Consider the following 72,089-nt stretch of genomic DNA (forward strand, 5'->3'; position numbering starts at 1 on the left):
GTTGGGCGTTTAACGCCAGGATTGTAGAGGGGAGGAAGTTTTTGTTCCCAACTTGATTTTTTTTTCAAATTTTCATATTTCCATCCATATTTTCTTGCATAAACATGTTGCCATACTTTCTTTTTTCAAACTCTTTTCCAAAAATATTAAAAATATCTTAATCCTAAAATTACATCTTTCTCAATTCTTCTTCAACCTCTTCTCAAATCTTTTTCAAAACAAATCTATCTTTTTCAAATTTTTTTTTCAAACTCATTAATATCTTTTTCAAATCTATCTTTTTCAAATATCTTTCATATCTTTTCAATTTTAAATTACATCTTTTCCTATCATACTTATCTTTTCCAAATCACATTTTCTATCATATCTTTTTCAAAAATTTTCGAAAACCCACCCCTCTTCCCTTTAAATCCTCGTTCGGCCTCCCTCCTCTCCTCTACAATTTGAACTTGGCTCTCCCTATATCCCTCTTCTTTCCTTTCTTTTGCTTGAGGACAAGTAAACCTCTAAGTTTGGTGTGTTTATCCGTGATCACTAAGCCAATACCCACCAAGATCATAGCTCCTAAGGTAAACAAACCACCTCAAGAGGCAAGAAAGAGAATATTCCAAAACCACTTTGGAATCAAGAAAAGTTCTTAACCAAAGAACATTCAGACCATTACTACAAAATAATGGGTCTAAGGTCAGTGATCCCGGAAGTTAAATTCGATCTGAAAGAAGACGAATATCCGGAGATCCAAGAGCAAATTTGAAACAGGAGCTGGGAAATCCTAGCTAATCCTGAGACAAAGGTGGGAAGAAACATGGTTCAGGAATTCTACTCTAATCTGTGGCAGACAGACAGGCAAAGAATAGTTGGAACCGCATTCTATGACTATCGAACTCTGGTCAGAGGGAAGATTGTTCACACCCACCCTGACAAAATAAGGGAAATCTTCAAGCTGCCTCAACTGCAAGATGACCCGGACTCCTTTAATAGGAGAATGATGAGACCCAATAAGAGCTTGGACAAAATTCTAGAGGACATATGCCTTCCTGGAGCCAAATGGACAACCAACACAAAGGGTGTCCCAAACCAAATCAAGAAAGGAGATCTCAAACCAGTCGCCAGAAGCTGGCTGGACTTCATTGGGCGTTCTATACTGCCCACTAGCAACCGCTCTGAAGTCACCATCAAAAGAGCAGTGATGATTCATTGCATTATGTTGGAAAAAGAAGTGGAAGTTCATCAGCTGATTTCTTGTGAGCTTTACACAATTGCAAACAAGAACTTCAAAGATGCCAAATTGGCTTATCCAAGCTTAATCTCTCTGCTATGTAAAGATGCTGGGGTAAAAATGGGAGTAGATGAGTATATCTCAGTTGAGCAACCAATCACCAAAAAGTCAATGGACGGACAAGTGCAGGACGACTCTATCAAGAGGAGAGCACAGAAGTTCCTCCCAGAAATTCCTCAATTTGAATACTGGGGGCGCCTAGAAGCATCTATCACCAAGTTACAATAAGCTATGGATCAACTGAAGGAAGAACAGCAAAATCAAAACAGCATGCTCTGTAAACTGCTTAGGGAACAAGAAGAGCAAGGGCGTGAACTGAAGGAACTAAAGCGCCAGAAGTTATCTCTTGAAGGACCAAGCACCCCTCAGACTAAAGAGGCATCTACCTCCCAAAATAAAGGTTGTTGAGTCCTAACTCTGTGATAACCTTTTATCCATTCTAAAAGTACATGAGTATTAGAATTAGAGTCATTTGTCTTTATGTCTTTAGTTTCCTTTCTTTTATTACTAATTGTCTGCTTTTTATGCCTATTTTATATTATTCCTATTAAATAATAAATAAAGATTAGAGTCTATGCCTTAAAGTTATGAATGTCCTATGAATCCATCACCTTTCTTAAATGAAAAATGTTTTAATTACAAAAGAACAAGAAGTACATGATTTTGAATTCATCCTTGAAATTAGTTTAATTATTTTGATGTGGTGACAATACTTTTTGTTCTCTGAATGAATGCTTGAATAATGCATATGTCTTTTGAATTTGTTGTTTATGAATGTTAAAATTGTTGGCTCTTGAAGAATAATGAAAAAGGAGAAATATTATTTGATAATCTGAAAAATCATAAAATTGATTCTTGAAGTAAGAAAAAGCAGTGAATAAACAAGGCTTGCGAAAAAAAAGAGAAAAAGAAAAAGCAAAAGCAAGCAGAAAAAGCCAATAGCCCTTAAAACCAAAAGGCAAGGGTAATAAAAAGGATCCAAGGCTTTGAGCATCAGTGGATATGAGGGCCCAAAGGAATAAAATTCTGGCCTAAGCGGCTAAACCAAGCTGTCCCTAACCATGTGCTTGTGGCGTGAAGGTGTCAAGTTAAAAGCTTGAGACTGAGCGGTTAAAGTCGAGGTCCAAAGCAAAAACAGAGTGTGCTTAAGAACCCTGGACACCTCTAATTGGGGACTTTAGCAAAGCTGAGTCACAATCTAAAAAGGTTCACCCAATTATGTGTCTGTGGCATTTATGTATCCGGTGGTAATACTGGAAAACAAAGTGCTTAGGGCCACGGCCAAGACTCATAAAGTAGTTGTGTTCAAGAATCAACATACTGAACTAGGAGAATCAATAACACTATCTGAATTCTGAGTTCCTATAGATGCCAATCATTCTGAACTTCAAGGAATAAAGTGAGATGCCAAAACTGTTCAGAGGCAAAAAGCTACTAGTCCCGCTCATTTAATTGGAGCTAAGTTTCATTGATATTCTGGAGTTTATGGTATATTCTCTTATTTTTATCCTATTTGATTTTCAGTTGCTTAGGGACAAGCAACAATTTAAGTTTGGTGTTGTGATGAGCGGATAATTTATACGTTTTTTTGGCATTGCTTTTAGGTAGTTTTTAGTATGATTTAGTTACTTTTTACTATATTTTTATTAGTTTTTATTCAAAATTCACATTTCTGGACTTTACTATGAGTTTGTGTATTTTTCTGTGATTTCAGGTATTTTCTGGCTGAAATTGAGGGACCTGAGCAAAATCTGATTCAGAGGCTGAAAAAAAGACTACAGATGCTGTTGGATTCTGACCTCCCTGCACTCGAAATGGATTTTCGGAGCTATAGAAACCTAAATGGTGCACTCTCAATTGCGTTGGAAAGTAAACATCCAGGGATTTCCATAAATATATAATAGTCCATACTTTGCTCAAAGATAAATGACGTAAACTGGCGTTCAACGCCAATTCCATGTTGCATTCTAGCGTTAAACGCCAGAAACAGGTTACAAGTTGGAGTTAAACGCCCAAAATAGGTTACAACCTGGCGTTTAACTCTAGAAACAGCCTAGGCACGTGTAAAGCTCAAGTCTCAGCCCCAGCACACACCAAGTGGGCCCCGAAAGTGGATTTCTGCACTGTCTGTCATAGTTTACTCATTTTCTGTAAACCTAGGTTACTAGTTTAGTATTTAAACAACTTTTAGAGATTTATTTTGTATCTCATGACATTTTTAGATCTAAACTTTGTATCTTAGACGGTATGAGTCTCTAAACTCCATTGTTGGGGGTGAGGAGCTCTGTTGTGTCTCGATGAATTAATGCAACTATTTCTGTTTTCTATTCAAACACGCTTGTTTCTATCTAAGATATTCATTCGCACTTTAGTATGATGAATGTGATGATCCGTGACACTCATCACCATTCTCACCCTATGAACGCGTTCCTGACAACCACCTCCGTTTTACCTTGGATTGAATGAATATCTCTTGGGTTCTTGGCTCATGAGTCTGATCACCTCTCCTAACAACGGAACTTTCAGATCCGTGAGACCAGAGTCTTCGTGGTATAAGCTAGAATCCATTGGCAGCATTCTTGAGATCCGGAAAGTCTAAACCTTGTCTGTGGTATTCAGAGTAGGATCCAGGAAGGGATGACTGCAACGAGCTTTAAACTCGTGAGTGCTGGTCGTAGTGATAGACGCAAAAGGATCAATGGATCCTATTCCATCACAAGTGAGAACCGACAGATGATTAGCCATGTACATGGACCTTTTTCACTGAAAGGACGGATGGTAGCCATTGACAACGGTGATCCACCGACATACAACTTGCCATGGAAGGAGCCTTGCGTGCATGAAGAAGATGACAGTAGGAAAGCAGAGATTCAGAAGACAAAGCATCTCCAAAACTCCAACATATTCTCCATTACTGCATAACAAGTATTTATTTCATACTCTTTTATTCTTTGCAACTCAAACTAATAATCATAATTGATATCCTGACTAAGATTTACAAGATAACCATAGATTGCTTCAAGCCGAAAATCTCCGTGGGATCGATCCTTACTCACGTAAGGTATTACTTGGACGACCCAGTGCACTTGCTGGTTAGTGGTACGAGTTGTAAAAAGTGTGATTTACAATTTTGTGCACCACTTACCCTCTATAGAGACTCCCAAGAGTTTGTACGTAATTGTTACAGTTGCCAGAGAGCTGGTAATCTGCCTCACGGTTATGCCATGCCTCAGTAAGGGATCTTAGAGATTGAGTTATTTGATGTATGGGGTATTGACTTCATGGGGCCTTTCCCACCATCAAACTCAAATAGTTATATTCTGGTGGCAGTAGACTATGTATCTAAATGGGTAGAGGCAATTGCAACCCCCACTAATGATACTAAGACAGTGATGAAGTTCCTCCAGAAGCATATCTTCAACAGGTTTGGTGTCCCTAGGATATTGATCAGTGACGGAGGCACTCATTTATGCAATAAACAGCTTGACTCTGCTCTAGTCAGATATGGAATTAACCATAAAGTGGCCACTCCATATCATCCACAGACAAATGGGCAGGCTGAAGTCTCGAATAGAGAACTAAAACGAATCCTGGAACGGAGTGCAAGTACCCGTAGAAAGGATTGGGCAAGAAGTCTGGATGATGTTCTGTGGGCATATAGAACCGCATTCAAGACTCCTATAGGGACCTCTCCATGCCAACTTGTGTATGAAAAAGCCTGTCATCTGCCAGTGGAACTGGAACACAAGGCCTACTAAGCAACTAGGTTCCTAAACCTTGATGCTAAGGTAGCTGGAGAGAAGAGATTACTCCAGTTGAATGAGCTGGAGGAGTTCAGACTCAATGCTTTCGAAAATGCTAAAATCTACAAGGAGAAAGCAAAAAGATGGCATGACAAAAGGCTGTCATGTAGAGTCTTTGAGCCAGGACAGAAGGTCCTGCTATTTAACTCTAGGCTCAGATTGTTCCCTGGGAAACTGAAATCCCAGTGGAAGGGACCATATGTCATTACAAGTGTATCACCATATGGTTATGTAGAGCTTCAGGATATTGACTCTGAAAAAAAATTCATTGTTAATGGACAGAGAGTCAAACACTATCTTGAAGGCAATGTTGAGCAAGAGTGCTCAAAACTGAGACTAAATTAAAAGCTCAGTAAAAGTCTAGCTAAAGACAGTAAAGAAGCGCTTATTGGGAGGCAACCCAATCTTATTTATCTATGTTAATTACTTTTTCATTTCATTTTCCATTGTTAGTTTATATTTTCTTTAGGTTGATGATCATGTGGGGTCACAAAAACAGCTGCAGAATTAAAGTGGAATAAAAAACAGCATCAAAAATAGCACACCCTGGAGGACAGGCTTACTGGCGTTTAAACGCCAGTAAGGATAGCAGAATGGGCGTTTAACGCCCATGCAGGCAGCATTCTGGGCATTTAACGCCAGAAATGGCAGCATTCTGGGTGTTCAAAAAAATGCCTAGTAAAGAAGGATTCCTGGCGTTTAACGCCAGCCATGGTATCTGGCTGGGCGTTAAACGCCTAAAGAGGCAGTCAAGTGGGCGTTAAATGCCAGAATAGATAGCATTCTGGGCGTTTAACGCCAGGATGACACAAGGGATGTAATTTTGTTTTCAATTCAATTTTTTTCAATTTTTCATTTTTTAATTGACAATTTTTTGCATCAAACATATTTTAAACGTTCATCTTTCAATTTCTATTTTCAAAAATTCATAATCCTTCCAATTCTTTTTTATTCTTTTTCAATTCTTTTCAATTCCTTCCAAAATGTTTTCAAAACTTACATATCTTTTCAAATTCTTTTCAACTCTTTTTAATTTTTCTAGTATACAGTAATAAGTTTTCAAAATTAATTGTATCATTCTTTTTCTACTCCCTTCTATCTTATTTTGCTCGAGGACGAGCAAAGCTTTTATGTTTGGTGTGGAAAAGCTTAGCTTTTTGCTTTCCATAACCACTAATGGCACCTAAGGCCGGAGGAACCTCTAGGAAGGGGAACAACAAAGGCAAGGAAGAGACATAAAGGAGCTCGAAAACTCCATTGGTTCTTCAAGAGGAAGAAGAAGCCACCATCACTAAGGTGGACCCGTTCCTTAATCTCCTTGTTTATTTTCTTTTCTGTTTTCGGTTTTTATGCTTTATGTTTTGACTATGTTTGTGTCTTCATTACATGATCATTAGTGTCTAGTGTCTATGTCTTAAAGCTATGAATGTCCATGACTCTTTCACCTTTCTTAAATGAAAAATGTTTTTATTTGCAAAAGAACAAGAAGTACATGAATTTTGAATTCTATCTTGAAAATAGTTTAACTATTTTGATGTGGTGGCAATACTTTTTGTTTTCTGAATGAATGCTTGAACAGTGCATATTTTTTATAGTGGAGTTTATGAATGTTAAAATTGTTGGCTCTTGAAAGAATAATGAAAAAGGAGACATGTTATTGATAATCTAAAAAATCATAAAATTGATTCTTGATGCAAGAAAAAGCAGTGAAAAAAAACACAAAGCTTGCGGAAAAAAAATGTGGCAAAAAATAAAAGAAAAAGAAAGAAAAAGAAAAAGCAAGCAGAAAAAGCCAGTAACCCTTTAAACTAAAAGGCAAGGGTAAAAGGGATCCAAGACTTTGAGCATAAATGGATAGGAGGGCCCAAAGGAATAAAATCCTGGCCTAAGCGGCTAAACCAAGCTGTCCCTAACCATGTGCTTGTGGCGTGAAGGTGTCAAGCGAAAAGTTTGAGACTGAGCGGTTAAAGTCGTGGTCCAAAGCAAAAAGAGTGTGCTTAAGAGCTCTGGGCACCTCTAACTGGGGACTCTAGCAAAGCCGAGTCACAATCTGAAAAGGTTCACCCAGTTATGTGTCTGTGATATTTATGTATCTGGTGGTAATACTGGAAAACAAAATGCTTAGGGTCACGGCCAAGACTCATAAAGTAGCTGTGTTCAAGAATCAACATACTGAACTAGGGGAATCAATAACACTATCTGAATTCTGAATTCCTATGGATACCAATCATTCTGAACTTCACAGGATAAAGTGAGATGCCAAAACTGTTCAGAAGCAAAAAGCCACTAGTCCCGCTCATCTAATTAAAACTAATCTTCATTGATGTTTTTGGAATTTATTGTATATTCTCTTCTTTTTTATCCTATTTTGTTTTTAGTTGCTTGGGGACAAGTAACAATTTAAGTTTGGTGTTGTGATGAGCGGATAATTTATACCCTTTTTGGCATTGTTTTTAGATAGCTTTTAGTATATTTTAGTTACTTTTTATTATATTCTTATTAGTTTTTATTTAAAAATCACATTTTTGGGCTTTACTATGAGTTTGTGTATTTTCTGTAATTTCAGGTATTTTCTGGCTGAAATTGAGGGACCTAAGCAAAAATCTGATTCAGAGGCTGAGAAAGGACTGCAGATGCTGTTGGATTCTGACCCTCCTGCACTCGAAATGGATTTTCTAGTGCTGTAGAAACCCAAATGGCGCGTTCTCAATTGCGTTGAAAAGTAGACATCTTGGGCTTTCCTGCAATATATAATAGTTCATATTTTGCCCGAGATTTGATGGCCCAAACTGGCGTTAAAAGCCAGCCAAAAACTTTCTGGCGTAAAACACCAGAACTGGCATACTTTTCGGCGTTAAACGCCCATTTTGGCACTCAGGGTGGCGTCTAACTCCAATATGAGGCATATGCACGTGGAAGCTTGAAAGCTCAGCCCAAACACTCACCAAGTGGGCCCCGAAAGTGGAATTCTGCACTATCTACACCTAGTTACTCATTTTCTGTAACCCTAAGTTACTAGTTTAGTATAAAAACTACTTTTAGAGATTCATTTAGCAACTCATGACAATTTTATTCCATATTGTATCTCTGACGGCATGAGTCTCTAAACCCCATTGGTGGGGGTGAGGAACTCTGTTGTGTTTCAATGGATTAATGCAATTGCTATTGTTTTCTATTCAATCACGCTTGATTCTATTCTAAGATACTCACTCGTACTTCAATATGGAGAAGATGATGATCCGTGACACTCATCATTATTCTCACATTTATGAACGCGTGCCTGACAACCACTCCCGTTCTATCTGAGCTCAACGTAGTCATTGGGCGACAGCTTGAGTGCGTATCTCTTGGGTCTCTGATTCACGGACCGAGTCCGTGGGATCAGAACCTTCATGGTAGAGGCTAGAACCAATTGGAAGCATTCCTGGGATCTGGAAAGTCTAAACCTTGTCTGTGGTATTCCGAGTTAGATCTGGGAAGGGATGACTGTGACGAGCTTCAAACCTGCGAATGTTGGCGCAGTGACAGTGTGCAAAAGGATAGAGAGATCCTATTCCGACGCTAGCAGGAACCGATAGATGATTAGCCGTGCGGTAGCTGTACATGGTATTTTTCATCCGAGACGAGAAATCCGATAGTTGATTAGCCGTGCAGAGATCGTACCTAGTATTTTTCATCCGAGAGGATCATACAACTTGCCATTGAAGGAAGCCATGCGTGTTTGGAGAAGAAGACAGTAGGAAAAAAGAGATTCAGATGACAGAGCATCTCCGAAATCTCAACCTGTTCCTCATTACTGAATCACAAGTACCACTTAATTCATGCTATTTAATTTTCATAACAAAACCATTTTTATTATTAATCTCCTGACTAAGATTTACAAGGTAACCATAGCTTTCTCTTTACCCTTCTTGGTGGCCATCCTGAAAAGGAAAGAAGAAAGTAACATGTAAAGCTAAGGGTTTGAGCAAGGAAGAGGACGGTACAAGTGATAATCCATGCACGGTAAAGAAGGATGTCGTTAACACATGGTCGCGACTACATGTGAAAAGTTCATCAATGGAAATATAGCAAGTGCATGTTATGGCAAATAGATGCAAGATGTTTATTGGCATGCTGGCAAAGGCATGAGTAGCATAGTTCAAGCATTAAATGCCCAATTTGATTATCAAGTCTGTGAAACTAACAATCTGTTTGTATTAACAATTATATTCAATTAATAATATATAAAAGGAGTTTTGTGAAAAACAGGCATTAGAGTAGTAGAATAGAATAATTTAAAAATAATGCACAATGCCATACGGGCTTTTTCACAAACACTTAGCATGCATGGTAAATATGTTGTTGAAAGTATTAAATTGAATATGCAAGCAATCCTTTAAGAAGTAATATTTAATTGTCAAACAATTTCTTAATAATCCACAAGCAAAATATAGAAGAAAACAATCACGCCATTAAATTTCTAACACCAATCAAAAGAATAAAAAGAAAAAGAAAGAAAAAGAAAACATATATAATGAAAGAAAAAGGAAAAGAAGAAGAAAACATAAATAAAAATAAAAATAATAATAGAAAAGTAAAGAGGGAAGAAGAAAAGAAAAGAACCTTGATGATGAATGTGAAAAAGAAAGAAGGGGGATAAAGTGAGAAGGAATAAAGAAGAAAGAAGGAAGAAGAAAAAGATAAGAAGGGAGAAGGAAAAATTAGGATTGGGGAAGAAAAGATAAGATTTCTGGCGCTGATCTGGATAAGCTGTGGGCGCAGGCGACGCGGACGCGTGGAGCACGCATTTGCGTGGTTGGCGCTATTTTCAAGTGACGCGGACGCGTGGGTCACGCGAACGCGTGACTTAATTTGTGCTAGTGGCGCGAGAGCAGCCTCACGTACGCACGAATTTCTGTTTCGTTTGCATATTGCCAAAATTTAGGGTGACGCATGAGCGTGGGTGATGCGCACGCGTGAATGGCCTTACTTTTAAAAATGACGCGGACGCGTGGGGGACGCGTACGCGTGGTAGGGCTTGTGCTTCTAGCACAATTCCAGCTCCACTCCATCATAACTCGCTGCCATACACCCATTTTCGTCAATTTTGAAGAGTCACGCGTACGCGTGGGTGACGCGCACGCGTGGGAGGCTGTTTTCTCAAGTGACGTAGACGCGTCAAGGACGCTCACGTGTGGGCGTGTGTGTGCCTTAGGCACACCTCCAGCCATGCTCCCGCGTGACTCTTTGCTTCTTTTCTTCCTTGTTTCGAATGCATGTATGACGTGGACGCGTCAGCAATACTTGCGCGTCGCATGCTCTCTTTTTTTTTTACATATGCAAAATGCAAATGCAAATGCAGACTATATGCAGAGATTATGAGAAGAGTCATTAACAAAAAAAATAGAATAAAGTAAAATAAAACTAAGACTGAAACGGAATGTTAAACAAAATAGAATAAAGTAAAATAAAACTAAGACTGAAACGAACGATCATACCATGGTGGGTTGTCTCCCACCTAACACTTTACTTTTACGTCCGTAAGTTGGACGGTCTTCAGGCTCATTATGCGTCTGTTGGTGGGTCTTCCAAGAGGAAGACCTCTAGCTCTTTGTGATCTTTCATCTTTTCACCATGATAAAGCTTTAGGCGATGTCCATTGACCTTAATGAATTTGGAGTTAGAAGGATGATGCAGGTGAAAAACTCCGTATGGCTCTGCCTTTTCTACTCAGTATGGACCTTCCCATCTTGATCTCAGTTTACCTGGCATGAGCCTCAGTCTGGAGTTATAAAGAAGAACTAACTCCCCTAGTCTGAATTCTCTCCTTTTTATGTGCTTGTCATGGACAGCCTTCATCTTTTCTTTGTATCGCCTGTAGTTGTCATATGCTTCTAGGCGAAGGTTCTCTAGTTCTGCTAGTTGCAGCTTCCTTTCAGCACCAGCTTCCTCAAAATTCATGTTGCACTCCCTCAAAGCCCAGAAAGCCTTGTGTCCCACCTCTATTGGAAGGTGGCAAGCCTTTCCGTATACTAAGCGGAAGGGGCTCATCCCAATGGGTGTCTTATATGCTGTTCTATATGCCCAGAGTGCATCTTATAGTCTAACGCTCCAGTCCTTCCTATGAGACTTTACTATCTTCTCTAGAATACGCTTAATCTCTCTGTTAGATACTTCTACTTGCCCATTGGTCTGGGGATGATAAGCTGTTGCTACTTTGTGAACTATCCCATGCTTCTTCAGTAATCCTATTAGTCTCCTGTTACAAAAGTGAGTGCCTTGATCGCTCACGATTGCTCGTGGTGATCCAAAGTGACAAATAATATGTTTCTAACAAAGGAAACAACAGTGTTAGCATCATCAGTACGGGTAGGAATTGCTTCCACCCATTTAGAAACATAATCTACAGCTAACAGTATATAAAGGTAACCATTAGAGTTTGGAAATGGACCCATGAAGTCAATGCCCCAAACATAAAAAATTTCACAGAAAAGCATAATCTGTTGAGGCATCTCATCCCTCTTGGATATATTACCAAACCTTTGGCAAGGGGAACAAGATTTACAAAAGGCAGCGGCGTCTTTAAAAAGAGTAGGCCACTAGAATCCATAGTCTAAGATTTTTCTAGCTGTTCTTTGAGGGCCAAAATGTCCTCCACTCTCAGATGAGTGGCAAGCCTCTAAAATGGACTGGAATTCTGATTGACGTACACACCATCTAATTACCTGGTCAGCACCACACTTCCATAAATATGGGTCATCCCATATATAATATTTGGACTCGCTTTTCAGCTTGTCTCTTTGATGCTTAGTAAAATTTGGAGGGAAAGTATGGCTAACTAGATAATTAGCTACAGGTGCATTCCAAGGAACGACTTCAGATACTGCATGCAAGCTATCAAATAGGAAAGTATCATTGATAGAAGTGGAGTCATCCTTAATGTGCTCAAGGCGACTCAAGTGGTCTGCAACTAAATTCTGGTTACCACTCCTATCCTTAATTTCTAAATCAAAAATTCTTGCAGCAGCAGTATCCAACGTATTAGCCTTGGTTTGGACTCTTTTTTAGCTAATAAATATTTTAGAGCTGCATGGTCTGAGTACACTACCACCTTATTACCAAGTAAATAGGCTCGGAATTTATCCAGAGCAAAAACAATAGCAAGAAGCTTTTTTTCAGTAGTAGTGTAATTAGACTGAGCAGCGTCTAAGGTCTTAGACGCGTAAGCAATTACAAAAGGATCCTTACCTTCGCGCTGAGCCAGTGCCGCTCCTACTGCATGGTTGGAGGCATCACACATAATCTGAAATGGCTGGCTCCAGTCTGGTCCTCTCACAATCGGAGCTTGAGTCAGGGCAATCTTCATCTTATCAAATGCTTGCATGCAGTCCTCACTGAACTCGAACTCAATATCTTTCTGCCGCAATCTGGATAAAGGAAATGCTACCTTACTGAAGTCCTTAATGAATCTCCTGTAAAAACCTACATGGCCAAGGAACGAACGGACTTCCCTCATGGAGGAGGGGTAAGGTAAACTAGAAATGACATCTACCTTTGCTGGATCTACAGAAATGCTGATATTAGATACAACATATCCTAGTACAATTCCTTGTTTTACCATAAAGTGACATTTTTCAAAATTCAGTACAAGGTTTGAACTAACACAACTGTCTAATACTCTAGATAAATTATCCAAGCAAAGGCTAAAGGAATCACCATATATGCTAAAATCATCCATGAAAACCTCCATACAATTTTCAATGAGATCTGAAAAGATACTCATCATGCATATTTAGAAAGTAGCCGGTGTATCACATAAGCCAAAAGGCATTCTTTTGAATGCATACGTTCCAAAGGGACATGTAAAAGTAGTCTTCTCCTGATCTTCAGAAGCTAAATGGATTTGAAAGTAACCTGTATAAGCATCTAAAAAATAGTAATGGGATTTACCTGACAGGCGATCAAGCATTTGATCAATAAATGGCAAGGGGTAATGATCGTTGCGAGTGGCTTGGTTGAGACGCCTATAGTCAATGCAAACCCTCCATGAATTCTGCACTCTAGTTGTCAGGAGCTCTCCATGCTCATTCTTTATTGTTGTGACTCCAAACTTCTTGGGCACCACTTGTACTGGACTGACCCATTCACTCTCTGAGATGGGGTAAATGATATCTGCTTCAAGTAGCCTGGTCACTTCTTTCTTGACAACTTCTAAGATGGTGGGATTTAATCTTCTTTGAGGCTGACGGACAGGCTTTGCTCCCTCTTCTAAGAATATTCTGTGTTCACAAATTTGAGGGCTGATGCCTACTATATCCGCCAAGCTCCACCCAATTGCTTTCTTATGTTTTCTCAGCACACTAAGTAGTTGTTCTTCCTGTTGGGAAATGAGTTCCCTTGCAATGATAACTGGGAACTTCTGATTATCCTCAAGATAAACATACTTGAGGTGTAGAGGAAGGGGCTTTAATTCCAATTTCTTCTCATGGCTAGGTTCTGAATCATCCAGGGCTAGTGATAATGGCAAAGTGTCCTCATTGTGTTCAGAGGGCGTCTCCACACTTGGACCTTGCTCCATGTGCTTATCTTCTATTTCTTCTTGGTGAACTTCAGCTACAGTTTCATCAATGATGTCGTACTGGAAGATAGAATGATCTTCCGGAGAGTGCTTCATAGCTTCATTTAAACTGAAACTCACTGCTCTGCCATCTATCTCAAAGGAGTAAGTTCCTGAGAATGCATCCAGCTTGAACTTCGAAGTCTTCAGGAATGGTCTTCCAAGCAGGATTGATGATGGTCTTCCTGAGTCATTAGGGGGCATTTCCAGGATATAGAAGTCAATGGGAAATGTGGGCCCCTTGATGCTCACTAATACATCTTCAGCAATTCCAACTACTGTAATAATGCCTTTATCTGCTAACACAAAACGAGTTGCCGACCTTTTTAAGGGAGGGAGCCTCAAAGCATCATATATAGATAATAGCATTATACTAACACACGCTCCTAAGTCACACATGCAGTCAGAAAATATTACACCCCCAATGGTACAATTAACCATGCATGGACCTGGGTCACTACATTTTTAAGGTATATCCCCCATTAAAGCATATATGAAACTACCTAAAGGAATAGTTGCTAATTCATTAATCTTATCCTTATGTATGCACAAATCTTTTAGGAATTTTGCATATTTAGGTACTTGCTGAATAACATAAAAAAAAGGGGAATAGTTACCTCAACCTTTTTGAATATTTCTACCATTTTGGGATCAAGTTCCATCTGCTTCCTGGTCTTCCTTGCAAGGTGTGGAAATGGGATAGGAATGGCATCTTTTACAGCTTCAGCTTCCTTTGGTTCTCCATTCTTTGGTTGAACTGCTTCTTCTTCAACCATGTTTTGTACTTCATCTTCCTCTTCAACGTCCTCCACTTCAACCATGTCCTCCACTGGGGCGTGTTCTTGTGAGCTTGGCTCCTCATGATTCCTCTCTTGCAGTGTGGTTCCAGACCTCAAAGTGATGGCATTGATGCCACCTTTTGGGTTGGGTAGGGGTTGAGAAGGAATTCCAGTGGAGCTTGAAGGCTGGTTGTTGGAATTATTCATTGATCCAATTTGTGAGGCAAGCGCTTGTACAGCAGAGGTCAGACCGTTTAAGGTAGAATTAAGTGAATTATGCATGTCTTGCTGTCCTTGTGCAAGAGAACGAAACATCTCATCAGTAGAAGGGGAAGGCGGTAAGTGATCTGAGGGGGCTGCTGTTGATTGTTCTGAGGTGCTTGGGACTGCCTTAGGTGAGGTGCTCTGTAGGGTTGGTTCTGATTCTGCTGTCTGTTGTTGTTGTTGCCCCACCTTAAATTTTCATTGTTGTCCCTGCCTCTTCTGTTGTCCCTCCAGCCTTGGTTATAGTTCCCACCTTGGTTGTAGTTACCGCCTTGTTGGTAGTATCCTGGAGTGGCTGCCAATGTATTGTCCTCTTGTTGGAGCTATGGACACTCATCAGTGTAATGACTATAGTCAGCACATATTCCGCATACTCTTTGAGGAACCAGTTATTGACTATGTTGTGGTGAGGGGGTTTGAGATTGTTGTTGGTTCAAATTTATCTACTTCAGTAGGCTGGTCATCTCACATATAGCCTGTGTGAAGGAAGTAGTCTCACTGCTAGAGGAAACTTCTGCAACAGCTTTGGGATGGTGACTCCTGTGTCTAGCATTCCGAGTGGACTCAGCTAAATCGGCAATCAGCTGCCATGCTTCTGTTGATGTCTTGTACTTCTTCATAGAGCCATTGCTTACAGCATCTAGTGTGGTCTTGTCCTAAGGCTTCATGCCCTGTGTGAAGTAGCTGATCAACACCATCTCATCTATCTTGTGGTGGGGACATGAATCTAAGAGGTTCCTGAAGCGTTCCCAGTACTCATAAAGGGTTTCTGACTCTCCTTGGATAATGCAGGAGATCTCTTTTCTCAGTCTGTCTGTAACTTCAGCTGGAAAGTATTTGTCTAGGAACTCTCTTCTAAGCGTATCCCAGTTAGTAACCACTGCCTCAGGTTGAGTGTAGTACCACTACCTCGTCTTTCCCTCCAGGGAAAATGGGAAGGCGATCAGCAAAATAGTAGTCTCATCTGCACCATGACGCCTAACAGTAGAACAGGTTGTCTGAAAATTCCTGAGGTGCTTTATGGGCTCCTGAGCAGGTAAGCCATGAAACTTAGGCATCAAGTTGATTAGCAATGTCTTCAGTTCGAAATCTGTAGCCAGATTTGGGTGACGCGCCTGATACGGTTGCAGGGTGAAGTCTGGGGCTCCAGCTTCTTGGAGAGTAATTCTCCTAGGTTCTGCCATGTTACCTGCACGTAGATCAACAGAATCAGTAGTAGAATAGCTTGTTTCTTCCTCAAATGGCGCTTCAGATTTGCCCTCAGATGAGATTGGTGAATTGATAGTAATCACTTCACCACCCTCAGAGGCCAACCGATGCCGAGCTCGCCTAATACGTGAAAGAGTTCTTTCAATCTCAGGATCAAATGCGGCTAAGCTCGGATCAGGCAGTGAACACGTCATTCAATGAAAGGAACATATAGCTCATGGTAATAAAATAAAATAAAATACGCGAAAATTAAAATATGTATACTAGTTAACAATTTAGCACACAATTGCAACTCCCTGGCAACGGCACCAAAAATTGATGCGAGGGTAGAAGTCGGCTAATTAAGAAATCAATATAGGGAATATATTGTGAGTATAGTTCTTAACCTGCTAAGATCTGCCTCATCAATTTAGAAAAGTTGTCACAAAAGTTTAGAATAAAAATACTGGGAGTATGAGTCCCAGGTCGTCTCCCAACGAGTTGCTAAAAAGGGTGCTAATTTATTAATCAGGAAATTTCGAGAGATTTTTGATAGTTGAATGACAGAAAATAATTAATTGTAATTAAAAGAAAATTATATATTCTAATTAAAAAGCCTTGATTGGGGAATGATTAATTGGAAGTTCTATCCTTGTTGGAATTTTCTCAAGTGTAGTATAAAGAGGTTGTTGTTTTCACTTAGTTAACCCTTACTAAATAAAGGAAAATCAAGTGATTGAGCTAACTCTTATTCGCAAATCCTAGTCCTCTCCCTTGGGAAGGTCTAGCATTAATAAATACAGAATTAGCCAACAACTTTCAATTTAACTAATCACTTGAGCATTCCAACTCAAGTGTCTCCTCTTAATCAACCCCCATGTCAAGTAGGAAATCTACTCCATTGACATGGATACCATCTTCATTGTTGGGAGTTTGGAATAGAAAAGAGACATAATAAATTAAATAAAATAGGGATTGAAAATTAATTAAAGGAAAAAGTAATTCTCTGTATTAATAAATCCAAAATGTAACATACCTATCTGAACAGGGTTAATAAGTAATTGAAAAAGTAAAGGAATAAGGAAACAAACTAGAATAGTAACTTCAACGCAGGTGATGACTCTTCAATATCCAAATCCAAAGCGAAAGCATAAAACTAATAAACTATGAATGTAAAGAAAACCTAGAGGAAGAGTATTTTCTCTCTAGATTCAAATCTAAAAACTAAAAACTATCCTAATGAGAATGTGTCTTGAGTCTCTGCATGTTCCCTAGCTTTAGTCTGTGTTTCTGGGCCGAAAACTGGGTCAAAACGTGGCCCAAAATCGTCCTCAGCATATTCTGTTAATTCTGCAGATCGCGCATGTCACGCGTACGCGTCGCTGGTCATTTTGGCGTGTCACGCGTTCACGTCAAGCACGCGCACGCGTCATCTTGCAGAACTCCAATCCATGCGTACGCGTCAGGCACACGCACGCGTCGCTGCAAATTTCTTCATATCGCGCGCACGTGTAAGCCATGCGTGTGTGTCGATGCTCGTTGGTCATCTCCTTAGTTTCTTGTATTCCTTCCATTTTTGCAAGCTTCTTTTCCATTCCCTAAGCCATTCCTGCCCTATGAAGCCTGAAACACTTAACACACAGATCACGGCATCGAATGGTATAAAGGAGAATTAAAATACACAAATGAAAGATCTCTAGGAAGCAAGTTTTCAACCATAGAACAAACTTAGGAAGGAATTGTAAAATCATGCAATTCATATGAATAAGTGGGTAAAGACTTGATGAAACCACTCAATTAAACACAAGATAAACCATAAAATAGTGGTTTATCAATAAGTCGTGCCATTTCACCAACGGAATACATAGTTGGTAACTGCCAACTACAAATACGTAGTTGATCGTGACAGTGGTTTTATCGAATTATCCTTCCCGTGTTTTTTCCATTCTCACGTCCATTCTCACATGTTCACATCTTATCTTTCACATATCTCTTTTGACTCGTTTTCCCCAACACTCGTTTCCTCCCAAAACTTAAATTCCGTCCATTCAATTTGTCTCCAAAAAATATATCCTATTTTTTTCTTCTCTACGAAAAACCTAGCTACGTCTACTATTTAGGATTCTCAACGCCACAACGAAATCGTGGCGCTACAACAAAATCGCAGAGCCACAATCCCATTTTTTATTTGAAATTAAAGTCAGTAATTAGTTATCTTATCTTTTCTTTCAAAAGATGAGATTAGAATAGTTTGAATTTGAATTCTAGAATTAGGATATAAATAAGTGAACATTTATCACAGAGAAGGACGTTCCATTCCTCAGCACAGTTTTCTTGTTTTTTCTTTCATTCCATGGGTGACTAATCCTCTGTCAAAGAGTTAGGAGCTCTGTTTATATTTTCTATAAATTACTAATCTAAGTTTATTTTATGTTAAAATCTTGCATTGATCTATTTCATGATTGAGTTATTCATTCTTCATCTAGATTACTAGCATCAGAAGATATGCTAATTCCTTTTGAATTCTTTTATTATAATTAAAAAAATTAATATTTGAATTAAAGCTTGAAAACTCTTTCACAAAACTCTTTGAATTCAGCTAGGAATAGTGATTCTATTTAATGCAAGACGTGACGCTCTGTCACGCGTACGCTTCAGTCACGCGTACGCTTCAGTCACGCGTATGCATCGTTGGAAAAATCCCTAGTCACGCATACGCATCATCCACGTATACGCGTCGCTTGACTGATGCGCTGGTCATGCGTACGCGTCGCCCACGCGTATGCGTCGCTGCCAGCTTCTCAAAACTCCAATTTCTTGTGTTCCTTCTACTTTTGCATGCTTCATTTCCATCCTCTAAGCCATTCCTGCCCTGAAAAACCTGAAAACACTTAACACACATATCACGGGATCGAATGGTAATAAGAGTGGATTAATAATTAGCAATTTTAAGGCCAAAGAAATATATTTTCAATCATAGTACAAATTTGGGAAGGAAAATATAAAATATGCAATTTATATGCATAAGTGTGAGAATAATGGATAAAATCCACTCAATTCAGCCTAAAATGTACCATGAAATAATGGTGCATCAAATCTCCCCACACTTAAACATTAGCATGTCCTCATGCTATGCTCAAGAGAACCAAAAGAGTGAACAAGAATGGTACAAATTATGAAATGCAACCTATCCATATGAATGCAACTAAATGCAAAATGCTTTTACGTACTTGGTTAAAAGTAAATCAAATTCTCCAAGAACAAATATGAATGGGATTCCACTAATTTAAATCACAAAATAAAGTGCAAGTAAACATGCAAGAAGAAAGCTCGTGAAAGCCGGGAACAAAGAATCGAGCATCGAACCCTCACCGGTAGTGTATACACTCTAATCACTCAAGTGTTTAAGGTTCAATTCTCTCAATTCTCTACTAACCTTGCTTTCTAAGACTTGCCCTTCTTCTACCAATCAACAAAAATTTAATGCATGAGCATATCAAGAGGTCTTTTAGGGGTTGTAATGGGGTTAGGACCAAGGTAGGATTGTATTTGGTCAAGTGGACTGAAATCTGAATCCCTGATTAACCTAAACTTCCCATCTAACCTAAGACAATTCATGTAATCAAAATACAAAACCTAACTATCTATTAACTATGTTTACCATATATTCATGCATGCCAATTTTTTAGTACAGTACATATGCATTGCTATCACCACTTACTTTTAGGCATTTTGTCCCCTTTTCATTATTTGATCTTTTTCTTCTCTTGTTTTTTTCTCTCTTTTTTTTATTTTTCTTTTCTTTTATTATTCTCAATGCATATGACCAAGGTATTGAATGCATGAACATGTCCTCAACATTTTTTTTTCACATTTTTACAAAAATATACAACACCCAATTCTCAAACCAAATATTGCCAAATCCAATTTCCCCACACTAAATTCATGGGCACTCTCACTAGTCTAAGCTAACCGAGGATTCAAATTAAGGACATTATTATTTTTCGCTTAAAGTTAATGATGTGCTAAAGTAAAGAACAAATGGGGTTAAAAAGGCTCAACATTGGTTTGCAAAGGATAATGACAAGGCTAAGGCCATATGGGTATGTAAGCTCAGTGAAACAAGGCCTCAATCATATAAGTGCATGCATACATCAGACAATAGAAATATAGATTTAAGCAAGATAGAGATCACAATTTTAGAGAGAACAACACACAACAAAACAAAATATATTGGTTGATAAAATGCAACCAATCAAATAGGCTCAAAATCTCACTGGTTTTGTGTGTTCGAGTCCTAAACCATGTTTCAATATAAATTTCTTCAAACAAGTTTAATAAAAATTTTAATTCAAATTAGTGAAATGCTATAAAATAGTATCTTGGAAAAGGATTCATCACTTCAACCAAGTAATACATAAATGCAAACAATTAACTACACATGCAATGCAATAACTAACTACAAGGAAAACTAATAATTGGTGTTGAAAAGAAGGTAACTAACCCACAGAAGTCGGTATCAACCTCCCCGCACTTAAAGATTGCACCGTCCTCGGTGCATGCAAAGATGTGCAAGTGGACGAGTGGCTACAACTGATGCTTTTCTCCAAAGATTGTGCAGATGAACTTCTCTATTGTCCCATTGAGAAGCTTTTCCTTTTCCTTCTCGGTAGCCATCCTGAAAGAAGAGAAAAAGGAAGAAGAATAACCCACAACAAAGGTATGCAAATAAATAAAATATGGGTGGGCTAATGCCAAATAATAATGAGGTTCTCTACTACATGGTAGCTACACATACAAGTGAGAAAGCAATATAGGCAAATAGCATATCAATAGTTCAAGAATTATAACAATGAGGGGGAGAGAGAGTGGGTCATGAAAGACAATACAAGGTCATATCAATGCGCAAGGAATACAAATGTCATAAAAAATTAGCACTGACCGATAAATAATATACCCAACAATAGAAAACAACTCACTAAGCACCAAAATAAGGCAAGAAAAGATGCAACAGTTGAAGAAGAACATTTAACACAATAGGAAAAATAATAAACTTAGAAAAGAAAATAAAAGCATGCATAAAGTTAAAATGCAATGAATTAAAGTACGGAAATGCAATAAGTAGAAGAAAAGATAGAGAATAAAAATGAGTAAAATTTTGAAAAGTGAGAAAAGAAGGAAGTAACAAAGGAAGAAGAAAAGGAAGAAGAAAGGAAAGAGGAAAGAATAAGAAAGGAGAGAAGAAAGAAGAAGAATGGAAAATAGGAAGCGGATGCAACGCGGGCGCATATATCACGCATACCCGTGAAAACTGAAACAGCCATGCGACGCGTAAGCATCATCCACGCGTACGTGTGGATGGCCCAAAATGAACACTGACACATGAGCATCGGTCACGCGTGCGCGTGACTACTCGCGTGCTAAAGGCACGCGTCTAGCACAGTGGCAGCCCAACTCTCTGTTCAATCACCAATTTACGCCAATTTTTATACCACGCGTACGCGTCGCTGACGCTTACGCGTGGATTGGTAAAATTGCAGGTGACGCGTACGCGTGGGTCACGCATATGCGTGGGGTGGCTTGTGCGCCAGGCACCCCTCCCACACAGTTCCCGCATAACTCTCTGTTCATTTCAATTGAGAGCGAACCTGCATATGACTCGTGCGCGTCATTGACGCTTACGCATTAGAGGCTTTATTTTTTTGAAAAAATATAACAACGCCAGAAATTATTAAACAACTAAACCATAAATTAAACGAAATAAACATAACTAAAATGAAAATTTAACTTAATACTAATATAAACAAAAAGGAAAATTGGAAAGAATTTACCATGGTGGGGTGTTTTCCACCTAGCACTCTTAGTTAAAGTTCTTAAGTTGGACATTTGGTGAGCTCCTTGTCATGGTGGCTTGTGCTTGAACTCATCTTGAAACTTTCACCAACGCTTGGTCTTCTAATAAGCTCCAACATGCCCAAGTGAATTCACCAAGCCTTGATAAAATTCTTCACAAGTTTTGAGCTCCCAAAATTGATCCTCTTGTATGCCGGGATCCCAAATCTTGTTTCTACACCGGTCTTTACGTTGATCATCATTGCTCCGACTGGGTGGCAAGTAATCCGAATTCTCAATGATGTAACAAACTCCTCTCTTAGATCCAACCAAATTATCACTAGTCTAACTCTTGAAATATCAACCTTAATGAGTCTTGATTTGCAACTCCAACCACTAAACATCATTCTCTTACGCTTAATTCCACAAAGCCTCCTAAGTTGGGCATCTGTTTCAAGAATACCATACTCAAGTGGGATAGTAAGGCGAATAGAGATAAGTTTTACCCACTCAAATGAAGGGGTAGATGGCCACCTAGGTAGAGAAGTCTCCAACAACCTTGACAAAGCATATTCAACTCCCTTCCAACCTTGCCGAAGGACTTCCACCTTTTGAAAAGATTCTTTACCTTCAACTTCCTCACCGGATTCATCCAACTCTTCTCTATCATTCAAATCATAGATATGAGGTTGAGAGAAATCTACCTCAATGTTGCTTTTAATTTCATCAGGAGAAGGTTCTTCAAACTCAAGGATTTCACTTGTGGATGTAGATTCATCACTAGGAAGACTTGGTTCATGATCATCCTCACCAAGGGAACTTGGCTCTTGATCTATCCCATCCAATTCTTCATATGGAATATGCATTGGAGGTTGTACAGTAGCCTCTTCAACATCGATTTCAAGCTTCTTGGAGGAATACTCTATAACTCCAGATTCCCACGGAGGTTCAGCATCTCCTAAGTCTTCAGCCACTTCTTCTTCTTCAACTATTATGGCTTCCCCCAATTGTTCCAATAGAAAGTCACATTTCTCACTTTCCACCAGAGTTTCTAGTGTCTCTTTCATGCTACGCTCTTCTATTGATTCTCCACATGTAGCCATGGGAGTACTTTGAGTGTCAAAGTGCAGAGAGGCTAAATTACCTACTACCTCAGTCAAGGTAGCTACAAACTCTAGTGTTGTCCTTTGTATCTCTCTTTGCTCTTGAAGAAGAACACTTAGAGTGTCATCCATTAGGGATTAGGGTGGATATGAGGGTTCATTGCTTTGGAGGAAAGGTTCATGATAAGATGGTGATTCATCATGAGAAGGATATGGCAGTTCAACACTCTCCATCTTTTTCACTTGTTGCATAACACACCTCAATCCCTTGTTCTCAAGTTGAGATATGTTAGCCATGAGAGCTTCGTGTTCTTTTCGGCTTTTCTCTCACTTCATTTGATGGATGGTTGCTTGAAGTCGATCTATTGCTTCTTTAAAATGATCCTATGGCTCTTATTCCGCTTGGCTAATGTAATTAGGATCATATTGTGGTTGAAAGCTCCCATACATTGGAGGTGGTGTATATGGAGGTGGTGGTTCTTGGGAGTAATTAGGTTAGAATTAGGGTGTCTCTATGTATCATTCATATGGCTCATAAGGTAGTTGGTGTAGTGGGTAAGGATTAGAATCATATGGAGGTGTTTGGTAAAACGGGGCTTGTGAATATAGTGGTTCAAAACTGTGTTGAGGAGCGGGTTCATAGGCATATGGTGGGGCTTGTTAGTAACTACAAGGGGTCCATGATGCCAGGACATTTTGGGCAGCTTCACTGACCTTTTCTTTACTATTTTAGGGTAGTTTCATGCATTTTCTTAGTTAATAAGCAAGTTTTGGGTAGATAATCACTTACATTTTCATTCAAGCAAACATTGTGAATTTTACATGATTTTATGAGAATTATGCATGAATTGAATGGTAAAATGGATGATGCATGATCTCATGAGTTAGAACCTAGCTTTGATGCACTTTACTAGCTTGATTTTAGGACAAAGGAAGCAAGGAAGATGCCACGTTAATAGCCAAGTTAGTCTAACTAACGTGACCATTAACGTGGAATGGAGGCTAGCTTGCAACGTTAATAAGAAAAGTGAACACCAATAACGCCTTCGTGAGCCATCATAGCCCACGTTAGTGTCCACGTTAACTACATTAACGTGGAAGCTAACGTGGAGAAAAAAGAAAGCCCCAACGTTAGTGGTAAAAGTGAACACCACTAACGTTCCAAAAGGTACAATTGGCCACGTTAAGAGTTACGTTAACTACATTAACGTGAACTCTAACGTGGGAGGAGCAAGGAAGAGCCAACGTTAGTGACACTCACCTTTGTTACTAACGTTGGACCAAGCCACTATTAGCCACGTTAGTTGCCACGTTAATTACATCAATGTGGAAGCTAACGTGGAAGAAAGAAATGATGAGCCAACGTTAGTGACACTCACCTTTGTCACTAACGTTGGAGATGGCAATCACTATCACGTTAGTGGCCACATTAATTATATTAACGTGAGGCACTAACGTGGAAAAGGGGCGTTTGGAGTGTTAGTAACAAAGGTAAGTGTCACTAATACTCTCGAAGTTGAGGCATGCCCATGTTAAAAGTCACGTTAGCTACACTAACGTGGACTCTAACGTAGGGAGGAAGGGCAACAAGCAAATGTTATTGAAAAAGGTGAATGGCAATAACGTTTGCGAAGGACCAAGAGGCAACGTTAGTGGTCACATTAGTGTCACTAACGTTGAATTTAATGTGGACCATTTTGGGTTAGGAACGTTAGTGAAAAAGGTAATCGTCACTAACATTCTCGAACCCACATTTTCACTTAACGTTAACACCACTAACGCCCTAACTAACGTCCATGCCTAACTCACACTTTTTCTGCAAGCAAAGCTAAGCCCACTGAAGATGATAACTACTTCAACTCAAAGATCCAAAGGCCCATATCCAAGACTTGAAGAGCCAACTAGAAGATCAGAAGAGTAGTATATATAGGAGTAGTTTTGAACTAGAGAGAGCTTTGGGCATTGAGAGAACTACTCTCTGTATAATTTTACTTTCTCTGCAATTTCTAGTTTTACTTTCAGAATATATTTTCCATCTTTGCTTTCCATTCCCAGAGCTATGAACAACTAAACCCCTTTCATTGGGTTAGGGAGCACTGTTGTAATTTGATGGATCAATAATAGTTTTCATTATTCTTCTTCTTTCTTTTCTCTTGATTTTACTAGAAAGCTTTCAATCTTCATCCAATTGGGTAGTTGTCTTGAAAAAGAAGCTACTCATACTTGGATCTCTTTAGAACCTTGGAAGAGGAATGAAGAGATCATGCTAGAAATGCTTTCTCATGTTGGACAAAATTGGGGTTTGGACGGATATAGTGATATATAATTCTCCCAATACTTTGATTTGGAAATATATGTGGTATAATCAGTGACCATACTTCATCTCTTCTCATGAGCAATTAGACCAAGGAATTGGTTATTGATCAAGATTTGAGAGATTGAATCACTAAGGAATTGGAATTCAATCACTTAAGATTGCCAAGGAGATCAATGAATGCATTGATTGAGGAAGAGATGAAAATGAACTTGATCCGGAGAATACAACACCTCCTGAGCCCAATGAACTCCCCATTTCTGATCTTACCCATTCTCTTTATCATTTGCCATTTACTTTTATGCTCATATTCCCAATTTCCCATTTACAATTCTGCAATTTACTTTCCGCCATTTACATTTTGCTCTTTATTTCCCGCATTTACATTTTCTGCTATTTACTTTCCCGCCATTTAATTTCCTGCAATTCTCAACTCAAATTCTGCTTAGCTCAACTAGAACATTTCTCTAATTAAAGTTGCTTGACCAATCAATCCCTGTGGGATTCGACCTCACTCTATTGTGAGTTTTTACTTGACGACAATTCGGTATACTTGCCGAGGGAGATTTGTTAAGAGACAAGTTTCCGTGCATCAAGTTTATGGCGCCGTTGCCGGAGATTGATTTTGTATCAACAATGATTAAATTGGTGGATAACTAGATTGAGCATTTTTCTTTTGTTTGATTTAATTTCTGTTTGAGTGATTTACTTTCAGTTTTAGTTATTTTCTTCCCTTTACCTCTTACCCGTTTGTGGTGTTATCTTTATTTTTTTTTAATTCAGTTCACTGAATCACTAACTGTTTGATATATTGCATCACTCACACTAACAGCAGTTTTAACAAGAGTACTTTCTGCATTTATTTTCTCTCTTGCTTTTGCTCTGTTGGTTGTATAACAGGTAGAAGAAGCGGGGCTTCAACTTCCTTTGATTCTGAACCTGAGAGGACCTTCCTTAGACTAAGGAGGGAAGCAAGAGGAAAGAGAGTCGTTGGTGCTGAGAAAGAAGAGGAGTATTTTGAACCAAACATGGATGAGAATATGGAAAACCATCATGAAGAAGAGGCTCACAACCATGGCAGAGAAGGTCCAGTACATCATGCGGGACAAGAGAGAAGAGTTCTGGGCTCTTACATAAATCTAAACCTAGGAAACTGTGGAAGTAGCATCCAAAAGCCAACCATACATGTCAATAACTTTGAACTAAAGCCACAGCTCATCACCCTTGTTCAGAACAACTGTTCATTCGGAGGAAGTGTCCAAGAAGATCCCAATCAACATCTAACCACCTTCCTGAGGATATGTGATACTGTGAAGTCTAATGGTGTTCATCCTGACACCTATAGACTGCTTCTGTTTCCTTTTTCACTCAAGGACAAAGCATTTAAATGGCTGGAATCCTTCCCGAAGGAGAGTTTAACAACCTGGAAAGATGTGGTGAACAAATTCTTGGCAAGATTCTATCCTCCTCAAAGGATCAACAGGTTAAGATCTGAGGTACAAACCTTCAGGCAACAAGATGGTGAAACTCTATATGAAGCATGGGAGAGGTTTAAGGACTTGACAAGAAGGTGCCCGCCAGATATGTTCAATGAATGGGTGCAGTTACACATCTTCTTTGAGGGTCTTTCTTACGAATCAAAAAAGGCAGTAGACCACTCATCTGGGGGATCTCTGAACAAGAAGAAGACCATTGAAGAAGCCATAGATGTCATTGAGACTGTAGCAGAGAATGACTACTTCTATGCTTCTGAAAGAGGCAACACTAGAGGAGTAATAGAGCTAAACAACGTGGATACATTGCTGGCTCAGAACAAGATGATCACCAAGCAGTTGGCTGACCTTACCAAGAAGATGGAGAGGAACCAAATAGTAGCAATCACCACCTCATCAGCAACCCAAGAAGGAGTGAATGCAGAGGCAGAGGGTGATCAGGAACAAGCCAACTACATTGGAAACTCACCTAGGCAAAACCATGATCCATACTCCAAAACTTATAATCCTAGTTGGAGGAACCACCCAAACTTTGGGTGGGGAAATCAACAAGATCAAGGCCAAGATCAGAGACGTCACAACCCCAACAACAATGCAGCTCACCAACATTCCACACAGAGATCATATCAGCACCCACCTAACAACACCTCTCAACATCCATATCAAAACTAAAATGGCCCTTCTCACCCCTCCAATCTCAACTCACCATCATCCGAAGATAGACTCTCAAGGATTGAGGCTCTACTTGAACGTATATACAAAGAAGTTCAAGACAGTAAAATGTTCTGAGAGGAAGTGCGGTCCAATATGCAGAATCAAGATGCTGCCATCAAGAAACTTGAGACACAAATTGGCTACCTATTTAAGCAAATTCCCAGCCATAACCTGTGCAGCAACACCGATCCAAACCCAAGGGAGGAATGTCAGGCTATCACCCTCAGAAGTGGGAAGAAATTGAAGGAAACTTCCAAGAAACCACAAGAGAAGAACTCAAATGAAGGGGAAGAGGAACGAGATGAAGTCCAAATTCCCACTCCCAGTTCACAGCAAAAAGGAGAAATCCTGAAGCCAGACGTCCCAAAAGCTCCATACCCTCAACAATTGAAAAAGAAGGGGGATGACAACCAATTCTTAAGGTTTTTGGACATCTTCAAAAAACTACAAATCAACATACCCTTTGCTGAAGCAATAGAGCAAATGCCGCTCTATGCCAAATTTTTAAAGGAATTAATGACCAAGAAGAGAAGCTGGAAGAACAACGAGACTGTGATACTAACTGAAGAATGTAGTGCCATCATTCAGCACAAACTACCCCAGAAATTGAAGGATCCTGGAAGCTTCCAGATTCCTTGCATTATAGGGGAAATCACAATGGAGAAGGCCCTATGTGATTTAGGAGCCAGCATAAATCTGATGTCAGTAGCTATGATGAGAAAAATGAGGATTGAGGAGGCCAAGCCAACAAAAATGGCCCTATAACTGGCAAACCGATCATTCAAGTTTCCTCACGGCATAGTAGAAGACTTGTTGGTGAAGGTAGGAGAGTTTATCTTCCCAGCAGACTTTGTAGTGTTGGACATGAAGGAAGAAGCCAAGGCCTCCATCATCCTGGGAAGACCATTTTTGGCCACTGTTAGAGCTATCATTGATATCCAAAAAGGTGAACTTACCCTGAGATTACACAATGAGAAGATGACATTCAATGTGTTCAAGGCCATGAGCTACCCACAAGAACCACTGGGAGAATGTATGAGGTTGGATTCACTGGAAGATGCAGTACAAGAGATTTTTGAAGAAGAAGAACTTGAAGGGTTAACAGAAGAGGAATCGGCATCTAGCAAAGAGGCTGCAATAGCGGAGATTCATGTTCAGGGTGCACCAGAGGAGGAGAATGAAAGAAAAGAAGCACCTAAACTCGAACTCAACGCACTGCCACCCACTCTCAAATATGCATATTTAGGAGAGAATGAAAGTTACCCAGTGATCATAAACTCAGCCCTTAGCCAAGATCAAGAGGATGAACTACTCCAAGTATTGCAAAAGCATAAGGATGCCATTGGATGGACCCTCGCTGACTTGAAGGGAATCAGTTCGGCCATATGCATGCATAAGATACTGCTGGAAGATGATGCCAAACCATCCATCCAGCCCAAAGGAGGCTAAATCCAGTCATGAAAGAAGTGGTACAGAAGGAAGTCATGAAGCTTTGGCAAGGAGGGGTAATCTACCCAATTTCGGATAGCCCATAGGTCAGCCCCGTCCAAATGGACCCCAAGAAAGGAGGAATCACTGTAGTACCCAATGAGAGGAACGAACTCATTCCTACAAGAACGGTCACAGGATGGAGGATGTGCATTGACTACAGAAAACTCAATGAAGCTATAAGAAAAGATCACTTCCCACTTTCCTTCATGGATCAGATGTTGGAAAGACTTGCAGGACACGCATATTACTATTTTCTAGATGATTACTTAGGATATAATCAAATAGTGGTTGATCCGAGAGACCAGGAGAAAACGTCATTTACTTGCCCATATGGAGTGTTTGCATACAGGCGCATGCCATTTGGGCTATGTAATGCTCCTGCAACGTTTCAACGCTGCATGCTTTCTATCTTCTCAGATATGATAGAAAAATTCATTAAAGTCTTTATGGATGACTTTTCAGTATTCGGGGATTCCTTTCCTAATTGCCTAAATCACCTCGCCCTGGTACTAAAAAGATGTCAAGAAACCAATCTGGTCTTGAATTGGGAAAAATGTCACTTTATGGTGACAGGAGGAATAGTTCTTGGCCATAAGGTTTCTAACCAAGGCATTGAGGTAGACAGAGCTAAGGTGGAACTCATTGAAAAACTACCCCCACCAAGTGATGTCAAGGCAATTAGGAGCTTTTTAGGGCATGCTGGTTTTTACAGAAGATTTATCAAAGATTTTTCAAAGATAGCCAAACCCTTAAGCAATCTCCTTGTATCTGATACACCATTTGTCTTTGATGAAAAATGCATGCTAGCATTCGAAAACTTGAAAAAGAGGCTGTCCTCTGCCCCTATCATTTCCCCACCTGATTGGAACTTACCATTTGAACTTATGTGTGATGCATCTGATTTTGCAGTTGGGGCAGTGTTAGGACAGAGGAAAGATAACTTGGTCCATGTGCTATACTATGCCAGCAAAGTCCTCAATGACACCCAGGAGCTTCGAAAAAGGACAGCAAGTACTCCTCTACAACTCCAAATTGAGACTTTTCCCAGGAAAACTCAAATCAAGATGGTCAGGACCCTTTCTTGTCACAAAGGTCTCGCCATATGGACACATAGAAATCATGGAGGAAAGTTCAAAGAGGACTTTCACTGTGAACGGACAAAGGCTCAAGCACTACATGGGCAACATGGGGGAAAACCCCAAAATGAAGTATCATCTCAATTAATGGAGGAATCGTTGAGCTAGGGACGCTAAAAGAGCACTTCATTGGGAGGCAACCCAACCTAAGGTAGTTTCCTTTTCATGATCATTTCAATAAAAGTTACAAGTAGTTTCCCCTGTATTGTGAGGAGCTAAGTTTGGTATTGCACACCAAAACAATCCAAAAGTGAATGTGTAATTCTAAGTTTGGTGTTCCACCAAAGATTTTAGTTAGAATCACACTACACTTCTTCAATGGCAAGTTGCTAGCCCCAACCAATCAAGGAAACCACTTAACCTTAGTTTAGTTTCTAGTTCATAGCCATTTTGTTAATAACAGCACATGAGGTTCTTTGCATGTATTCAATATGCGTATTAGGCAAGGAACTAAGTTTGGTGTTCACACACTAAATTAAGTTCAGAATTTCACAAGCATACATGCATGCTAACTATTTCTCAAGTGCTTTGGGAACAAGCAACTTCCAACAACTTTGCAGGAATTCAATCAATCTTCTGGAAAACAGTGCACCATCATCCAAGGAGGCGAAGAAGGATGCAGAAGCTATGGATGATGACAATGAAGGGATAGCTAGAAGTCACCACCAAAAGGTTGTATTGTTACTCGATTCCATATGCTTGGAGTGCTCAAATTGGAAGTCTGAATGTACCCTTGATTAATAGCTACTCTTCAGATTAATTCACTAGAATTTAATGATTGTTTTCTTTGCTTAGGTCTATGCTTGCTAGTCTAATGTCACTGCTGCATTTTCACCTTGCTCACTTGTATGCTTGTCCTTTAAGTCAAATAACAAGAGATGTTATGAAAGACCAGAGTGAGGTTTAATTTGTGGAGTAAGTTCTTAAGCTTGTGGTGTAGTAATTACTTAGCTAAGTTGGTTCACCAACAAGGTAGGAAGGTAACTATCTGTCCTGAATCATATGCTTGAAACAAACCCCATGAGACTAGCTAAATAACAAGATCCTAATAAGAAAAAGAGAAAGAAAAATGAAAGTTGAGAAACAAAGAAAAAGAGTAAGAAATAAGGCTAGGCACCAAGGGTTAAATCTTAAGGCATGTGTTTGTGGTGCTCCTGTGTAAAGGATATGCTTGGATGAATAAGCTCTCAGGGGTGCCTTATCACTTGGTAACTTGGGTTAACTAACCCGGGATTATCAGCTGAAAGTCTACTATCAAGAGTAACCTTTGCTACAGAACACTTAGTAACCCAAAGAGGTGCTGGACACCAAGGTCTCAAGTAAGAAAATAACAAACTATGTGCCTGTGGTGTGTATGTATGGGGGAAAGAGACTTGAGGGAGTAAGTCCTTAGGGGTGTCTTAACACCCAGCACCTTGGACCAACTGGTCCGAGAGTGCTGGCTGAAAGCTTATCTTAAAGAGTCACCCCCTCACAAAGCACCTAGTCTAAGAACACAATTACACCTTGAAAAGACACAGGGATCAATGAATAAAAGTCTCATAGGGTGCAATCAAGTGAGTATTCCAGGGCATGATAAAGGTCTGAAAGCCAGTGAAGGAATGAACCTAAGTTGCTATGCATGAAACCCTATAAAACCAAGGACATGACTTCCAAAATAATGACTCATTTCTCTTGTCATTTCATTCATCATTCTCATGTTTCAGTACTTGCATAGAGACAAGCAAGATTTAAGTTTGGTGTTGTGATGCTAGGGCATTTTGGCCAGTTTCACTAACCTTTTCTTTACTGTTTTAGGGTAGTTTCATGCATTTTCTTAGTTAATAAGCAAGTTTTGTGTAGATAATCACTTACATCTTGATTCAAGCAAACATTGTGAATTTTACATGATTTTATGAGAATTATGCATGAATTGAATGATAAAATGGATGATGCATGATCTCATGAGTTAGAACCTAGCTTTGATGCACTTTACTAGCTTGATTTCAGGACAAAGGAAGCAAGGAAGATGCCACGTTAATAGCCACATTAGTCTAACTAACGTGACCATTAACGTGGAATGGAGGCCAGCTTGCAACGTTAATAAGAAAAGTGAACACCAATAATGCCTTCGTGAGCCATCATAGCCCATGTTAGTGTCCACGTTAACTACATTAACGTGGAAGCTAACGTGGAGAAAAAAGAAAGCCCCAACGTTAGTGGTAAAAGTGAATACCACTAACGTTTCAAAAGGTACAATTGGCCACGTTAAGAGTTACGTTAACTACATTAACGTGAACTCTAACGTGGGAGGAGCAAGGAAGAGCCAACGTTAGTGACACTCACCTTTGTCACTAACGTTGGACCAAGCCACTATTAGCCACGTTAGTTGCCACGTTAATTACATTAACGTGAAAGCTAACATGGAAGAAAGAAATGATGAGCCAACGTTAGTGACACTCACCTTTGTCACTAACGTTGGAGATGGCAATCACCATCACGTTAGTGGCCACGTTAATTATATTAACGTGAGGCACTAACGTGGGAAAGGGGCGTTTGGAGCATTAGTGACAAAGGTAAGTGTCACTAACGCTCTCGAAACTGAGGCATGCCCACGTTAAAAGTCACGTTAGCTACACTAACGTGGACTCTAACGTAGGGAGGAAGGGCAACAAGCAAACGTTGTTGGAAAAGGTGAATGCCAATAACGTTTGCGAAGGACCAAGAGGCAACGTTAGTGGTCACGTTAGTGCCACTAACGTTGAAGTTAATGTGGACCATTTTGGGTTAGGAACGCTAGTGAAAAAGGTGATCGTCACTAACGTTCTCAAACCCACATTTTCACTTAACGTTAACACCACTAACGCCCTAACTAACGTCCATGCCTAACTCACACTTTTTATGCAAGCAAAGCTAAGCCCACTGAAGATGATAACTGCTTCAACTCAAAGATCCAAAGGCCCATATCCAAGACTTGAAGAGCCAACTAGAAGATTAGAAGAGTAGTATATATAGGAGTAGTTTTGAACTAGAGAGAGAGCTTTGGGCATTGAGAGAACTACTCTCTGTATAATTTTACTTTCTCTGCAACTTCTAGTTTTACTTTCAGAATGTATTTTCCATCTTTGCTTTCCATTCCCAGAGCTACGAACAACTAAACCCCTTTCATTGGGTTAGGGAGCTCTGTTGTAATTTGATGGATCAATAATAGTTTTCATTATTCTTCTTCTTTCTTTTCTCTTGATTTTAATAGAAAGCTTTCAATCTTCATCCAATTGGGTAGTTGTCTTGGAAAAGAAGCTACTTATATTTGGATCTCTTCAGAACCTTGGAAGAGGAATGAAGAGATCATGCTAGAAATGCTTTCTCATGTTGGACCAAATTGGGGTTTGGACGGATATAGTGACATATAATTCTCCCAATACTTTGATTTGAAAATACATGTGGTATAATCAATGACCATACTTCATCTCTTCTCATGAGCAATTAGACCAAGGAATTGGCTATTGATCAAGATTTGAGAGATTGAATCACCAAGGAATTGGAATTCAATCACTTAAGATTGCCAAGGAGATCAATGAATGCATTGATTGAGGAAGAGATGAAAATGAACTTGATCCGGAGAATACAACACCTCCTGAGCCCAATGAACTCCCCATTTCTGATCTTACCCATTCTCTTTATCATTTTCCATTTACTTTTATGCTCATATTCCCAATTCCCCATTTACGATTCTGCAATTTACTTTCCGCCATTTACATTTTGCTCTTTATTTCCAGCATTTATATTTTCTGCTATTTACTTTCCCGCCATTTAATTTCCTGCAATTCTCAACTCAAATTCTACTTAGATCAACTAGAACATTTCTCTAATTAAAGTTGCTTGACCAATCAATCCCTGTGGGATTCGACCTCACTCTATTGTGAGTTTTTACTTGACGACAATTCGGTATACTTGCCGAGGGAGATTTGTTGAGAGACAAGTTTCTGTGCATCAGTCCACCATATCCATTGTCTTGGTATGCACCTTGGAATGGCTCTTGCTCATAGTAAGTTGGAGGAGGTTGTTGCCAAGAGGGTTGATCAAATCCTTGTGGCTCCTCCCATCTTTGATTGTTCCAACCTTGGTGCATGCCTTCATTGTAATCTCCACTTTCTACAACATAATTGTAATCACACTCAGCCAAAGGGGGTGAGAATTCAAAGTAGCAAATAAAAATAAAAACAAATAAAAATAAGCAACAAAGTCCTAAAAACTAACAAAGACTAAGAAATAAGCAAAAAGGCAAATATGTACAATAACCAATAATAAGGCACACATTTGCAAGTCCCCGGCAACGGCGCAAAAAATTTGACGGAGGAAAAATGTCGGTAAAAATTTTTCATAAAAATATCAAGTTGCAAGTATAGTCTAAACCGACAATTAAACCTCAATCAAAATTTAAATTGTTCGTCACTTAAGCAACCCAATAAATTAACCGAAGTATTAAACCTCTGGTCGTCTCTCAAGAAATTGCAGGGAAGTGTAGTTATTATTGGTTATGGGAAAGTATATTTTTAGGTTTTGAAATAAGGAACGAGTAATGTTAATAACAAGGAAATGAAATAACAACTAAGAAAAGTCCTAGCAAGGATTGATAATTGGAATTCATATCCTCATTATCATTGTCAATTGTGATGGTAGCTGCCTTTTGCTTTCACTTAATTAACCTCTAACAATGAAGGAAAGTCAAGTGAGTAAAGTTAACTTAAGTTCACAAGTCCTAATCAAAGACTAGATTTACCGAAGCTTAAGCCAACTAGCAAGTCTCAATCACCAATCAATAAAAGACCTTTGATAATTCAAGAGTCTCTAATTAATCAATCCAAGCTAAGAATATAAAAATCTAATTTAAAATCCAACCAAGTATTTTATCAAACACTTGGAAGGCACAACATAAAAACATAGAACCAACAATATATAGCAAAATCTAAAACTAACCAAAGCAAGGAAATAAAAATAACACAAATGAAAGGAAGCATCAATAACATAAAGACATGAATTGCATTAATAAAGAGTAAGAGTAGCAAAAGTGCATAAACATAAAGGTACCAACGTGAAGGAAATGATAAGTAGAATTGAAGAACAAATGTGCTAGAACAATAAATTGCAAGGAATTGTAAATAAAAATAGAAATTCAATCTAAATCTAAGAAGAAATTGGAGTAGAAACCTAAAACCTAGAGAGAGGAGAGTGCCTCTCTCTCTAGAAAACTACATCTCAACCTAAAGTGTATGAAGTGTGAGTGATTGATTCCCCCCTTCCAGCTCCACTCTGCAGCCTCTAATCTTCATTTTTGGGCTTGAAACTGGGCCAAAAGGAGCCCAGAAATCACCCCCAGCATCGTCTGTTTAATGCAGCATGTGACACTCTATCATGCGTACGCGTCAGTCTCGCGTACGTGTCGCTGGAAAAATCCCCGGTCACACGTATGCGTCATCTACGTGTACGCGTCGCTTAACTGATGCGCTGGTCACGCGTACGCGTCACCCACGCATACGCGTCGCTGCCAGCTTCTCAAAACTCCAATTTCTTGTGTTTCTTCCACTTTTGCATGCTTCCTTTCCATCCTTTAAGCCATTCCTGCCCTGGAAACCTGAAAACACTTAACACATATATAACGGCATCGAATGATAATAAGAGAGGATTAATAATTAGCAATTTTAAGGCCAAAGAAGCATGTTTTCAATCATAGTACAAAATTGGGAAGGAAAATGTAAAACATGCAATTTATATGCATAAGTGTGAGAATACTAGATAAAAGCCACTCAATTCCGCCTAAAATGTACCACGAAATAGTGGTGCATCAACCGCATACACAGGAGTGCTGGACAGAGGCCACCATCCGCATATGAGGCATGGGTCTGCGTACGCATGTATATCAGAATCCAGAAAAGTTAAGTTGCAGAAATTTTAGTTTTAGACCCCAAATTTTAAACGTTCATAACTTCCTCTACGAAACTACATTTTTCTCAAATTTTATATCAATTTAAAGCTTTTTAAATCATCTTTAATTTAAAATAACTTTAAACTAATTTCAAAAATTAAGGCTCAAGTTATGATTCGCCAAAGTTCACCAAAAACATATTTTTACCAAAGGAGACAATTATCGAATTTTCCAAAACTTCCAAACCCAACCAACTCAAACATACTCAAAACGACCCCAAAATCATTATAGACACTCTCCAAACATTTATCAATCACCTAACTATCAAAACCTCTCAATACTCCACTCCTTTAACTTCAATTCCTCCTAAATTCACACAAAAATGCCTCAATCATCCATTCTCAACAAGAACCACAACAACCAATAATCCATATCATCATCAAGAATCATCTTTAACATCAACACCCAACATTATAACTTATCAAGGCATCATACTCATCAATAATCATCATCTACCAATATATATATATATATATATATATATATATATATATATATATATATATATATATATATATATATATATATATATATATATATATATATATATATATATATATATATTCTTATCATCATATTCAAACTCATACAACCTCTATCTAAACCATAATCAAACATAGTATTTATATACAATCAATCATACAACCATATTATTCAAACCTATCTTGAAGGTCACTAGCCTAAGTTTCACAAAATATTATATACTACATAAAGGAAACTAAAACCATACACTGGCCAATTATACTCCACACACAAAACTACTTTACTACAAGCATTCAAGCCTTCACCTAACACCAAACAACACCAAGAACACTCTATATCATGAAAAACAACAAGAATCAAAGCTAGAGTTTATGACATTCAACTAAACACAAGGGTTTAGTGATATCTTACCTTATTTAATGAGTTTTAGGGTAAAATCCACTATTTACCCAAGCTAGATTACACCTAAACAATAAGAACACAAAGAAACTCAACAACCCAAAGAGCCATTTTTAAAAATGACATAGGGCAGAAAAACTCGAAAGAAAAGAGTGATTTTCTCACCACTTTGTTTAGATAAAAACGAGGAGCTCAACAAGAGTTTCGCGTGGCCGCAAACGACTCGTCAATCAGAGCTTCGTAGCTCAAGATATGGCCAAAAGAAGGAGGAGATGAATAGTGCTCTTCTTCCTCTCTTCTCTCGAAAACCAGCGCCCCTTTTCCCTCTATGTGCTAAAAATGAGCTTTCTTGGCTCATTTAAGGCTTTATGTATGCTGGACTTGAGCCCAACTTAGGTCCGGTCCAACCGCATAACATTTTTGGTTAGTTTGGCCCGACTTTGGGTCAAAACTTTTAGAATAAGTAACATTTTTTCACTCAGAAAAATCTATTGAATTCGAATCTTACATTTATATTTTTTTTTAAAAAAAATATTTTTATATTTTCGAACCTATTCCGGGCAATTAAATTATTGTATTCTACTTAAGCGATTTTTCGTGAAAACTCTAGTTCTTACAGTGCGGGTTAGGCGGGCTTTTAGTATTTGACGGTCTCAATTTTTCTGCCCGGCCTGCCTTTTTTGGCAGGTTACGCAGGTCGGCCCGACAGATTTAGGTCTGTTTGTCACCCCTACAGCTTGCGACCTTGTTTGATTTGTTTTAAAAGTATATCTAATCTAATCTATTAGTAAAAAAAAATTTAATCCAATTATCTTAAAAAATTTAAAAACTCAAATATCCAATTATGGAAGTTTTGTCATATGTTGACATTATTAATTAATGAATTATTTATATTTGTTTAATATTTGGGATAATAAATAATTATATCTATAAATTTAGGTGTCCAGTATTTTTTAAATTGAGTCTTCAATCAAGTCATTTAAGTATTTAATGCTTCTTTTTTTACATGTAAGTGTTGTTATTGCTGTTTTTTCTTCTTCTTCCTCTTTCTCCTCCTCCTTTGTTATCGTTGTCTTTTCCTATTCCTCATTTTTTCTATGCATTTCTTCATCAACGTCGTTATTTTGTCACTGCTGTCACCGCCATCATTGTCGTTGCTGCCTCCCCTCCTCCTTCTCCCACTCCTCTTTCATCACGTTTCTTTTTCAATGTCATCGTCATCGCTGTTGCTCCTATTGTTGTTGTCACTACCGCCGCCCCTTCTTCCTCCTCCTTTTTCTTCGCGTTTTTTTAATGGTGTCTTCATTGCTCTATCCTACTGTCATTGTCATTGCTACTGTTGTCGTCACATCTTTTTCTTTTTTCTTCTATATATGTTTAGTAGAGATAATGAGTATAGAAATTTTAGTGCACAACAGAAAAAAGTATTATATCAAATAAATATTTGTTTTATGTGTAAAAGTTAATGTGTTATATTTGTGAATTTATGAGTTTTATAACAATTTTTATATTATGTATAGAAATTTATGTAACTTTATAACAAAATTTCTATGTTTATGAAAATAAAAAATTATATAATAAATACGAGTACTTTTTTTGTTAAGCTCGTAGCCTGGTACGAATTTAATTGAATTTGATTATAAAAAATATTTGTAGATATAACACCACCACAAAACATTTTACAAAAATTCTAATACATAACTTAATGTTAGGCTACGGATTTCTTACTCCTATTTTTATATAGGAGTATGATTAACCATCTCTAAAATATTTACAAAATAAACCCCTTTTTATTTTTAAAAGAATTGATAACTAAACATTTGCCCTCTGATTTTTTTTTTGTTTTACACATTCTTCCTATTTCCTTTAATCTGAGTTTTAAAGAGAAGAGTCCAGAGCTCTGCTAAGGCTTTTTTGATCCTCTCTCTACTTTCCATCAATGTTGCTCGTTCCTTGTTCCTCCCTCTCCGTGGTAGCTCGCTCTCTGATCCTCTCCCTACTCCGTGGTCGTTCTCCCCTACATCGTGCTTGTTCTCTGATCCTCGATGCCGCAACACGCTACCACCGTCGCTGCTGCACTCGGGTCCACCACTTCATTATTTTCTGTTGCGTCTCTGTTCCTCTTCTTCACCAGTGACTTTGATCTCTATCCTTCTCCCTCCATCTCTGCCCCTGCGACCTACTCCTTTAAGGTTCCATTTTGTTTTTATTTTTATTGTACTTTATTTCTTTTCTATGAAAAATTTATGTGAATTTGAATGTTCTTCGTTTGCCAGAATATTGAATGTTATTTTGATTTCAAAAGAATTTGACAATAAACCAGTGAAAAGTTTCAAAATAGATTAGGAGTCCTTGATAATGCTTGAATGATTGAATTTGATTGTTGTGATTTGGTTGGTAGTAGCTCTTTTGATTTCTAATTGAATAAGGTTCCTACATTTTTGTGGAAGTAGAAAAATGATTGTGAAGAACTAAAATACATTTCATGGTGTCTTGTATGATGGGAACATTTGGGTTAGTATGAGTTAACCAAACATTTTCCCTTATCAGTTAGTTTCACTTTCTATACTCAAATATTTCAGGCTTCAAGTTCATGTTCTCTCTTTTCTTGTTTTGTAGTTATGTTGCATCGGAGTATGCATGCACTAGAATGCTGACTGAGAAGACTGATGTTTATAGCTTTGGAATACTTATTATGGAAATAATTACCGGAAGAAGTCTCGTTAATTATAGTAAACGCCAAGGAGAGGTTAGAGGCTATAACCAATAATAGTATACAGTTTTGGTTTTAATCTTCTTACACTGTTCTACGCTGATTATTTTCTCTCTTTTTCTGTTTTCCTAACTAGAATTTGGTATATTTAGAGGTTAATTTAATTGAGTGATTGAAAACTATGGTTGGCAATAGAAAATTAGAGGAACTCATCGATCCGAACCTTCTTGAAAAGCCATCTTCAAAGGCTCTTAAGTTTTTCTCTGTTAGTTGCTCTTAAATGTGTTGATCCAGATGCCACAAAGAGACCTAAAATCAGACACATAATCCACATGCTTATGGCTGACAAGATCCTATTCCGTGATGTATGTTCTTTCCCTTTTTTGAACTTTGCATTATACATAACCAGAGAGCAAAAGCAAGATGGTTCAACATTGCTATAATCTGATTCTCATTTATCACTGTTTTATCATTCTTTCTTGTAGGAACGGAGGACTGGAGGGGAATCGTTGTGATCCCATCACAATTATCATCATGAGCAAAAGGACTCTAGCAGAGATAGAAAGTGAATAGATGGAGAGATCACTGATCGAAGTGAAGATGATAATAGCAGTAAAAATCTTGTCCATCGCACTAGGTTGAGATGATAGTTGTTAAATGATAAATGTAGCTATGTATTTATTATTTTTGGTTTTAATAGTTCGCCTATATTAATTTCTACCTCAATCTGGACAACATGCAATGAGTGTATTTTTGCTGCATAATTTCCCCTCCCACCATAATTTGAGATTCATTGTATACTCATTCATTATTACTAAAAATCAAAATCTTGATGTCATCCTTCTGCTTTATAAGACAAAAGTAGCTCAAGTGTTTTATAAAAAGTAATAATATTTTCAAGTTGCTCAAACTGTAGTATCAAACTACCGTTGTCTCATTCTAGTCCCATCATAACTTATGGCCCTATCATAAATTAAGTACTTGTCATTTTGTGAGTGTAGTTGTTATGAGTATTAGACAACAGAACATCAAATTTTAACGTGAAAAAAAACTTACCAATGTGAGAGATAAAAAAAAATCCACAGCAAGGTAAAAATTTTCACTATTTTCCAAAACAAAGCTACAAACAAGGGGATAAATCTCAATTTGGCCCCGAAAATTTGGCTTGATGCTCAAAATGACCCCTATAATTTTGTTGGCCCCAATTAGAACCCCAAAATTTATAATTGTGGCTCCAACTTGCCCTTGCGATCATCTCCATCACCAAAATACTGATCTAGTGCAATTGCATGACATGGTGGACACTACTTAAACGATGACGCATTGGTTTCGTGCGCAAACCCTTTGGAAACCACGTAGTGTAAGGGTTTTCTTGATATTTGGCAACTTATGATCGTCGTAGTGGAAAGAAAGAGAGTTTTAACCCACAAAAAACTGAAACGACATGCTTTCCAAAGGGTTTGGGCGCGAAACTAATGCGTCGTCGTTTAAGTAGTGTCCACCGTGTCATGCAATTGCATCAAATCAGCATTCTCGTGACAGAGATGATCGCAGGGAAAAGTTGGAGCCACAATTGTAAATTTGGGGGTTCTAATTGGGGCCAATGAAATTGTAGGGGTCATTCTGAGTATCGGACTAAATTTCAAGAGCCAAATTGAGTTTTAACTCTACAAACAAGTCTCAAAACTTACAAGCACTAAGCATACATGCAGAACTCTTTTACAAGAACATAAACACATAAACTAAATGGTGAAATCAATGATACAATAGACGGCTGTTGCTATGATTAAATCAATGATACAACAGACGGCCGTTGCTTACAAACTTTTTGGCTAGAGATCTTGGATTGCAATCACACCTCAAAGTTGAAGGACTATGAGTGAAGAACTCCAGGTAAACCAGAAAAGAATTTAACCATTTGATCATTCATTTATTCAGGTTAATACACTAATTGTGATGTAGAGGGACTCTCCAAAAAGTGTTTGCTTGGGCCTCACACAAAGAAAAATTATCATAACCTGCTTGATAAATACACAATGATGTATTATTCCTTTTTAGCTTCAAAAACAGAACCGAAAGGGACAAATTTAGGTTGAGAAAAGATTGACACAATAATAATACCGCAATGCAAAATTTTACAAAAGTACTTACATGCTCACCAAGTTGCAACTGCTACAGAAACTGCCTAAATCACATTTTAATGGTTGAATCTAGAAAGAAAGTAGATCCTCGACCATAACAGTTATCTATTTCTTGATGCCCCTGAAAAATCTATTTGAGTTGGTATTCATAAGAAATGATATGAGATAGAGCAGTTTCAAAGGGAAAAAAAACTAAAAATCTATTTATAAGTGATTTGCAGGTTTTGAAAAGGATAATAACTTTCTAAGGGAAAAAACTAAAAATCTAACTAAACTTATAAATCATCAATCAGAGGCTTCAAAACTTAAGAAAGAGAGCAAATTGAGTTTATAGAACTTCTAAGATCATTCCTACTACCGAGTACCAATGCTATATCCTATGGTGCATGGAATATAAGTGATTGTTCAAAGAATTACTTACAGAATGTTGAATATAAATGATCATGATAGTAAGTACACTTCCTTCCTTCATCTTCTCTATAAGGAGGTGAAAGAATCTCTAACACAGCACAAGGTGTTATTGCTGTGAAACAATGCAGATTTTCACCATGTTTTGGATATAAAACCGATGTCTCGCATGGTGCAGTCATGACCTTATCAACAGCTAGCTTAGCCAGTCTAACTAAAACAAAAAAAATTACAACAAAATCATTTTAAAACATGGATGCAGAATAGCAAGTTTTATAAGTCACTAAATATGATATCATATTGTTTAATAATGTTGATAAAAAGATCTCATGAATGAGATATAGAATTATGCAATTTTAAATCCTCAACAGTAGTAGCAATTTCATAGGAAATTCTATAGAAAAATGATTAATCCCCTAATACTCTTACTAATAATTTTCCCTAACTAATAGATTTAGAATTAAACAAAAAACTTTTTCATTTACTAATAAGGCTTCCTCTTCCTTTTTATATTATCTACTTCTGATTTTGCTACTAATTGAAATCTTTATTCCTTTAATTGATTATATCACACAGGAGCAAGAAGAAAAAGAGAGGTCAACAGGTAGTTAGACCTAATAAAAGTGGAAGAGGGCTCTGTCAATTTAGTATGAAAGGTTTTTTATAATTGATTTGTTCTTCAACAAATTGATTCAAATTAATAATAACCTAGCAATTAAATAAAAATATTTCTGAAGTTTAAACTAACAAGTTTTACAAAATACACCATGAGGTAAAATCAATCAAATTCCTTCCTTCAATCATCCTTATTTTATTTTATTTTACCCAGTAAATCAATATAATTGGAAAAATCATTGACTTCCTAATGATACAATCTCTGAAATTTACTCCTAATCCAATGAGTTCCCTCATATAAGACACCATGTATTGTATTTTAGTTTGTCACAATCATTGCCCTACTTCGACAATAGAGGTTAAACTTCAAACAAGAAAAAAATAGAAATCTTATTCAATTAGAAATCAAAAGAGCAACTACCAACCAAATCACAACAATCAAATTCAATCATTCAAGCATAATCAAGGACTCATAATCCATTTTGAAACTTTTCATTGGTTTATTATCAAATTCTTTTGAAATCAAAACAACATTCAATATTCTAGCAAACGAAGAACATTCAAATTCACATAAATTTTTCATAGAAAAGAAAATAAAGTACAATAAAAATAAAAACAAAATAGAACTTAAAGGAGTAGGTCGCAGAGGCAGAGGTGGAGGAAGAAGGACAGAGATCAAAGTCACTAGTGAAGAAGAGGAACAGAGAGGCGACAGAAAATAATGAAGTGGTGGACCCGAGTGTAGCGGCGGCGGCGGCAGCGTGTTGCGGCGTCGAGGATCAGAGAACAAGCACGATGCAGGGGAGAACGAGCAATTTCGCGGATGGAGAAGATCAGAGAACGATCACAACGCAGGGAGAAGATCAGAGAGCGAGCTACTGCGGAGGGAGAGGAACAAAGAACAAGCAACGTTAATGGAAAGCAACAATAGCTCTAACAGAGCTCTGGACTCTTCTATTTGAAACTCAAATTAAAAGAAATAGAAAGAATGTATAAAATAAAAAAAATAAAAGACAAATATTTAATTATTAATTCTTTTAAAAATAGAAAAAATAAAATTTATTTTATAAATATTTTAGTAATAGTTAATCATGCTCTTATATAAAAATAGAAATAAAAAATCCGTGGCCGTTTATATAATATTTTTATGTTGTACTAACACACTGCAATTTACAGCTAACCTAACAAGGCAACAACTTAACTCCAATATTAGGTTATTATTTTGTTAATTGTTAGAGAAGAGGAAAAAAGGATTTGAACTATATGAATTAAGAATTATTGAAGTGTGTGAGCGCCTATTTATAACGCACACATCTCAAGTCTCAACACTTTCCGTTGGCCCTTTGCTTTCTCTTCTCTCTCAGATCTGCTTCGCTGGTAATTCTTTCGCTCTGTTTTCTCTCTTTTTCTTTTAGTTTTCTTCCCGTTTTCTCGTCAGAATTAGGGTTTTGTTTCTTCTTGCTTCAATTTTCATCGAAGAAATACCCTCTGTTTCTGTGATAATTCTTCATTTCTCTTCAGGATCTAAAACCCTCCATTTTTATACTTTCGTTTGATCTCTGCTCTTTTTTTTGTGGGATTTTTCTCTGTGCTTCATTCGTCCCTCGTGTTCAGATCCTTTATCAACATTTATTTACTTTTATCTTATTATTAAATTTAATATAGAATTATACAGTGTGGAGGTGTGGGTATATATATATGGGGTTTATGCTTTCAGGGTTAAGATTGATGTGATCTCATTTTAATTCTTTGTGTTTTGCTTATTCGTGTGCTTGTACTGTGAAGTATGCTGTTTTATTTGTGGTTCGTTTAGAAGCTGATTCCCTTGGGTACATTTGTTCCAAAGGAATGGGGGAGATTTATACGCAGACATTTTAATTGTATGTAATGTATTTAACCTATTAACCTATTTGCCAAAAATGATGACGATCATTGTAGTGTCATAAAAAGTCTGGTAATGAAGCTATTTATTTGAGACTTGGTTAATTTTTAAGTAAGCTAGTATGAAAGCAACCTCAATTAACTGTGGTTTTAATATTTATACACCCCAGCTAATTTTCTTCCTTCCGTATCCTCTTCGACTTCGTGTTCTAACATATGTAATCTTGTTAATCACATGTATTCATCTTATGGTTTTTTCCCCCCTTTCGGGAAAAAAAGTTGAAGAGTATGGGTCGTGGAGTTAGCAGTGGCGGCGGGCAAAGTTCATTAGGCTATCTTTTTGGTAGTGGAGAGGGAGAGGCCCTGAAACCAGCACCAAAAAATACCCAACCTGAAGCACAGACCGTAAATGATGTGCCTCCTCCTAAGCCAGCACCTCCTAAAATAACAATAGACCCAAACAAGCCTGCTGGTATCAATAGTAATTCTATAGATGGCCAGAATACGGGCAACTTCATCACGGTACTTCCTTTACTTTGATTGCATCTTTTTCAAGCTCTAATGCATCAAGTCATGAATGTTAAGTACACTATAATAGATTGAAGCTGGTTTACTACTGCTGACTGCTGAGCATACACTCTTAGAAAAGCAGCATCGTCTATAATGGAAAATGAAATTAGGAAAATTAAAATGATTATTTAAGTTCTTTTAGCTTCTACTTAGTTATGCAGTTAACCTTACACATGATCACTATATGTTCACACTTTAGAATAAAAGATTGAGCCTTAAGTATGCTTATATAAACTGTAGTGTATTTATGTTATGACAATTGGTTTTGTGAAATGTACTATGCTTAGTGGGATAAAGTGCATTAAGATGATGAGAAATAACAACATATATAAAAACTATATATCCGACTTTGTCTCGATGAACTTTCTAATTCTACTCAGCTTGAGTTTTCTTGCTAGTGGTTGTTCTGCTCATGGTTAGATTATATTTTTTGAGGAATTTTTTGTAATTGATGTCTTGTTCTATCTAATTTGACCACAGGACCGACCTTCGACCAAGGTCCATGCTGCCCCTGGCGGGGGCTCCTCTCTGGGTTACCTCTTTGGTGGACCAGGTGATGCAAAATGATATATTGCTTGCGAAGCTTTTGGCACGCTGAATGATTTTTTCCTTTTTGGGTGAAAACATGATGGAATGAATGAAATATATAATGTAATATAAGGTTGTGGTTGTGGGGATAAGTCAATCAAGAATGCTATAATACATGTGCTAAACATCTATTACAAACCTGTGCTTGTCAGAAACAAATATTTCTGTTTTTAAATGTCGATTTCTCTTGTAGTTTTGTATTTTATGTGTTCCTGGTAACCCTTTTCTGTTGTTATTACCACCACGTTGTTTGGTTGATAGGAATAACTCGTGCAATTAGTATTTTTACTCGTAATATTATTACGGAAATATAAAATTTTCAAAATTGTGGATTTTTTATTCGTAATAATATTTTTGGAATACAAATTTTTTAAAATTACGGTTCATTTTGTCGTGATAATATAGATTATGCATGACGATTTATAAAATCAAACTATTTTTACAAAAAAAAGTTATAAGTTAATAAAAGTCTTTGGTTAAGACTAAAGTCTCTCTAGATAAAAAATTAAATAATAAAATTTTTAATTATTATTTTTACATAAAAGTTTATTTTTTATTAATAATTAATTTTAATATTTGTTGTCTAAAATTTGAAACAATTTAATGCGAATATTTTTACGTTTAATTAGATATTAAGTTTGATACACAAATAGAAATAATTTTTATACTTGTTATCTAAAAGTAATTTTTTTATGTATATAAAAATATAATTAGATATTAGCATAAATAATTATATTGATAGTTATAAAATTAATTCAAAATAAATTTATTTTAAACAATTGAATCTTGATTCTAACTTTAAATTATAACATTAGTATTTTTTTTAAATTATATGTAGTAAAAAAATTATAACATTAGTATTTTTTTTAAAATTATATGTAGTAAAAAAAATCAAATGATATTATGATTTGTCAAATTACTAAGTGAAAATGCTAGAAAGAAATAAAAAAAATAGAGGTAGATGAGAGAATCTAGGAAGGAAATTTATTAATTTAGAAGAAAATATTTTCTCTTAATTTTAATAAGAGTGTCATGTAACACATTTAGTTATTAAATTAGATAGTAATATATAATATATGATATATATATATGTACATTTTAATTTCAATTTTAATATTTTAATTTTAATTTTAATTCAATTAAAAAATGTTATGTTGCACATTTTGATTGTCAAATTTGTAATTAGTTATTGATAATGATATATAAAGGAGATAGAGTGGTTGAAGGAATGACAGAAATAGAGAAAAGAAGAGGGAGGAAAGGGAAACTCTTTAATTTTGGAGATAAAGATTTGATTTCAATTGCAATGAAAAATTGACATGTGGCACATTTTTGTTGTAAAATTAGTAGGAAGGAAGGAAGAATTATTTAATTTTAAAGAAAAAAATTTGATTTCAACTACAATGAGAGAGTGACATGTGACACATTTTGGTTGTAAAATTAGTAAAGAGAAGAGGAGAATTTATTAATTTTAGAGAGAAAGATTTGATTTTAATTTTAATTACAATAAAAAAGTGATATGTGACATATTTTAATTACAAAATTAATAATAAATAATAGATCTTAAATATTGATAATGTTATGTTGCAACAATATAATTCAATAGAATATATATGACATAATTTTAAGTTAATAAATTTCTTCTAGATTTATATCGAGGAAAATCCTTAAGTTAAATTTGATGCGTCTAGTTCATTATTAAATCTCAATGAGAATTTATTGATAATCCTCATAGATTAAGGGTCTGTTTAAAAAATTTTAAAAGTAATTTTTTTGAGGTTTTGACTTATGAAAAATAGCAGCATTAATATTTGGTACAATTTTTAAAATCAAATTACAGCTTTTTAAGAAATTTATTTAGGAATTTATAGAGAAGTTAAAAAAAAAGACTTCTCTCATAATACTACTATTTTTTATCGTATTTCTATAAAATAAATACTTTTAGAATTAAAAATTCAAACACAAAATAACTTATTTATAAACTACTTTTAATATAATCATTTATTGTTTAAGCTATTTTTTCAAAAATAATTTAATTAAATTATTTACCCAAACTGAACTTAAATACTGAACTAGGTCTTTGTCTTTTTTTTTTTTTTTTTTCTAGGGATTGAACACTTCCTACTAATAAAGACCACCCATTCCTAATTAGATTAGTTTTGCTGTACGACAGGTTGTTCCTTTAAGAGGAAATGGTAAAAGCTATCGGTTGGTTTGGTTTAGCGTTGAAAAAGAGAAGTATGTGGGAGTTTTTTGAAAGCTTGTTTTTATGTTTGATTTTTTTTTTATTCTAAATGCGAAAATGATTTCAGTTTGGGGTGTTAATGGATAGGGTATGATAGAATTTTGAGCCAATTCTAACTCTACTCACGAGTTGGAATTTTTATATAAACTCAACCCTATTTGTGGGTTGAAAATATTTCAATTTTAATCCTATTTGTTCTTAATCCACGAATATTCGATCTTATTCGCAGGTTACAAAAAAATGTAACATTATTATATAAGTTGATTTAATTTAAAATAGAACTGATTTTTATGTAAAAAAAAATTAAATTATCAAGTAATATTTTTTTTAATGACTAAGGATCTTTTGCATTTAGTGAGAGATCTTTGGTTTAGCATCCACTTGAAACATATTTTTATATAAGTATATAACATATACATATATATAGTGCGGGTTGGTCGGGTAGGGTTGAGACTCAACCCGTACTCTACTCGACCTGCACGAGAACCCTACTTGCACCTACTTTACCCGGTACAAATTGGGTTGAAAATCCTATCCGATTGGGTTGGGTCGATTTGGGTACCCGTGGGTAGGGTGCATGTTGCCACCCTTAGTTTCACCTCACGTTTATGTGAAGTTATAAGTGATAGCTTCTGCGTTTATGTTCATGTTAATTCGTTGCTATTAGAAAATTAGGTGAAAAATTTTATTTCAATTCTATGTTTTATTTTCTTGTATAAAAAAAATATATAAGTAACAATCTACCTTAGCTTGTAATTCTTAATATGAATTATGATCTCATTAGAAAAGACAAAGTAAATAAAAATACTAACAATAAGTAAGAATAGAGTCATAAATAATAAAAATTTATAGTCCAAAATAATATTAAATTAAAAAGTATTGAGAGCACTAAAATAATTATAGAACATTTTTTTGACATTATAAATTGAAAATAAAACAAAACGAAATTAAAGACAAACTAAAAAGTACCTGATGGTTGGGATACCTCCCAACAAGCACTTTTTTAATGTTACTAGCTTGATGGTTGGTTCTTGTTAAGGTGGGAGTTGATCATAATGCTTTAATCTGTTCTCTCTCACTGTGAATTTCCTCTCATTATCTTCATCTATGAGTTTAATGTGTTCCAATGAGAGAATCTTGTTTATTGTGTAAGGTCCATACCAAAAAAAAAAAAAAATATATCACTTGCTGTCTAGGTGAGAAATCACTTGTAGGGATCTTCTTATTCCTCCATCTCCTGAGCTTCTTTAGAGTTCTCTTCTCCCTTAGGTGATGGTGCACTCCCAACACTAAATTTAGGTTTGAGGTTAGGGGGTGTTTTGTTTATTTCAAAGGGAGGCTTGAGTTGCCAATTCTTATTAGTTTCATCAGAAGATTCTTGGAGGATTGGATGAATTGATTCAACCTTCATGCAGTTTTCCTTCTCACTTGAATGATGTATGATTTTAAAAATATGAAAAACTAAGTGCTCATTATGCACTCTCAACATTAATTCACCTTTTTCCACATTAATGAGAGCTCTTTTAGTGGCTATGAATGATCTCCCTAGAATGATAGAGGCATTCTCATATTCCTCCATGTCAAGAATAACAAAATCTGCTGGAGAGAAAAACTTTTCCACCTTAATCAAGACACCCATGTGTATTGTAAGAACCAGAATAACCGTTTTAATAAAATAATTATTTAATGGCCCGAAATTGGTTTGAAAACTTAGAAATAATAATTAGAAAATATAAAGGTAAAATTTGAATTTAATGAATTTTTCTGAGTGGAAAAAGTATCTTTTGCAAATTTTTTTTGTAAAAATGCATACTGGTGCTTAAGCTCGCAGTACCGGCTCTAGTCTATCCGATACCACGTATTGAGAAAAATAAGATTTTGAAAATTGAATTTATTGTTTTCAAAACACAAAGATAATTTAAAGTTGAAAACCGGGTGCTAATTTTAAAGGTTTCGGCTCAAAATGAATAAAAAATGCTAATGGGTTGGATCGGGCCCAAATTGGGCCCAAGACCCAATAAATATATGTTCTATTAATGAGCTTTTAGCTTATTTTAATGGAAAGAGAGAGAGAACTCGAGTAGATGAGAAGAAAGGAGAAGAAGATATTGTTACTATTCATCCTCTCCTTCTCAAGCTCATAACTTGAGCTACAGAGCTCTGATTGACGAGCCGTTTGCGGCCGCGCGAAGTTCTTGCCGAACTCGTCATTTTTAACTAAGTTTTGTTGGTAAAAAACTCTTTCTCTAACTCCAGTTTTCTTTCCTAGTCCAAAACTCGAAAATAGCTTTGGATATTTGAGTTTCTTTGTGTTTTTGTTATTTAGGTGTAATCTAACTTGGGTGAGTAGTGTGTTTTACCCCAAAACTCGTGAGACAAGGTAAGACATGACTAAATCCTTGTGTTTAGTTCTACGTCATAAACCCTAGCTTTGATTCTTGTTGTTCTTCATGTTATAGAGTGTTCTTGGTGTTATTTGGTGTTGACTGAAGGCTTGGAAAGCTTGTGGTGAGGGGGTTTTGTGCATCGAAGATAATCGGGCAAGGTATAATTTCGATTTCTTTTATGTAATATGTAATGTTTCTGAACACTTGGGCTACTGTCCTTTTAGATAGGTTTGAATGATGTGGTTGTATGAGTATTTGTATGTACATGTTATGCTTGATGGTAGTTTGGATGGAGGTTGAATGAGTTTGCATGTGATGATATATATATGTTGGTACATGATGATTATTGATGCGTATGATGACTTTGATGGGTTATGATGGTGGTTGTTGATGTTTGAAGATGAATGTTGATGATGATATTGATTATTGGTTATTATAATTCATGTTGAAAACAAATGATTGAGGAGGTTTAATGAATTGAATGAATTGATTGATGATAATAGAACTAATTGGATGAAAGATTTGATATATGTAGCATTGATGATTGTTGGAAATATTAAAACGTGGTATTGAGGAATTTTGATGTGAATTTAGCTTGAATTTAGAGTTGGATAAGGTGAGTATTAAATGAATTAGATGATTGAATGATTGATATGGTTGAGAAATTTTTGATATGGATTCTTTAGTGATTTTGGTATTGTTGGGTTATGAATAGTTTGGTTTTGAATTAAAAGTTTTGGTAAATTTGAGGTTTAATGGTTTTTGGTAAAAACTTGTTTTTAACCAACTTCAACGGATCATAACTTGAGCCTCCGATTTTGAAATGGAGTGATTTTTATTTCAAATTAAATATGATTTAAAGAGCTTTAAAATGACATAAAGTTTGAGGAAAAAGAAATTTTGTAGAGAAAGTTATAAATGTCGAAAGTTAGGATAAAAAATCTGATTTCTGTGATGTTTCATGCAGAAAATTTGGAAAATCTATCATGTGTGTCCACACACACCTCTATGCGTATGCATAGAATAGAGTGGGTGTTTCAAGTTGTGCATACTCACAACGTCATGCGTATGCACAGTTCGAAAAGGCCTTCTAGTGTGTGCGTACGCATACAACTTTATGCGTACAAACAAGCCCTGTTTTTCACCTAAAACCCTGTTTTTAACTGTTTTACTTTCCCGACAAGCTTGCAAACTTCTATAACAGTTGTTTAAAACCTTTTTGCTAGTATTTTAGGGTTTGAATCAAGGGAGAAAATAATAAGTGAATAAAAAGGATATTTTTGGTTTTGAGTTTAGAAGACGGTGATTTAAACTTGGGAAGTTCTGTGGATGGAATAGCTATAGTGTTTGGGCAGAGTGTTGAGGTGATCATGACTTGAGAAACATGAATGATTACGGTTAATGAGATGAGTATAAGCAGACTTGTGCTATGAGCAGTGACCTCTGAGATTGAGTATGTAATTGTGATATGCATTGTTCTCTGTCGTAGGGGCTGTGACACTCTCACGCCTACGTTTGGATGTGAGGGATGTGGCAGTCTCCCACTTGTCGAGGTAGCAGTGCCGGCGTATGGGCCGAGATAGTCTCCCGCCTACGTTGAGATATGAAGGCTGTGGCAGTCTCCCACTCGCATAACCTTTCTGCCGCCAGAGTGAACTCCAACACTATAACCCAAAAGAGTATGCCAGGCACTATAACTCGCGGGGCACAGGATAAAGAAAGTGTGAGCAGGGCACTATATCCTTAGTCGTGGCAGAAAGGTGACATCCTGGGGATGTGTCGGGTTGGCATTTTGAACCAACAAGTGATATCACGAGCCAAATAGGATGGACATTCATCATATGCATCTTTTACATGCATGCTTACTTTGATTACTTGAGTTATGCCTATTTGAATGATATGTCTAAATGCTAGTTGATTTACCTGTTACACATGAATACTATTTGTGCTTTTCTTATTTGCATTAAATGTATTTTATTGACCTTGTGAAGGATCCGAAGGCAGTGGCAATGTGATCGCACAGAGGTTAGATTGGCGAAGGTTGTGGGATACAACGGGGTGATTGGTATTAGTTAGAAATCTCCTAAGTTTAGATAACCCTGTTTATGGTTTATGATTTAATTTATTTATTTCGTTAAGCTTGAATATCTGTATTCGATGTGAAGTTCCAGGATTGCCTTTGGCATCCCAGAACCTTACATCTTATATATTGGGCACTGTTACCATACTGAGAACCTCCGGTTCTCATACCATATGTTGTTATTTTTTAGATGCAGGTCGTAACCCACCTTGGTGAGTTGCGAGATGGTGACGGAGTGGAGGATCTTATGCACTCTTTTGTATTTTGATTATTTATTGTAGTACTTTTTCTCACCTTTTTATTTTAGTCTTTATGGCCTTAGAGGCTTGATTTGAGAGATAAGTTGTATAAGTTGTTTTAAACTTCCAAAACTCTTTTATATTTCAGTTTGACTAGCTGGCCTAAACTCCATAGGCTGTGACTAGTCCTGTTTTTGATATATCATACTAATATATATATATATATATATATATATATATATCTTGTTAATTTAATTATCACCTTGTGTATCCTGGAGCTATCTACAAGGTTTTATATATACTATGTTTTATTCTGTCCGTGTCTACGCGTTTAGTTACAATCATAAAATTGAAGGTACCAGAAATTCCTAGAGGCATACCATCCGAAAAGCTTCCTTGACACCCTTACTGCCACTCTACAGAACCGTACATGAGATTTTCACCTCATACGGCTCCTCGTTCAATTCTCAGCAACAGTCGGACAAGTGGGGAATGTTGGGGTAAACCAGAAAACTTTGGGTAGAGTTGGATCTAAATGTTGGCTCCCCGAAAGATCCTACTTTTTTTGGAATTATAGATTGGCGAACGCTTCACGTTTCGTAATTCCATTTATGCGACTTTAAGCTTTACTAAAATTCTTGGATATATATTATATATTATAAGCTTTAGAACTGTCGTGGCACTTTGTTATTCTTTGCTTTATGGCTAGAGGTCAGGCTTAGAGTAACAGGGTGTTACATTTATGATATCAGAGCGGTTCGTCCTCGTAAGCCTGCGGAATGGACCGATTGTGCTTCGTTGCATACCATTGGTTGTTTTTCTTTTGTTCTATTTAGGATATCTGTTTGATATGCATAGCATGCTTGTTTCTGAGTGCCTTTCTAGGATAATTGAGGCACTAGGCTTGAGATGTTGAGATTGATCACCTCGATATCGATTGTTTGATTTAGACATGACCCCGAATGACAATTCACGGATGAGGTCAATCACGTTCACAGAGAGATAGTGAGGATGACTAACCTAGCCAATGCATGGCAAGCTCAACATATTTCGGAAAACTAGTTCGTGGAGTTTACGGCATATCAGTTATTGGGTGAAGCTCAGTGATGGTGGCCGGTAGAGTGTTGACAGATGCAACTACAGAATGAGAATGTATACTTTTGGGGTTTTTAATTAGGATTTTTAATTTCTAACCTGTATGGCCTTGAACTTTGCTGAAAAAGTTTTAAAGACTAGAATGATTTTGAAATTAGTTTGGAACTTTTGGTTTAAATTATTTGGTTTTGAAATTGGGTTGAGACTCTTAGTTTAAATGATACATTTTAAAAGAAAAGTGAGTTCTATGATTTTGTTAATTGTGAAATTTTTTATATTGAACTTGTTTTGAAGGTTTTAAAAAATGTTACAAAAACGGTATTTGTTTAAAAGGATGATGATTTAGGAAAAGAAATTTCTATTCGATTTAGTGGAGTAAGTCAGGTTCTGAATGGCAACGATCAGAGTGACGCAACGAAAGGCGTGTGGGAATTCGAATCAGAGATGAAGATGGTCTATCGTCATTGGTATACGAACGACTCGAATTTTGGGGACGAAATTCCTAATTAGGAGGGGAGAATGTAAGAACTGGAATAACCGCTTTAATAAAATAATAATTTAATAGCCTGAAATAGGTTTGGAAACTTAGAAATAATAATTAAAAAATATAAAGGTGAACTTTAAATTCAATGAATTTTTCTGAGTGAAAAAATGTATCTTTTGCGAAAATTTTTTTGTAAAAATGCATATCGGTGCTTAAGCCGATAGTAACGGCTCTAGTCTATCCCGGTATCACGTATTGAGAAAAATAAGATTTTAAAAATTGAATTTATTGTTTTCAAAAGACAAAGATAATTTTAAAGTTAAAAATCGGATGCTAATTTTAAAGGTTTCGGCCCAAAGTTGGGCCAAAACAGGCCAAAAATGCTAACGGGTTGGACCGGACACAAATTGGGCTCAAGGCCCAACATATATATGTTCTATTAATGAGCTTTCAGCTCATTTTAATAGAAAGAAAGAGAGGGAACTCGGGTAGATGAGAAGAGAGGAGAAGAAGACGTTGTTACTATTCATCCTCTCCTTCTCAAGCTTATAACTTGAGCTACGGAGCTCCGATTGACGAGTTGTTTGCGATCCCGCGAAGCTCTCACTGAGCCCGTCATTTATAACTAAGTTTTTTTTAGTAAAAAACTCTTTCTCTAGCTCTAGATTTCTTTCCTAGTTCAAAACTCAAAAATGGCTTTGGATTTTTGAGTTTCTTTGTATTTTTGTTGTTTAGGTGTAATCTAGCTTGGGTGAATAGTGGATTTTACCCCAAAACTCGTCAAGCAAGGTAATATATCACTAAACTCTTGTGTTTAGTTGTATATCATAAACCCTAGCTTTGATCCTTGTTGTTCTTCATGTTATAGAGTGTTCTTGGTGTTGTTTGGTGTTGAGTGGAAGATTGGAAAGCTTGTGGTGAAGTGGTTTTGTGCGTGGAGGATAATCAACCAAGGTAAGGTTTCGGTTTCCTTTATATAATATGTAATATTTCTAGACACTTAGGCTAGTGGCCTTTGAGATAGGTTTGAATGATGTGGTTGTATGATTATTTGTATGTACATGTTATGCTTGATGGTAGTTTGGATGGAGGTTGAATGTGTTTGCATGTGATCATATATATATATATATATGTTGGTAGATGATGATTATTGATGAGTATGATGAATTTGATGAGTTATGATGGTGTGTGTTGATGTTTGAAGATGAATGTTGATGATGATATTGATTGTTAGTTATTATGGTTCATATTGAAAACAAATGATTGAGTAGGTTTGATGAATTGAATGAATTGATTGATGATAATAGAACTAATTGGATGAAAGACTTGATATACATAGCATTGATGATTGTTGGAAATATTGAATGGTTGTATTGAGGAATTTTGATGTGAATTTAGGTTGAACTTAGAGTTCGATGTGGTGAGTATTAAATGGATTATATGATTGAATGATTGATATGGTTGAGGAATGTTTGGTATGGATTCTTGAGTGATTTTGGTATTGTTGGATTGTGAATAGTTTGGTTTTGAATTGAAAGTTTTGGTAAATTTGAGGTTCAAAGGTTTTTGGTAAAAACTTGTTTTTAACCAACTTTGACGGATCATAACTTGAGCCTCCAATTTTAAAATTGAGTGGTTTTTGTTTCAAATTAAATATGATTTAAAGAGCTTTACAATGATATAAAGTTTGAGGAAAAATAAATTTTGTAGAGAAAGTTATAAATGTTGAAAGTTAGGGTAAAAAATCTTATTTCTGTGATGTTGCAGAAAATTTGAAAAATCTGTCATGTATGCCCACGTACACCTCTGTGTGTACTCACTGAACAAAGTAGGTGTTTTAAGTTGTACGTACGCACACAACCCTGTGCATAAGCACAAGTCCTATTTTTTACATAAAACCCTGTTTTTAACTATTTTACCTTCCGAGCAAGCTTGCAAACTTCTGTAACATCTGTTTAAAACCTTTTTGCTAGTATTTTAGGCTTTGAATCAAGGTAGAAAATAATATGTGAATTAAAAGGGATATTTTTGGTTATGGTGATTTAGGCTTGGAAAGTTCTGTGGATGGAATAACTGGAGTGTTTAGATAGAGTGTTGAGGTGATCATGAATTGAGAAACATGAATGATTATGGTTAATGAGATGACTATAAGCAGACTTTTGCTATGAGCAGTGACCTCTAAGATTGAGTATGTGATTGTGATATGCATTGTTCTCTGTCGTAGGGACTGTGGTAGTCTCCCACCTACGTTTGAATGTGAGGGCTGTGGCAGTCTCCCGCTCACGTGACGTGCATTGTTTTGGTAAGTCGCTATACTCCTCGGGCAAGAACTGTGCCAGTCTCCCGCTTGTCGAGGTAGCGGTGCCAACGTATGGGCTGAGGCAGTCTCCAGCTCACATAACCTTTCTGCCGCCAGAGTAAAATCGGGCACTATAACCCCAAAAGAGTGTGCCGGGCACTATAACTCGTTGGGCGCAAGATATAGAAAGAGTGAGTAGGGCACTATATCCCTGGTCGTGGCAGAAAGGCGACATCCTGGGGATGTGTCGAGTTGGCATTTTGAACCAATAAGCGATATCATGAGCCAAATACGATAGACATTCATAGTATGCATCTTTTACATGCTTTCTTGCTTTATTACTTGAGTTATGCCTATTTGAATAATATGTCTAAATGCTAGTTGATTTACCTGTTATACATGAATATTATTTGTGCTTTCTTGTTTGCATTAAATGTGTTTTACTAGCATTGTGGAGGATCGGAAGGCGGTGGCGATGGGATCGCACGGAGGTTAGATTGGTGAAGGCTGTGGGATACAACGGTGTGGTTGGTATTAGTTAGAAATCTCCTAAGTTTAGATAACCCTGTTTATGGTTTATGGTTTAATTTATTTATTTCGTTAAGCTTGAATATCTGTATTCGATGTGAAGTTCTAGGATTTTCTTTGGCATCCTAAAACCTTACATCTTATATATTGGGCACTGTTACCATACTGAGAACTTTCAGTTTTCATACCATATGTTGTTGTTGTTTTTCAGATGCAGGTCGTAACCCATCTCGGTGAGTTGCGATATTGTGACGGAGTGGAGGATCTTATGCACTCTTTTGTATTTTGATTATTTGTTGTAGTACTTTTTTTCACCTTTTTATTTTAGATTTTATGGCCTTAGAGGCTCGATTTGAGAGATAAGTTGTATAAGTTGTTGTAAACTTCCAAAACTCTTTTGTATTTCTGTTTGACTTGCCGGCCTAAACTCCGCAAGCTGACTAGTCCTCTTTTTGGTATATCATACTTATATATATATCTTGTTAATTTAATTATTACCTTGTGTATCCTGGAGCTATCTACAAGGTTTTATATATACTATGTCTTGTTCTGTCTGTACCTACGCATGTAGTTATCCTGTGTGAACACTTTGCGTTTTGTAATTCCGTTTATGCAACTTTGAGCTTTACCTCTTTATCTGGCTTCTAACTATATAAATTCTTGGATATATATTATATATTATAAGCTTTAGAACTGTCGTGGCACTTTGTTATCCTTTGCTTTATGGCTAGAGGTAAGGCTTAGGGTAACGGGGTGTTACATGTATGCTTTATTGACTTGTCTGCCATTTGTAGAGCTATTCCTATGGACTTCATCTCTTGAATTTGTAGCTTCTTAATAGAGAGAGGCATGAAATTGATACTGACCTTTAATCACACAATGCTCTTTCAAAGGTTGTTTTTCTAATGATGCAAGGGATTTGGAAACTTCCAAGATGCTTCATTTTTCTAGGCAAATTTCTTTGAATTATTGCACTATATTCCTTGGTCATTACCATTGTTTCATCCCCCTTTAAAGTCCTCTTATTGGATAGCAACTCCTTCATGAATTTTGCATAAAGAGGCATTTGTTCCAAAGCTTCTATTAATGGAATATTGATGTGAAGCTTCTTGAACACTTCCATGAATTTGGAGTATTGCTTCTCTCGATTCTCCCCCTTGAACCTTTGAGGACAAGAAATTTTCGGTTGATAAAGAGCCACTGTTTCCTTTTCTGTTAGAACTTCCATTGTTAGTGCATGAAGAGTGCCCTCCTTCTCTTGCTTTTCCTCTTCCACATGGACTTTTGGTGCCTGTGTTTGAGCTTTATTTTCGGTGCTAACCACTTTTTCACTTCTCAAGCTAATGGCCATACATTCTTCTCTTAGGTTGGGAATTGTATCACTTGAAAAAATGTTGGATAGTTTCTCTGTGAATTGTCTGACAATTTTTTTTATTTGTACTTCCAAATTTCAAATGGATGCATCTTGATTTTAGAAGTTGGCTCTTGTTTTATCCATGAATCTTTGAGTTTTTTGCATAAATGTGGAGGTGGTTTGGGCTATTGTGGTAGTGGCTTGGGATATTTTTTCAATGGTGGTTTCAATGGAGGAAAATTTAGTTTCTAGAGAAGAGAATTTGGTTTCCAAAGAAGAAAGTCTTTGGTGAATTTGTGGTTGTATGGGTTGAGGTGGTTAGGTGTAGTGAAGTTCTTTGGCTCTTGATTGTCCTAATTAAAACTTTGGTGGTTCCTCCATCTGAGATTATAGGTTTTTGAGAAGGAGTCATTATGTGGTGGCTTTTGAAAATTTTCCATGTAATTTACTTGCTCCTCCTTGAACAATCCACATTCTTCATCCTTGTGAGGTCCTCAATACAAGTTACAGACAACAACTTGTGTTCCCATTGTAGATACTTGTATGTGCCTGATAAACTGCTGTTTTACAGTTTATTTTGTATTGAATTGAGCAGATTTTATCCATTATTCTCACACTTATGTATATAATTCGCATGTTTTACATTTTCCTTCCTAATTTTGTGCTATGATTGAAAACATGCTTCTTTGGCCTTAAATTTGCTAAGTTTTAATCCTCTTTTATTACCATTGATACCGTGATATGTGTGTTAAGTAATTTTAGGTTTTCTAGCACAGGAATGGCTTAGAGGATGGAAAGGAAGCATGCAAAAGTGGAAGGAACACAAGAAAATAGAGATTTTGAAAAGCTGATTCCGACATGCACACATCGTACACGCGTGCGTGTGATCGCGCCATACTTCGAGCGACGCGTACGCGTGGATGACATGCACGCGTGACCAGGATTTTATTCAGTGACGCGTACACGTGACAGAGCGTCACGTGCTGCAATTTACAGAAAATGCTGGGGGCGATTTCTGGGTTGATTTGGACCCAGATCCAAGCCCGAAAACACCGATTAGAGGCTACAGAGTGGAGTTGGAAGGGGGGAATCAATCATTCACACATTCATTCACATTGGTTAGGTTTTAGATGTATTTTTCTAGCTTCTCTCTCTAGGTTTTAGGGTTTTTAGTCTTGTTTCTTCTCAATTTCAGAATTCTACCTTGCTTTAATTTAGTTTTCTTCTACTCTTATTTGTTCTAGCACTTTAGTTATCTACCACTCTTATTGATTCCTTTATTTTGCTAATTTAGTTTATGAGTTCATGTGTTACTCTCAATTTTCATTAATACAATTCATGTTTCATGTTTCGTATTGTTCAATTGCTTTGTTATTGTTATTTCCTTGCTTTGGTTAGTTTTAGATTTTGCTATGTCTTGTTAGTTTTCTATGTTTTTATTTTATGCCTTCCAAGTGTTTGATAAAATGCTTGGTTGGATTTTAAATTAGATTTTCATGTTCTTAACTTGAATTGATCAATTAGGGACTCTTGTGTTATCAAAATTCTTTTGTTGATTGATGATTCAGACTTGCTGGTTGGCTTAGGCTTCACTAAATCTAATCTTTGATTAGAACTTGTGAACTTAAGTTAATTTTGCTCACTTGACTTTCCTTCATTGTTAGAGGTTAACTAAGTGAAAGCAAAAGGCAATTACCAGCACAATTGATGATGATAATGAGGATATGAATTCCAATTATCAATCCTTGCTAGGAATTTTCTTAGTTGTTATTTTATTTTCTTGTTATTTACATTACTTGTCTCTTATCACAAAAATCCTACAAATACTTTTTTATAACCAATTATAAGTACACTTTCCTGCAATTCTTTGAGAGACGACCCGAGGTTTAAATACTTGGGTTTATTTTTATTGGGTTTGTATTGTGAGAAACAAATTAAACGTTGATTGAGGTTTAATTGTCGGTTTAGAACTATACTTGCAACACGATAATCTTTGTGAAAATCTTTACCGACATTTTTCCTCTGTCAAGTTTTTGGTGCCGTTGCCGGGGAATTACAAATGTGTGCCTTATTATTGGTTATTGTGAATATGTTTGCTTTTCGTTTCTTTGTTAGTTGTTTCTAGTTTTAGGAGTTTATTTTCATGATTTCTTATTAGTTTTTGTTTTTATTTTCTCTGGTTACTATGAATTCTCACCCATTTGGCTATGAGAGTGGATACAACTATGTTGTAGGGAATGGAAGCTACAATGAGAACATGCATCAAGGATGGGACAATCAAAGGTGGGAGGAGCATCAAGCTTATGGACAACCCTCTTGGCAACAACCTCCACCAACTTACTATGAGCAAGAGCCATTCTAGGATGCATATCAATCCAATGGATATGGTGGACCCCTTGTAGTTACCAACAAGCCCCACCATATGCCTATGAACCCCCTCCTCAACATAGTTTTGAACCACCATACTCACAAGCCACCTACAATCAAATACTTCCTTATGACCCTAACCCATATCCACTATACCAACCACCTTATGAGCCATATGAGCCATACATAGAGCCACCCAAATTTTAACTCAATTACTCCCAAGAACCACCACCTCAATATACACCACCTCCAATGTATGCAAACTTTCAACATACTATGATCCTAATTATGTTAGCTAAGCGGAACAAGAGCCATAGGATCATTTTAAGGAAGCAATGGATCGACTTCAAGCAACCATCCATCAAATGGAGCGAGAGGAAAGCCGAAAATCACACGAAGCTCTCATGGCTAACAAATCTCAACTTGAGAACAAGGGATTGAAGTGTGTTGTGCAACAAGTGAAAAAAATGGAGAGTGTTATACCGCCACATCTTTATCATGATAAACCACCCTCTTATCGTGAACCTTTCCTCCCAAGCAATGCACCCTCATATCCGCCCCAATCTCTAATGGATGACACTCTTGGTGTTCTTCTTCAAGGGCAAAGAGAGATGCAAAAGACGATACTAGAATTTATAGCTACCTTGACCGAGGTAGTAGATAATTTAGCTTCACTGCACTAGCATGAAAGAGAGATTAGGCACTCTGGTGGAAAGTGAGGAATGTGGCTTTGTATTGGAACAATTGGAGGAAGCCGTGATTGTTGAAGAAGAAGAATTGGTCGAAGACTTAGTAGATGCTAAACCTCCATGGAAATCTAGAGTTATAGAGCATTCCTCTAAGAAGCTTGAAATTGATGTTAAGGAGGGTAGTGCACAACCTCCAAGACATATTCCCTATGAAGAATTGGATGGAATAGATAAAGAAGAAAGTTCCCTTGGTGATGATGATCATGAATCAAGCCATCCTAGTAATGAATTTGCATCCACAAGTGAACCCCTTGAGTTTGAAGAACCTTCTCCCGATGAAATTGAAAGAAACATTGAGGTAGATTTCTCTCAACCTCATGGTTATGATGTGAGTGACGGAGAAGAGTTGGGTGAACTCGATGAGGAAGAGCTTGGAAGTGAATAATCTTTTCAAAAGGTGGAAGTCCTTCGATAAGGTTGGACGGGAGTTGAATATGCTTTGTCAAGATCGTTGGAGACTTCTCTACCTAGGTTGCCGTCTACTACTTCATTTGAGTGGGTAAAACTTATCTCTATTTGCTTTACTATCCCACTTGAGTATGGTATTCTTGAAACAGATGACCAACTTAGGCGGCTTTGTGGAATTAAGTGTAAGAGAAGGATGTTTAGTGGTTGGAGTTGCAAATCAAGACTCATCAAGGTTGCGATTTCAAGAGCTAGATGCAAGGGTTGTATGATAAACCGCTATTTTACGGTTTATCTTATACTTAATTTACTAAATTTTACCCATTATTCTCACACTTATTCATAGAAATCGCATGTTTTACATTTTCCTTTCTAATTTTGTGCTATGATTGAAAACATGCTTCTTTGACCTTAAATTTGCTATGTTTAATCCTTTCTTATTACCATTCGATGCTGTGATATGTTTGTTAAGTGCTTTCAGGGTTTATAGGGCAGGAATGGCTTAGAGGATGGAAAGAAAGCATGCAAAAGTGGAAGGAATACAAGAAATTGAAGGAATTGCAAAGCTGTCAAGCCTGACCTCTTCGTATTAAATCAATCATAACGTGAGCTATAGAGGTCCAAATGAGGCGGTTCTAGTTGCGTTGGAAAGCTAACATCCGGGGCTTTGAAATGATATGCAATTTGCCATAGTTGCCTAGCTGTTAGGTGACGTGTACGCGTGTATGACGTGTACGCGTGATGGAGCCACGTGCTGTACGTATCAGAAATCGCTGGGGGCGATTTCTGGGCTATTTTTGGCCCAGTTTCAAGCCCGAAAACATAGATTAGAGGTTGGGAGTAGAGTAGAATTATTGATTCACTTCTCATTCATTCATTTTACACATTAGTTAGGGTTTTAGATGTAGTTTTTTAGAGAGAGAGGCTCTCTCCTCTCTCTAGGTTCTTAGGTTTTTAGGTTTATTTCTTCTCAAATTTCAGGTTCAGTGTTCCTTTAATTTAGTTTTCTTCTATTATTATTTATTCTATTACTTTAGTTTATTTTCTTCTCTTGTTAAATTCCCTTTTTCACCATTTTTATGTTTATGATCTCTTGTTACGTTTGGTTTCTTTTAATGATATTTATGTTCTCTATGTTTATGGTTACTCTCTTTAATTGTTAGTCATTTATGTTTGCAATTGGTTGTTTTGATTTTATTATCCCTTATTAATTCTCTATCTTTTTATTTTGCGTCTTCCAAGTGTTTGAGAAAATGCTTAGTTGGATTCTAGATTAGACTTATTTCCTTTTGGCTTTGGTTGAGTAATTGGTGACACTTGAGTTATCAAACTCCTTTGTTGATTGATAATTAAAAGTTGCTAATTGATTTGAATTCCCCTAAAGCTAGTCTTTCCTTAGGAGTTGACTAGGACTTGAGGAATCAAATTGATTCATCCACTTGACTTTCCACCATAGCTAGAGGTTAACTAAGTGGTAGCAATGGATAATTCTTTGTCACAATTGAGGATGATAACGAGGATAGGACTTCTAGTTCTCATTCCTTGCCAAAAGCTTTTCTAGTTGTTAGTTTAATTCTTGCAATTTACTTTCCTTGTTTCCTTATTCAAAAACCCCAAAATATACAACTCATAACCAATAACAAGAACACTTCCCTGCAATTCTTTTGAGAGACGACCCGAGGTTTGAATACTTCGGTTTATTTTTATAGGAGTTTGTTACTTGTGACAACCAAATTTTTGTATGAAAAGATTATTGTTGGTTTAGAAATTATACTTTCAACAAGATTTTATTTGTGAAATTCTATACCACCAAAAATCCGTTCATCATTGTACTAGTGATCATTTGGTTGGATCTAAGAGAAGAGTTTGGTATTTCATTGAGAATTCGGATTACTTGCCACCTGGTTGGAACAATGATGATCAACTTAAAGACGAGTGTAGAAACAAGATTTGGGATCCCGGCATACAAGAGGATCAACTTTGGGAGCTCAAAGCTTGTAAGGAACTTCATCAAGGTTTGGTGAATTTGTTTGGAAATGTTCGAGCTTATTGGAAGTCCAAGCGTTGGTGAAAGTTTCAAGATGAGTTTAAGAACAAGCCACCATGACAAGGAGCTCACCAAATGTCCAACTTAAGGACTTTAACTAAAAGTGCTAGGTGGGAGACACCCACCATGGTAAATTCTTTCTATTTTCTCTTTTATTTACATTGGTAATAAGTTAAATCTTCATTTTTAGTTAGGTTTATTTAGTTTACATTGTGATTTCGCTTGTTTATTAATTTTTGACATTGCCTTGGTAGCTTGTAAAATTAAAAAAAAGGTGCACATGACGCGCACACGTCATATGGAGGTTCATTCTCTAGCATAATGAATAGAGAGTTACGCTGGAACTGTGCGGGAGGGGTGCCTGGCGCACAACCCACCACACGCGTACGCGTGCTCCACGTGTACGCCTCACTAGCAATTTTGTCATTCCACACGTGTACGTCAGCGACGCGTACGCGTGGTATGCAAATTCGGCACACTTTGGTCCATTGAACAGAGAGTTGTGCTGGTGGAATGATGGAATCGCGCGTCTAGCACGCGAGTAGTCACGCGTACGCGTGACCGATACTCACGTGTCAGTTTTTGTTTTGGGGTATCCACGCGTACGCGTAGACAATGCTCACGCGTCGCGCGCCTATTTCTGTTTTCACGTGCACGTGTTGCCCATGCACGCACGTCGCGTTTGCGCTTTGTTTATGCCTTTCTTCTTCTTTCTTTCTCCTTTCTTCTTCTTTCTTCTTCCTTTCTTACATTCTTCTTCTCTCACTTTTCAAAAGTTCACTTATCATTTTTCTTATTCTTCATTCTCTTTTACAAATTGCATTTGTATACTATCATTCATTGCATTTTCACTTTGTGCATGTTTTTATTTTCTTTTCTAAGTTTGCTAATTTTCCATTGGTGTTAACTTTTCTTACTCAACTGTTGCATATTTCTTGCATTGTTTTGGGTGCTTCTTAACTTGTTTGGTATTTATTCCACTTGCCCGTTGCTTATATTGTTTTCTCACTTGCATGTTATAGCTACCATGTAGTTGAGAACCTCATTATTGTTTGGCATTTGCCCACCCATATTTTATTTGTTTACATATCTTTGTTTGTGGGTTATTCTTCTTCCTTTTTCTCTTCTTTCAGGATGGCCACCAAGAAGAGAAACGAAAAACTTCTAAATGAGGTAGACAAATAAGTTCCTTCGCACAATCTTTGGAGAAAGAGGATCAGTTGTAGCAACCCGTCCACTTGCACCTCTTTGCATGTACCGAGGACGGTGCAATCTTTAAGTGTGGGGAGGTCGACACCAGCTTCCGTGGTTTAGTTATTTTCTTTTCAACACCAATGTTTAGTTTTCTTTGTTACTGAGTTGTTGCATTGCATGATAGATTGCATGTGTAGTTAGTTGCTTGCATGTATGTACTACTTGGTTGAAGTGATGAATTCTTTTTCAAGAAATTATTTTAGAGCATTTCACCATTTGAATTAAAATTTTTTGTTAAACTTGCTTGAAAGAATTTATTTTGGAACATGGTTTTAGAGCTAGAACACAAAACCAGTGAGATTTTGAACCTATTTGATTGGTTGCATCTTATCAACCAATATTTTGTTTTGGTTTGTGTTGTTTTCTCTAAAATTGTGATCTTTATCTTGCTTAATTCTATATTTCCATTATTTGATGTATGCATACACTTACGTGATTGAGGCCTTTTGTTTCACTATAGCTCACATACCCATATGGCCTTACCCTTTCATTATCCTTTGCAAACCAACGTTGAGCCTATTTTACCCCATTTATTCTTTACTTTAGCTCATCACTAACTCTAAGCGCAAAATAATAATGTCCTTAATTTGAATCCTTGGTTAGCTTAGACTAGTGAGAGTGCTCATGATTTAAGTGTGGGAAAATTGGGTTTGGAAATATTTGGTTTGGGAATTAAGTATGTTAGACTTTTTTTTGGTGAAAATGTGAAAAGAATGTTGAGGACATGTTCATGCATTCAATACCTTAATCATATGCATTAAGAAAAACAAAATAAAAGAAAAATAAAAAAGAAAAAAAAGAGAAAATAATGAAAAAGGGGACAAAATGCCCTAAAGTAAATGGTGGTAGCAATGCATATTTGTTGTATTCAAATTTGGGATGCATGAATATATGGCAAAACATAGTTAATGGGTAGTTAGATTTTGTATTTTTATTACATGGATTGCCTTAAGTTAGGTGGGAAGTTTAGGTTAATCAAGGATTAGATTTTAGTCCACTTAACCAAAAAGAATCCTACCTTGACCCTAACCCCATTACAACCCTTAAAAGACCTCTTGATATGTGTATTTGTGCATTAAATTTTTGTTGATTGGTAGAAGAAAAGTAAGTCTTAGAAAGCAAGATTAGTAGAGAATTGAGAGAATTGAACCTTAAACATTTGAGCGATTAGAGTGTATACACTTCTAGTGAGGATTCGATGCTCGATTCTTTGTTCCTGGCTTTCACGAGATTTCTTCTTGCAAGTCAATTTGTACTTTATTTTATGATTTGAATTAGTGAGATCCAGTTTATATTTGTTCTTGAAAAATTTATTTACTTTTAACCAAGTACGTAAAAGTATTTTGCATTTAGTTGCATTCATATAGATAGGTTGCATTGCATAAATTCTACCGTTCCTCTTCACTCCTTTATAGCTTCTCTTGATCTTAGCATGAGGACATGCTAATGTTTAAATGTGGGGAGACTGATAAACTGCCATTTTACGGTTTATTTTGTATTGAATTGAGCGAATTTCATCCATTATTCTCACACCTATGCATATAATTCACATGTTTTACATTTTCCTTCCTAATTTTGTGCTATGATTGAAAACATGCTTCTTTGGCATTATATTTGCTAAGTTTTAATCTTCTTTTATTACCATCGATGACGTGATATGTGTGTTAAGTAATTTCAGGTTTTCTAGGGCAGGAATGGCTTAGAGGATGGAAAGGAAGCATGCAAAAGTGGAAGGAACACAAGAAAATAGAGATTTGAGAAGCTGATTCTGACGCGCACGCATGTACGACGTATGCGCATGATCGCGCCATACTTTGAGCGACACGTACGCGTGGATGACGCGCACGCGTGACCAAGATTTTGTTCAGTGACGCCTACGCATGGCTGACGCGTACGCGTGACAGAGCGTCACGTGCTACAATTTACAGAAAACACTAGGGGCGATTTCTGGATTGATTTGGACCCAGATCCAAGCCTGAAAACACTGATTAGAGGCTGTAGTGTGGAGCTGGAAGGGGGGAATCAATCATTCACACATTCATTCATATTGGTTAGGTTTTAGATGTAGTTTTCTAGCTCCTCTCTCTAGGTTTTAGGATTTTTAGTCTTGTTTCTTCTCAATTTCAGAATTCTATCTTGCTTTAATTTAGTTTTCTTCTACTCTTATTTATTCTAGCACTTTAGTTATCTACCTCTCTTATTGATTCCTTTATTTTGCTAATTTAGTTTATGAGTTCATATGTTACTCTCAATTTTCATTAATGCAATTCATGTTTCATGTTTCTTATTGTTCAATTGCTTTGTTATTGTTATTTCCTTGCTTTGGTTAGTTTTAGATTTTGCTATGTCTTGTTAGTTTTCTATGTTTTTATTCTATGCCTTCCAAGTGTTTGATAAAATATTTGGTTGGATTTTAAATTAGATTTTCATGTTCTTAACTTGGATTGATTAATTAGAGACTCTTGAGTTATCAAAATTCTTTTGGTGATTGGTGATTGAGACTTGCTGGTTGGCTTAGGCTTCACTAAATCTAATCTTTGATTAGCACTTGCGAACTTAAGTTGATTTTGTTCACTTGACTTTCCTTCATTGTTAGAGGTAACTAAGTGAAAGCAAAAGGAAATTACCATCACAATTGATGATGATAATGAGGATAGGAATTCCAATTATCAATCCTTGCTAGGACTTTTCTTAGTTGTTATTTTATTTCCTTGTTATTTACATTACTTGTCTCTTATCATAAAAATCCCAAAAATACTTTTTCATAACCAATTATAAGTACACTTCCCTGCAATTCCTTGAGAGACGACCCGAGGTTTAAATACTTCGGTTTATTTTTATTGGGTTTGTATTGTAACAAACAAATTAAACGTTGATTGAGGTTTAGTTTTCGGTTTAGAACTATACTTGCAACGCGATAATCTTTTTGAAAATCTTTACCGAAATTTTTTCTCCGTCAAGTTTTTGTGTTTTTTTTTTTTTATTTTTTTTCTCAATGCATATGATTAAGGTGTTGCCCCATTTGCTTTGTGAGTGAGGCAATTTGTTTAGACATAGCCTTGTTTTGTGCCAAAAAAGCATCCAGAGTATTTAACTCCATCACACCTTTCTTCATTATTTTTTTAGAGGTGTATAAATATTGACTGTTAGCCACAATCTTAATCAATTCCAAGGCTTCTTCAGTGGTCTTCATATGCATGGATCTTCTTGTTGAGGAATCTAATAAAGTTCTAGAAGCATAACTGAGCCCATCATAGAAGATTTGGATTTGCACCCAATCAACAAACATATCTTGGAGGCACTCTCTCAACATTTTTTGTACCTTTTTCAAGTTTCATAAAGGGATTTTTTATCTTTTTGTGTGAAGGTTTGGATATCATGTCTTAGCTTTGGCAAACTCTATGGTAGAAAGAATTTGATTAAGAACTTATTAACCAAATCATCCCATGTTACTATGCTCTCCTTTGGTTGAGTTTCAAGCCATTGCTTGGCTCAGTCCCTTCAGAGAATGGAAACAACATCAAACAATAAGTTTCAGCAGAGACGCCATTGAATTTGACTGTGCCACATATTTGTAGGAAGCTAGAGACGAATAAATTGGGATCTTCTTGAGGGCTCCCACTTAATTGGCAATTTTGATGCACCAAAGTAATGAGTTGATGCTTCAACTCAAAATTATTTGCCTCCATAGTGGGCGTCGCTATGCTACTCCCACAACTATTTCTGTGGGATGTAGCAAAGTCTCCAAGAGTTCTCCTTGCATTTGCATTGTTGTTTGCCTTGCTTTCTTGCTCAAGATCCTCTTGAATTTTCTCCTCCTAAATTTTAGATTTTTGTATTAATTGATGAAGAATTCTCTCAATTTGTAGATCAAATAAGAGAGGTTCTTTGTCTTTGTTTTTCTGCATGCAATAAGGAAAAACAAAGAGAAAAGATGGAATTCTTAACGTCACAGTAAAGAAAATTCCAGTGAGTAGCAAAAGAACATAAAAAGAAAGTCTAATTTATAGAATCGATTAATGTGGTAGTTGTTAATCTCAATTAATCTCCGACAACAACGCCAAAAACTTGATGCGGATTTTTCAAAACTACAACTTGGTAAGTGCACCGAATTGTATCAAGTAATATCACGGTGAGTGAGTTATCATTCCCACGAGGATTAAAGAACTAAGCAACAAGGATTAATTGATTGCTCTAATTAGACAAATCAAATAAACAGAGGAGTGACAGAGAGCAATAAAATAGCAAACAGTGAGTGAATGAAGACAACAATGGTGAGGATGTTAAGGTTTGAGAGATGTTCACTCTTTGGACAAATAATCCTTGTGTTCATTTATTTGAGGTATACAAAGATCAATCATGACAAATCACAACTAACCAAATCCTAATTCGTTGGTAATTTAGTTTTTCTTTAACCTAATTAATCGCTAATTCCTTAGTCAATTACTTAAGAAAAGTGGTGAAGTACAATTCTGATTCAATTTCAAATAAGATTCAAGATTAACCATAAACAATTAAAACTTACAAGAAATAATGATTCCCAAAAGTTTTCTAATCCAAATTTTATGTCACTTATTCAAACTAGAGCAATTGAAATTCAATATGTATCGCACACTCTTTAAAACACTATACCTAGTTAAATAAAAAAGTAGTGAGAAAGAGTTTTCAAGCTAATTCCAATATTACTTTTTCCAAAATAATATTTAGAATCCAAAACGGATTTAGAATATTTTCCAACAATTCTAAATCTTTAGGGATGAAGAACGAAAACTCAATCATGAAATAGATCAAAGCATAAACTTCAAATAAAGTAAAACACTTAGCTCAATAATCCATAAAAAGATGAACAGAGCTTCTAACCTTAATAGAGGAAATTAGTTGCTCATGATGCAAAGAAAAACCTAAATTCAAAACGGCTGCAAGAGGTGATGAGTCACTGATGAGTCCATATTTCCTGATATATTTTAGCTTGATTTGAGTGGATTTCATCACATAAACCTACACTTAAGCACCATAATAGCATACTTTTGTGTTTGATCCCTAAATTAGACCTAAATATGAAAACATGCATTTTTGTGCTTGAAATAAGCAATTTAATTTCACTTTTATTCCATTTGATGCCATGACATGTTTGTTAAGTGATTTCAGGTCAAAGAGGCAAGGATGGATAGGCAAAAGTGGAAGGAAGCATGTACAAAGGGAGAAAACATGAAGAAAACAAGGAGAAAGCACAGAGCCATGCTTGCGTGCGCACAAGGATGCGTGCGTACGCACAAAAAGGAAATCAACATGCATGCGTACGCACAACCCTTTGTGCATACACACAAGTAGAAATTCGGCGAAGTGTGCGGACGTACACATCTGTGCGTCCGCACAGGTACCAGCGCATGCCTCTATTAAAAAGTCACGTGCTGCGCAGTTTTGAGGGTCTCTAGGCCCATTTCTGAAGTGCTGAAAGCTGGATTGGAAGGCTATATGAAGGGTATATCAACATATAGCTTGGAGGAGCTCACATGTAGGGTAGAAAACACATAGTAGGAGTAGGAGTAGTGTAGATTAGAAAATTCTCTCTTAGGGTTTTGATTAGGGTTTGTAGAATTTTATACTTCAAGTTTGATTTTGGATTCTAGCAATTGCATTGTAAGTATTTCTTTAATTTCTCTGTTAATTACATTACTTGTTCTACACTTTCTTATATTTTCATGTCTCTTGTCAACATTTACATAGTCTTGCAATTTTGAGTTTTGGTTCATGAATTTAATGTTTGATGCTTATTTTATGTTTGTTGAGTTGCTTTGATTGCTTGTTATCATTTATGGTTCATAGCTTTCATTAATTTACCAATTTTACCATATTTTATGATTATGCATATTAGGTGTTTGATGAAATGCCAAGTTTGATTATGGGGTAATTTCCACCCCTTGGCTTGGAGAAAATGAGTTTATGGATTACTAGAGCCATAATGTCCAACATTTAGTGATAATTCTTGAGGAGTTGGTTGATTCTTGTTTCCATTAAAGCTAGCCTTTTACCAACTAGTTTGGTAAGTTGGTTAGGACTTATGGATTAAGATCAATTATGCTTGCTTGACTTACTCCTCGATGGTTGGGGTTAACTAAGCGAGATTAACTCATGATAATTACCATAGTTGTGGTTATGACAATGATAGGATTCCATAATTCTTCCCAAGTCAAGGTTTCATTTATGTTTTAAACCACTTTTCTATCACTTTATAGTTTTACTTGTCCATATTACATACATAGTTCTTTTGTTCTTTTATTACTTTATTAATTGCAATTTTGGATTGTTCTTTTATCTCTTTATTTGTTCACTTCAATCATTGAAACCCCTTGCTTTCCACAACCAAAATTGTATGCACTTGTTGTCACTAGTTCCTAGGGAGAATGACCCGGGAGTCTAAATACTCTCGGTAAATTTTGTATTGAATAGTGACATTATCTTGAATTAAATTTGATTGAGAGGATTCATTACCGGTTTAGACTATACTCACAATGGAAATCTATTTAATTCCGAATTGGTATAATTCTCTCTTATCAAGTTTTTGGCGCCGTTGCAGGGGAGCTAGCGCCATGAGTGCTATATTTTGGTTGTTGTAAATGTGTGAATAGTGTGAATAGATACTTTTTGGGTTGTTTGCTTGTTTTTGTTATAAATTAGGATTTTTGCTTATTTTGTTAATTGATGTATTTTGTTTTTATTTTCTATTTTCTCTATGAGTTATCACCCTCTTTGTTTGGAGTTTGGTTGTTATCATTTTGTAGGGATTGATAACTTCAA

The 72,089-nt window shown here is 36.7% G+C and overlaps 1 protein-coding gene and 1 non-coding gene across 2 annotated transcripts; one reads left to right on the plus strand and one right to left on the minus strand.

Annotated features, from left to right (window-relative positions):
- Positions 1-26,642: 26,642 nt before the first annotated feature.
- LOC148564534 (small nucleolar RNA R71) lies at positions 26,643-26,749 on the minus strand. The gene has a single exon (XR_015885548.1). It is a non-coding gene; the product is annotated as a small nucleolar RNA R71 (small nucleolar RNA).
- Positions 26,750-43,956: 17,207 nt separating this feature from the next.
- LOC107643645 (protein SPIRAL1-like 1) lies at positions 43,957-45,958 on the plus strand. The gene is made up of 3 exons (XM_016347346.3): positions 43,957-44,096; positions 44,880-45,122; positions 45,651-45,958. The coding sequence occupies exons 2-3, from the start codon at positions 44,889-44,891 to the stop codon at positions 45,735-45,737; spliced, it is 321 nt and encodes a 106-aa protein (XP_016202832.1). The 5' UTR covers positions 43,957-44,096; positions 44,880-44,888; the 3' UTR covers positions 45,738-45,958.
- The last annotated feature ends 26,131 nt before the right edge of the window (positions 45,959-72,089 follow it).

The sequence above is a fragment of the Arachis ipaensis genome, chromosome B5 (genome assembly GCF_059453495.1).
Source record: "Arachis ipaensis isolate K30076 ecotype BB chromosome B5, ASM5945349v1, whole genome shotgun sequence".
Classification (NCBI taxonomy): Eukaryota; Viridiplantae; Streptophyta; class Magnoliopsida; order Fabales; family Fabaceae; genus Arachis; species Arachis ipaensis.

Coding starts and splice junctions, on each gene's coding strand:
- LOC107643645 (XM_016347346.3), top strand. CDS start 44,889: ATGGGTCGTGGAGTTAGCAGTGGCGGCGGGCAAAGTTCATTAGGCTAT. Junction 45,123..45,650: donor ATACGGGCAACTTCATCACG/GTACTTCCTTTA, acceptor ATTTGACCACAG/GACCGACCTTCGACCAAGGT.